Source organism: Equus przewalskii, chromosome 18, assembly GCF_037783145.1.
Source record: "Equus przewalskii isolate Varuska chromosome 18, EquPr2, whole genome shotgun sequence".
Classification (NCBI taxonomy): Eukaryota; Metazoa; Chordata; class Mammalia; order Perissodactyla; family Equidae; genus Equus; species Equus przewalskii.
In genome coordinates this window covers 33401450-33462397 of record NC_091848.1, presented here as the reverse complement: position 1 = coordinate 33462397, position 60948 = coordinate 33401450, and the positions used below count along the sequence as shown (strand labels likewise).

General features: G+C 48.0%; 2 long non-coding RNA genes across 3 annotated transcripts; one reads left to right on the top strand and one right to left on the bottom strand.

The window, feature by feature from the left end:
* The first annotated feature begins 24728 nt into the window (after positions 1-24728).
* On the top strand, positions 24729-29050 carry LOC139076946 (uncharacterized). Its single transcript, XR_011529038.1, has 3 exons — positions 24729-24934; positions 26021-26170; positions 28777-29050. It is a non-coding gene; the product is annotated as an uncharacterized lncRNA (long non-coding RNA).
* A 14249-nt stretch (positions 29051-43299) lies between these two features.
* On the bottom strand, positions 43300-51758 carry LOC103552432 (uncharacterized). 2 transcript variants are annotated; one of them, XR_011529170.1, is made up of 4 exons: positions 51584-51758; positions 50075-50265; positions 48193-48336; positions 43300-44397 (listed from the first exon to the last, which is right to left on the bottom strand). It is a non-coding gene; the product is annotated as an uncharacterized lncRNA (long non-coding RNA). The 2 variants fall into 2 exon arrangements; XR_545253.2 differs by lacking the exon at positions 43300-44397 and having other exon boundaries at positions 44533-48336.
* Between the last annotated feature and the right edge of the window lie 9190 nt (positions 51759-60948).

Below are 60948 nucleotides of genomic sequence, written 5' to 3'. Positions count from 1 at the left end.
GGGTCTCCTTTATCCACCATGGACTGAGGAGCTCAGGACCTGTCTGTGTTGGATTTGTGTTTGCTGTGAGGCCTTCATAGCACTTGATATATTCTCAAGACTTATTGATCTCCCCAACGTCACTCCAAGAGCCTCAGGAGAATGTGAGCCAGGTTCGGCCTGGCTTTCAGCAGAGGGTTCTGAGTTTGCTGGGCGTGTGCAGAGTGGGCGTCTACCATGTGCTCCGTCCTGTACAAGGTCTATGGCGAGAAAGATGCGGGAGCTGGAGGTGGGGCAGGGGAGGCTCTCGAACACAAAGGAAGAAAAGGCCAGCTCCTAAGGTCCCCTTGCTGAGAAAAAGTAGCTGAATAATTCCAGGAGAGTCAGTGGTATTTTGGGGTGAAAGTTATAGAAAGAAAAGGAAATGTTTAGATGGAACTCTGGAAAAGTCGTCAGATGGAAGAAGATTTAGAATTGTCGTGTGGCTGCCAGAGGTAGAACTGAGAGTCGTGAGTGGAAATGGTGGGGACATGTCTTGGCCTGACACTGTGAAGCTACTCCCAACAGTAAGACTTGCTTGAGGACTGACAGACTGCCCTCATGAAGCTGTGAGCGCCCCTCTGCGCTTGTGCAGAGAGTGGACAATTCGTCTTGGGAATGTGGGGGAGAGAATGGGTGACGGAGGGGGGCGGTGGGCAGGGGAAATTGTAGAGCCCCCTGGTCCCTTCTAGCTTCGGGCTAGGAGCTACATTTTTAGGTACAGATTCAGGTGCTTTAAAGGTTCGGAGAAAGAAGGCAGCAGGGTCTGGACTGGTCAAAGGGGGCTTCCTTAGGCCCTTGCAGTCAACTTTGAATACCAAGTGTGGCGGCTGTGCTCTGGGCAACCTCTCCTGGAGCACTGGGCAGCATGTTGGGGAAATTAGAGTACATAAAACTCCACTGTGATTGCAGGGACTCTGGGCATGAGATACCATCAGGAGACGAGGCTGGGCACTGAGGCCTGGTGTAACCAATAATTGGAGCCATCACACAGGCCTGTTAGCTTGGCTCTGTACCTTCCAAGGAGCGCTCGGAGTGAAAAGCACCTTTATGAAATGCCCCATTCATTTCCTGCCGGAGATCCTATCTTCAGCCTGGGTTCTCGCCTCCTGGAGAATTAGCTGTTTCTTACAAAGCGTCCCCTCCCAGTAACGATGCTGAGGGAACCGTGGAGGAGGAACAATTTCCATTTGGCAAAGCAAATTATGTGTTCTCCATATATTTTCTTAAGTATACTTCTTTGCTTGTTGAAACATTTGGTATAAGATATTGGACCAATTTAACACTGCATCATTTCCTATCACGTATTATGGTTGATCTGAGAGAACACGCTTAAAAGCTGTGAAAATGATTTGAGTCACTGTAAATGCTGTAGCTCCAGGAGTAGAAAGCAGCTGGATTCTGATAATGCGGATGTAAAGCTGGCTGAGATGTTTTATCCTGCTACAGACAAGAGCTCTAGCTGAGAAGATGGAGACAGGGTATTAAGTAATGTCCTGGCTTCTGTATGGCAGCCTTGCAGGTAACCACCCATGTTTACCAGCCCACAAAAGAGCTCATGGTATTTAGCGCTGCTTTCAACTATCTAGCCTATAAAGAGAGGGACATCAATAAAATCGAGTCATTAATATAGGGTCATAGGCGTTGTTCCTGGCCTGGACCTATAGAAATTCTTCACTGCGTGAATCTGGCTGAATTTCTGAGTCTTCTGAGAAGAGAACCAAGGCTTAGAAGTAGGAGTTTTGATCCATAGTCCTACATGACCCCTGAGTTTTGGTGAGATGGGTGGTGCTGGCGTGACCATGTGCTCCCTGGCCTTGGATTTCGTTGAGCCCCAGCTGGGGAGACAGATACAGCTCTGGCTCCTACTGCTCCTCTGAGGCTGTACAGGCTGCGGAGGGACCTAGATTGCAGAGCCAAGGCAACCACCCCCTGGGACTGCCTGGGATGCTGGGTATTGAAACGTCATGGGCGTGGGGGGAAGGGGAGCATCCCTGAAGCTACAACACAATTAATGGGAAGACAGAACTGAATTTATGCAGCCTTTCCCCAAAGCAGTCCCTCCGAGAGGAGTGAGGTCAGCTTTACTGCTCTGGCTGCCTGATTCAGCTCTGCTCTCCCTTCAGCCTGAGCTCTTCCTTTGCTCCCATCTCTCCCTGCTCAGAACCCCCTCGGACTCCTCTGCCCCTCAGCTACCTCATGTTTAGGGGAGGCATCTGGATCTCCCCAGGCTGCAGGCTGCTCGAGGGCAGAGACTCCCCCGTGTTGCCCGTGGGGAGCACAGGGCCTGGGGGTGAGCAGTGAGCACCTGAGCTCAGGAGTGGGGCCTGTGTTGCCTCCATCCCTGGCACATGGCAGGGGCTCATAAATATTTGCTAAATAAAGGGCTGCAGTTCCAGAAGGCAAGAGCAGCCTGCTTCTTCTCCACCTCTCGATGCCATTGCAGGACCTGACCTGTAGTCAGTACTCAGTGTGCTGATTCTTTGCTGTCTTAGTTTCTCATCATCCTCCATTTCTGGGGGGCAGGCAGGCTCTGGAACCCTCTGGAATGGCCATGTGAGATTGCCACTAGGCTCCCTTGCATGTAGAGAGGAGGCTGTCTCACTGGGCCAGTGAAGTGGCTGCCTCACCTGCCTACAGCTGTAGCCAGTCTCTGCAGCTCCTGGAGGGCTCTCGTGGCACGCCCTGCGCCAGTGCTCTGGCTTCTCTCCTGGGTTGACAGAGGGGAGGCTCGCAGCCCAGGGTCCAGATGGCTGGACCTCCATCAGCCGCCTGATGTTTCCCTCCCTCCACAGAACAGCCAGCCAGTGTCAGAGGGAGGAGAGCTGGGGCTGTGCTGTCAATAGGAAGTGCCAGGGAGGTGGGGACGGGAGCAGCTGCCCGGCTGTGCCAGAGGGACTGGTATTGGGAACTGGGGGGTTGGCAAAGGCAAGCTATAGGCAGCCCAGCCCTGACCTGGAAAGGAGAGGGGACAGGAGGGGAATCTGGGGAGGAAGAGTCTCAGATCCCCAATGGCGCATCCTTGAGCCAAAGTCATCCATTGGAGCAGTCCCTTGTCAGGCAGGAAGAGGCCTGTGTTAGAACCTCTGCTGTGCTCGGTCTCTGGCTGGGGGCCATCCGCTTCCATCTGTCACTGCATGTTTCCCAAGGGCCAAGGGCCTTGTCCTTCCCAGGTCAGACCTACATTGTGGTCTAAAGGGTGTCCGCCCCATCCCCGGCTCTCTCCCCTTTATCCTTCACAGGGCTTTTCCCAGTAAATCTCTTGTGCATCTCAACTCTGGTTGGTATCTACTTCTTACAGGACCTGAACTATCACACGTATGATATGTGTTCCCCTGTGCCTGGTTCCTTTCTGCATCGTCTGTAAGTGAGCCACCGCTGTTGTGGAGCAGGAGGGCACTGCTTTGGATACAGGTGGTATCCTCTTGCACATGAAAAGAGACCTTGACAGCTGCCAGAAGCTTTGGGTGTCTTCCAGTGCCACATCTCAGCCAGGGCAGGAGCCCCTGACGGGTGTCATCTGGACTCTGATTGAACATCTGCAGGGAGAGGTCACCACCTCCTCTGAGTGCATTGGAGGGCAATGCAAATTGCTAGAAAGTTCTTCTCCGTGCAGGTGTGGCTTGGCAGAGGTGAACCCAGATTTGGGGGTGGTAGGAGGTAATGAGAGTGGAAGAAGGGTCCCTCCAATGAGGTTTCTGCAGCAGCAGGCTGAGCGCCCCAACTTTCTCCTTGGAAATAAGACATCCTCCTTTTGCTAAAGAGAGAAAACTATCTGTGGTCTCCTGCCACACAGTCTTAGGTTTAAGTCCTAGCTCTGACTCCTAGAAGTGTGATCTTGAGCCATCTCTCAAACTCTCTGGGTCTCAGTCTCCTCTTATTTAAAATAGGATCATAATACTTACCTCCCAGATCTCTTTGAGGATTAAATAATTTGATGTTTGTGAAATGTTCTTTGTGGAAAACAACTGTGAGTTACATGTTGCCTCCGCAGAGCCCAGCTCACAGTTCTGAGGTGCTGGTCCTGGATGTGAGTTTGGGGGTGCCTGTCTGCAGTGGGTTGGATGGTGACCCTTAAAAAGATATGCCCATGTTCGAATCCCAGAACTGCGAATGTGACCTTATTTGGAAAAAGGGTCTTTACAGATGTAATACAAAGAAGAATCTTGAAATTAGCTCACCCGGGATTATCTGCATGGACTGTAGATTAGTAACAAGTGTCCTTACAAAAGACAGAGGAAACCCCCACCCAGACCACAGCCAGGTGGCAGAAGAAGCTGCAGAAGGTTTTTGGGCTGCTTAAAGCATGGAGCCGCAGTGAAGATGAGCAATCTTAACAAAGCCATCCCTCCCGCCAGAGCAGATGGCACAAAAGGCTGCTTGCTTTTGATCCTCATGTCTTTGTAACTGGAAAAACCACATTTTAGAAGTAAAGAGAGTTGTACAGCAAATAAAACATTATGTAACATCTTGTATGTGTGAGGAAAAAAGAATAGCTACATGGATGTTGACAGAAGTCTGAGTGTGGGCAAGGATCCCATTCATGCCCCAAGGATCAAGAAAGCCACCCGCCCGCCAGCCTCCCCTCTTCCTTTCGTCAAAACATATTTGTTAAGCTTCAAGTTTGTGCCAGGCATTGTACTGAGGGCTGGGGACAAGGCTGTGAACAAGAAAGATGGTCTTTCTCCTCCCTGGCACACAGCCCAGGAGGGGAGACAAGTGGTTAACAAAAAGGTGGACCCATCTTTTTAAATGATGATAGTGACAAGTGTTGTGAATTGCTTTGGTGCCCTTGTCAAAATTCAACACCCATATACGCGTGGGTCTATTTCTGACTCTCGATTCCGCCCCGTTGATCTGAGTCTCTCCTTTATCAGTTCCACACCGTCCATCTGCCACAGGAGGTCTGAAGGCTGGGGGTGTACATACTCCAGCTTTGCTCTTTTCCAAAATTCCTTTGGCTCTTCCGGTTCCTCTGCTTTCCTATCTAAATTTTAGAATCTGCTTTTTAGACTCAGCCGTATACCTCAAGTGTTATGAAGGCAAAGTCCACGGAGCTGAAGATTTTTCATAAACGAAGTTTTAGCAATCAGGCCCGAATGTTAGGCCGTAGGCTAATGACAGATGAGGTAAGAGTTCGCTTCTTTCCTTTTTTAGGTGTTGATGACGGACTCGGAGACTCTATGATCCTTTCACAAACGGTTTGAGGTGGCTGATGGTTGGATGTGGGTCGGAACTATCCAGAGCTGCCCAAACCATCCTTCGTGTACTTTGCTTCTTTTACTCGTCTTTAAAAACAAAGGTGGAAGTGAACCCAAAACATGATACTGGCCTCTAAAACAGAATTGGGGGGAGAGTGGGGCAGAAAGAGGCCATTTCGGTGGCTGTACCTCAGACCAGACCACAGGATGTGAACCTGCAGGCTGACCGTCTGTGGGCCCCAAGCCCCTCCCACGTGGGCCGAGGGCCTGAGAGCAGGGCTGACGTTCCATCCAGGGATTCAGGGAATGGCAGGCCGGTCACGTCTGGCTGACTCAAACATGAGAGAAGGTGAAGTGGCCCCAAATCTAGCCAGGCAGGGAAGCTGCCTCTCCCCTGGCGAGCCCTGCTGGTCTTTGCTGTGCTTGGAGCAGGCAGAAACCTCCTCGCTCTGTGTTGTCATTTGCGGCCCCGCCGCTTTGGGTCTGCGCCGCTCTGTTCAGACAGTGCACGGTCCACTGCGAGTCCTTGGGTAGGTGGGCAGAGCCCGCAGGCTGCACCTCACCCTCCCCCGGGCCTCGGCCCTCACAAGACACGCAGCAAGAGGGAGGGAAGTGAGAGCCCAGGCTGTCTGGGGCCTCCCAGGGAGAGACAAATGAGAAAGCCAGGGCTAGCACGAAGACACCAAGCTGGCCAGCAGGCTGACCTGAGCAACCCAGTCCTCCATCCCTGGAGGGAGGCGGGGAGGGCCTGCGAACTGGGCGACAAGATTCCTGCCCCCTGGAAGCTCACCTTGCTGAGGGAAGGAGATGGGCCTTCCAGGCAAGGGGTCTAAGAATGCCCCCAAACACACACACAAGGTGGCAGCAAGGCACAAGGGCAAAGGCACTGGACTCGGCGTCAAGACCGGTCTCTGATCCTGCCTCAGTCACTGCCTGGTTCTGTGATCTGAGGTGGTCACACAATTTCTCTAAGCCTATTTTCCTTTGCTGCAAAATGGGGTAGTCCTTCTGCCAGTCGAAAATCAAAATAAATAGCAGGCAGAGGAACGGGTAAATGGACAATCCTAATAGTCTGTGCCCATATGGTGTTCACTGTGTGCCAGGCGTTGGTCTCGGCCCCTTGTATACATGAAATCACTGAGGCCCTGTAACACCCCCATAATCAGGGTGCTGTTACTATGAGCCCAGGATACGGAGGGGGAACAGGGTCCAGAAAGGTAATGGAACTGGATGAAGTTTGAGTGGTGGGGCTAGGATTTAACCCGGGTCTATTCTGGAACCCTTGCTCTAAACCACAGCGTTCTCATGTCCCTGATGAAAATACTCTGGGAACTGCAAAGTGTTGTACAAATCTAAAAGTTAAGATACACAGTTAGTTTGTCCCCACTGTCCTCATCTGCCCTCATCTGGAAACTGAAGCCGTGTGGGCGAGGGCTGGCTTGGGTCAGCTGCTCCGCTCCTCGAAGAGCCAGCAGCAGGGGAAGCTGCAGAAAGGATGTCCCCATCTGCATGCACGTGTCAGTGCACCCAGAGGGCGGGACAAAGCCTCCTTAGGGGCAGAGAGAGAAGGACTCAGATCGTGGACCTCAGGGAAGACAAGATCTGTCCTGAGTCCAGAATGGTTCTAGAACCAGCCTCCCAGAGGTCAGCAGCCTCGGTGTAGTCTCGAGGGCCAGATGTGGCTCCTTTGGTGGCCTGGGAAGTCAACGGACAGTGTGGAGCCTCACTCCACACAGGACCAGGGCTACCAGATGATAGCAGCTCGGAGGAGCCTGGATGCGGGACGGCACGGGCAGGGGAGCACAGGGGACTGGAAGAGGATGCTGCAGCAGAGTAACTGGGGACAAGATGCGCAGAGGCTTAGGGCCGGAATGGACCCTAGAGGCCTCTTAGTCTCACACTCCCACCTGAGCCTGAGCCTGGGGTGATTTGCGAGGGCCTGAAATGACCCATTGTCTTAAATTGTCTCCTTCAACGACCTATTCCACAGCCCTAAGAGGTCAAGCTCAGAGCTTTCTGCCTTTGAGATCAACATTGCCCTTCTTTGAAAATGCAAGCTCACTGGGGCCACGGAGGCCCCCAGACCTTAGTGTGAGGGAGTTTGGACCCATTGAAGAGCAGGGAGAGGGCACCAGGCTGGGAGACAATGACGAGAGACAGGTTGTAGGTGGGCCATAAGGAAGAGGGGGTTTGGGAAGCTGCTGGTTTCACCTACAGCTGGACCTCAGAGAGGCGGCCTCCCTGGAGGCCTGAGCTCACCAGGGGCCTCAGACCTTTGCATTTATCAGTCAGGAGAGCCTTGCTGCCACAGCAAAGGACCCCAAAATTTCAGTGGCTTCAACACAAGAGAAATCTATTTCTTACTTATGGCACAGTCTAATGCAGGGTACCCTCGGCTCCGCACTGTCACTCAGGGTCCTAGTGCCCTTCCTTCATGTGGCTCCCCTCCTCACTGCTCAGAGGCCTCTGTGTTAGCCAGTGGGAGGGGAAAGAGAGTGAATACTGCACGTGGGACATTGGTATGCCCCGGGCTTGGAACTCACTGTTTCCACCCACATTCCTTCCATTGGTCAGCACTCCATCACTGGGCCACACCTGATGACAAGGGGAGGCCAGGAAAGGTGCTCCAGCTGAGTGCCCAGGAGGAAGAGGCAAACAGCACTTTCTCCCACACTGGGATCCCTGTCCTTCCTTTGAAAATGGATCAGGGCACAGTTTGGGCCATCAGGAAGGCTCCTCGGAGGAGGCAGCATTGGCTCTGAGACTGGAAGGATGGTGGGCTTCTCCCTGAGATGGGGTGGGTGTTGTGTGCAGAGGTACAGAGAGCGTCCACACACACAGACTCTTCCCCGCCCCCACGGCCCCTCCCCAGGTGCAACCTCCAGGGCATGTGGGGACAGAGCTGATCTCTCAGCTGGCTCAGGATGGAGCAGTGCAAGTATGGAGGACCAAGAAGGGTAGTTTACCCCAAATATCTCAGGCTGCTTGACCTGTGCGAATGAGTACACATCTCATCTCTTCTCACAAGGACAAAAAGTGGTCATTTTGTGAGTCAGGAAGGTGCTTTTATAGCCAATAATTACATATTCATGGGAGAAATGTAATAAAAATCATTCCTCTCTTCATTTACTGAAATGCGATTTTTCTGTAGTCATTATGTAATTACTGGTATTTTCTGGTAACATTATTAAGAATAACTGGACCACCATTTCCCAATGTCTGGACACCTTCAAACATGAGAAGTGCCTCGTTCGACAGGAAGAATTGGGCAGAAGGGGCCATTTTCTTGGAGAAGACCCTGGCAATGCTCCAGGCAACTTTGTCAGGTTCTTGGGAAGGAATGGTTCCAAAGCCATCGCCTGGTGCTGACAGAACGGTTTGCAGCTGCCTTCAGTGCCCGGCACACTTCTCAGCACCCGCCCTCACAGCCCTGGACACAAAGTGTCTCAGGGAATGTGTCCCCTGTGCTGGGCTGATGGCAGACTCGCCTGCAATCTGAAGCCCAGGGGACAGGGACCCCCAAAAGGAACAAGCTGAGTGCCTATTCCAGAACTTCTCCTGCTGTCTCCTTTTCCTCAGCTCTTCCCTCTCCTAGATGGCTGGGGTGGAGATTGGTATTCCCTTTCCCAGAATATCATTTAAAATTGGCAGGAACTGTTTCAAAAGAGCAGATCTCTGACCACTTCGAATTGCCCGTGCGTTACACAGTTGTTCCTAAGGCTCTTAAATTATTCACAAGGAACATGACAGCAATTGCTGTGGGGCTCGGGGAGAGGAACACTGTGTACATCTGCTCAGGTTGTACACTGCCCAATTCCAGGGGATGCCACTTATACACATTACAGTGTGTACCAACAGCATGACTGTAGGTGGGTGGCCCTGCTACAGAATCCTGGACACAGCTAAAGGTGCAAGGAAGCAGCTAGACACCCCTGGCTGGTGCTGACAGGCTTTCTCTAGTCTCCTGTTACAAACATGCACCATACTTCTTGTTAGTTACCAACATAAAGGCATTGTCATTCGGTTGGCAGGACCGGAAGCCATCGACTGGGCTTTATGGCCTGGGAAAGCCATGCCATGTACTGCTCCTGAGATAAGTGGCCCTACAATCAAAAGAAGCGAGCAGATGGTGTAGTCTTCTCCTCTGGGAAGTGAGGACTTCTGGAGACTAGAGGGCAAGCCCTCCTGAGAAAGACAAATCCGAGGGTCTCAGGGAGAGAAGAGTTCATGAGTGGGCCTGGAGGGCCCGTGGGAGGGAAAACTGTAGCCTTAAATGCAAGAGCCCAGGTTCAGAGCCTGCAGACGAGCTTGGCGCCCAACCCTCAGGTGGGACCGGCTCCAGCAAGCTGGTGACGAGAGTCTATTCCTTCACTTTCGATACTTTCACGTCCACGAGCCCTTTCCTCGCACCAGGCTCTGTGCCGGCTGGGCATTGTGTTATCTCATTCAGTCCTCATGGGGAACCTCAGAGGAAGGGACTTCCATGCTCCCCATTTCAGAGATGAGGAAACTGACACAGGGAGAGGTTCAGTGACTTGCCCAAGATCACACAGCATGTACGTGGTGGAACTGGGATTTGAACCCAGTCTCTGGCCCAGAGCCTCGTTTCTAACCATTGTGTTCATCTGTGTTCAGGGTTCACTGAGCAATAGGAAAGGAGGTTACAGGAGTGGATGGGAGATGCGTGGATGGATCGGTCCCAGACACCCTGATCTAGCCGTCTTTCAATCCTGGACGTCCTTCCCTCCCTTTCTCTTTTCCTTCCTATCCTCCTCTCATGCTTTTTCCTGCTATACCCCTCCCTTCCCACCAGGCTCGTCCTTAACCCCCTGCCTCTAGGCTGGAGGGGGCTATTTCCCAGATCCCCACTTTTTCTGTCCATCAACACCAGGTCTTCCCTTTCAGATTTGGTGCCAATTCACTGCCTTCAAGAAGCCTGCACAGGCTCCCTTCAGTCATTTATTTATTCAGTACCCACTGAGCACCTATTTTGCATCAGGGACCATTCCAAGCCCTGGGATGCAAAAATGAATGATCCTTGGGCCCTACCCTTAAAGAGCTCACTGTTTAGTTGGGGAGACGGGCCAGTGAATAGAATAGACATAGACTAGACCAGATGCCCCTACAACAGCAGCTCTCGGGCTTACTGTGCCGCTGAATCACCTGAGGCTCTGGTTAAGAGGTCTGGGTGGGGCCTGACATTCTGCCTTTCCAGCAAGCTCCCAGGTGATGCTGATGCTGCTGAGGACCACCCTTTGCGTAACAAGACTCTCAAAGATTTCAGATGCTGTGATAGGAATGTATGTGTGGTGCTGGCGGAGGGGGCTCAATGAGAGAATAGGAGTCGGAAGGAGCAGAGGCCTGAGCCAAGTCCTGACCAAGGCTGAGGGGATGTGGGCTCTGTCACCTCTCGGAAATGAAATGCATTCAAGACAGCACCAAGGGGCCGGGACGGTTGTAATCTCTCCCAGAATAGATGTTCCGTCCATTCTGCCTTGACTTGCTCTGCACAAGTCACTGGCTTCTGGGAAGTGTGGGGGTCGGGCCAAGATCTCCTCCAGCTCTGACATTTTTAGAAGTCTACGATTCCCACCCAAAACAGCAAAATGGTTCCATTTTGTGGAACAGTGTTAGAGTTTGGTAGACAGAAATGGTTAGAAAAGACACAATTCAACCTCTTCGTTTTGCAAATGAGAAAACAGGTCCCAAGACAGGGGTAATTTTCCAAGATCACACTGTGGGTCAGGGCCCAGCCCCCAGCCCCCAGAGCACACAGCCACCAGGCCAAGGCTCCTTCCCTCAGGGACTCCGCCTCCTCACACAGTTCCAGGGGCTCCATTTCAAGCTGTTGCATAGAAAGCTGCCCCATGGAGTTGTCCTGCCTTCCATGGTCCTGAGCTGCCGTTCAGACTGAGACAAATAACTGAACAGCTCATCTGGGAGGAGTCAGTGAGCCCTTCCGTGAGATGCTGGCGACAAGCCAAGCATTCCCAGCCTAAGGATTGGGTTCTCCGGAAGGAAATTACAGAGTCCCAGTCCCGGTTATCACAAGGACTTCAGCGTAAACCCAAAGTCTTTCTCTCTCTCTTTTAATCTCAAGTGATCCATGTGAGCAGTACATCTTCCCTGGTACTGTAAGTACAGCAAAGAGCAAACGGAACCTGGTGTGCCCGCCAAGTGCATCCGCTGAGGGTGCGCCACGGGGGCTGGGACCTGTCAATGCACAGACGCAGACGTGCATGTGCACCTGTAAAAACAAGCCCAAGGGCTCATACAAGTCGTCACACACGTGTATGTCACTGGTACACAATCGCACAAACCTGCACACGTACCTCAGTGTTCAGGAACACTCAGGAACCTAGCAGAAGGCGCCGGGCATGGTGGTGCCCCACAAATGCCCATTTGGAATGCTGAAAAGCAAACTAGTGTGCTCTGTACGCTGAAACCCTATCCCTTTGAAAAAGAAGCCCCACCTCTCCCCCAGAGGATTAACCCGCTCACCTCATCCGCTGTTTTAATTAGTACATGGCACAGCTGGTGGATGGAAGGCTGACGCTTGAGTTGCATGGCTGCAGAATTTCAAACATGTCAACGAGCTTTGATGGCTGTTGTGATCAGAAGACTTTGGTTAAATAAACAGATGCAGCAAGCACTTTGTGCCAATAAGCACAAAGCATGTCAGAGGCTCCTCTACTCCTGGAGGCAACCCTTTCCCACTCCTGCCTTTGGCCAGTGTCCAGACCAGCCTGGCTGTGACAAAGGGATTAGAAGTCCCTGCCCCTCCCCAGCTCATCCAGCTGGTAGGCCTGCCACCTGCTGGCTCTCTCCCCAGTGATCAGAGCAAGGTGCCCCCTGAGCATCCCCTCCCCGGATGCAGCCCCACTGCGCCCCTCTCTCCTGCAGGTGAATTCTGCAGATACTTGCTGAACTTCTACCGGGGAGGTGGGGGAAGGGCTGAGAGCCTGGAGGGCTGAGACTTGTCAGCTAAGTCCTTTGCCCTCAAGAAGCCCCCAGTGAAGCTGGGGAGACAGACCTAAACCTCAGAAACTCAAGTTCTTGTGGGCTGAAGGCTAGCAGGACTCAGCAGCAAGAGCTGTGTGAATGAACTTGGCCTTGACCAGGTGCTATGGGAGGGAGGGAGGTTACGTCTCCTGGAAAAGTAGTTGGGGTTTGGCTTTGGTGGTCTTTGAGCAAGTCTTGGAGGATGGGAGAAATGTCCAAAGAGAAACTTACGTGGGTGGGGAGAGAGGCAAAGGGAACACCCGCAGAGGTGGGTAAGTGTCTGCACAATCAAATCACTGCATTGACTGGAGTGTAGGGGGCTTGCTTCAGGGATGGGTGGGAGGGAGAGCTTCCTCCGCTGAGGCCAGAGGAGAGGGTGGGGTGGATCACACAGAGCCTTGAAGGGCATCTGGAGGAGTTTGAGCCTTACTCTGTGTGGTAAACGAAAGGCTGTTTCATCCAGACCAATGCTGGCTAGTCTTGGGCCTACCATTGTCCCTGAGTAGATGGGACAGTGACAGCACCGAGGTACAGAGGGAGGAGGGGACAGGTGGAGCAGTAGCACGTGCAAGTAGCATTATGTTAATACTAGAGTGGCACTGCAGGTGATGACCTTTGGCCCAGGTGGCCCCTGGGGTGTAGGTGTCTCTTTTCCTTTGCCTCAAGAAATTTGCATGAAAATGATTGAGAAGCACTTCCTCAAATCAGTGTGGTCAAACTCAAGAACTTGTCTGGGAACCCTCAGGAATCACTGGGCCCTCGGTTGAGAAGTACTGTTCTAGCTACTCTGCTATTGTCTTCTTGGCCTACAAAGGCCACCAGAGAACTTCAGATGTGGACTGCAGTTTTTTTATACTTTTTTTTTCCATTTGATTTATTTACTTTTATTTTTAAAATTTATTTTATTGAGATCACATTAGTTTATAACATTGTGTAAATTTCAGGTGAACATTATTATATTTCAACTTCTGTACAGACTGTGTCGTGTTCACCACCAATAGTCTAGTTTTTTTTTTTAAAAGATTTTATTTTTTTCCTTTTTTCTCCCCAAAGCCCCCCAGTACATAGTTGTGTATTCTTCGTTGTGGCTCCTTCTAGTTGTGGCATGTGGGACGGCGCCTCAGCGTGGTCTGATGAGCAGTGCCATGTCCGCGCCCAGGATTCGAACCAATGAAACACTGGGCCGCCTGCAGCGGAGCGCGCGAACTTAACCACTCGGCCACGGGGCCAGTCCCCCAATAGCCTAGTTTTTATCCATCACCATCCATATGTGCCCCTTTACCCCTTTCGCCTTTCCCCCACCCCTTCCCCTCTGGTAACCACCAATCTGTTCTCCTTATCTACGTATTTGTTTATCTTCCGGATGTGAGTGAAATCATACGATATTTGTCTTTCTCTGATTTATTTCACTTAGCATGATACCCTCAAGATCCATCCATGTTGTCGCAAATGGCACAATTTTGTCTTTTTTTATGGATGTGTAGTATTCCATAATATATATATATACACCACCTCTTCCTTATCTACTCATTCCTTGATGGGCACTTGGGTTGCTTCCAAGTCTTGGCTATTGTGAGTAATGCTGCAGTGAACATAGAGGTGCATATAGCTTTTTGAATTAGTGTTTTCACGTTCTTTGGATACATACACAGAAGTGGGATAGCTGGATCATATGGCATTTCTCTTTTTAATTTTTTGAGAAATCTCCATACTGTTTTCCATAGTGGCTTCACCAGTTTACCTTCCTATCAGCAGTGTATGAGGGTTCCCTTTTCTCCACATTCTCTCCAACACTTATTTCTTGTCTTTTTAATAAAAGCCATTCTGATGGGTTTGAGGTGATATCTCATTGTAGTTTTGATTTGCATTTCCCTAATAATTAGGGATATTGAACATCTTTTCATGTGCCTGTTGGCCATCTGTGTATCTTCTTTGGAAAAATGTCTGTTCATATCCTCTGCCCATTTTTTGATCAGGTTGTTCATTTTTTGTTGTTAAGCTGTTTGAGTTCCTTATGCATTTTGGAAATTAACCCCTTGTTGAATATATGATTTGCAAATATTTTCTCCTAGTTGGTGGGTGGTCTTTTGTTTTGTTGATGGTTTCCTTTGCCTTGCAGAAGCTTTTTAGTTTCATGTAGTCCCATTTGTTTATTTATTTATTTTTGTTTCCCCTGCCTGAGTAGACATGGTATTCAAAGAGATACTGCTAAGACTGATTCAAAGAGCGTACAGCCTATATTTTCTTCTAGAAGTTTTATAATTTCAGGTGTTATTTTCAACTCTCTAATCCATTTTGAGTAATTTTTGTGTATGGTGCAAGATAACGGTCTACTTTCATTCTTTTGCAAGTGGCTGTCCAGTTTTCCCAACACCATTTATTGAAGAGACTTTCTTTTCTCCACTGTATATTCTTGGCTCCTTTATCGAAGATTAGCTGTCCATAGATGTGTGGTTTTATTTCTGGGCTTTCACTTCTGTTCCACTGATCTTTGTGTCTGTTTCTGTGCCACTACCATGCTATTTGGATTACTATAGCTTTGTAGTATATTTTGAACTCAGGGATTGCGATGCCTCCAGCATTGCTCTTTTTTCTCAGGATTGCTTTGGCTATTCAGGGTCTTTTGTTGTTCCATATAAATTTTAAGATTCTTTGTTCTATTTGCATGAAGAATGCCATTGGGATTCTGATAGGGATTGCATTGACTCTCTAGATTGCTTTAGGTGATATAGGTGTTTTAGCTATGTTTGTTCTTCCAGTCCGTGACCATGGACTGTAGTTTTTTGATCTGGGTCAAATTGTGTGATGCACAACTTACTGGCTGATACTGGGAGACTTTATAAAAATGTTAATGTGTTTTCTGAAATGACAGTGTCGAGAATTTACTCAAAACAATGCAGAGTTCCCACCTTTTGAAGATCTAAATAAGAAATTTCTCTCAGAGCTTAGAACCAGTAAGAGTTGACCTTTTCCTAAATAACTGGTTTATCCTCACTAAATCTATGCTCTTAGTCTTGTAATTGATTGTATTTCCCTCCTTGCATGGGATGCTAGGAAGCTCAGAGGCAAATTTTGGCCCACTTTTAACAAAGTTTATAGGACCCAACTTTTCTTTCTCTTCCAGTTCCTCACTGAAGTTTTTAAAATTTGTGTCAAATTTATTTTTCTAAGCCACCAAGAATCACATGAATATGACATGGGGATAAAAATGAAAATTGATTAATAATCATGGACATTAAAATGGAAAAAAATTTTAGAGAGAATCTGGTCCTGCCCCTTAAATTATAGAGAGTATAATTAAGACTTTGAGAGGAGTTAAGTATCAGCGTGCCTCAGGAAACTGGGCTGGGGGCAGGTAGCGGGAGCCTGTCCCAACCACTCCTTTCTCTGCTTTGTCACTGAACCATCAAAATCCAGAAGGGGATTTTTTCCACCCCTTTCCATGCAGTCTCACAAAACCATCTCTGAAATAACTCGTCCTGCTGCTCTGGCTTCCGCTAAGGGAATCTCTTGGCATCACCAGTCAGGTTAACATGCCCCAAACACCCTCTGTCCAAAGTGAAGAGAAGGTGTAATCTTCTGCATCACAAGGGGCAGAATGTGGGCATTTAATCAATAATTCGTCTTAAATAAGATCGTTCTGATGTGAACGCTATACCCTGCAATGTGCTGGCTCTCTGTGCCCATTAGGAACCAAAGCAGCGGATGCTACATTTCTATCCAGGGGAAGGGAGAGGCAAGTGTGTTTTATAACAATCCTTGAAAGAGAGATGGGACGAGAGCTTCTCTCCTCTGTGGACCCCCAGGTAGCAGGGAACCAGCCCCTCCACCTCATTTGTGAACCATTAACAGTGACATTACCATAAATTCTCGGAGAAGAGATCCCAGCCTGAGAAGTGGGAGGGTCAGAGTTGGTGGAAAGAAATGATTCCTCCCTCCTTTCTTTGCAACACTTTTAAAAACAAATTAGGCTGTCTCTGTCTAAAAAGCTAGCCAACAGCCAGCGTTCCATGGAGCTTCTCTGGGGCTCTCTGCCTCCGAGGTCTTCATCCCTGAGCAGTAGAATCTTTCTGGACCTTTCCGATTCTGATGGCGGCTGGTGAAATGCAATCTTTGTCCTGTTGCTGAGGCAGATATAAGACTGTGTGGACCTCTCGGGCTAGGACGCTGGGGAGTGGGTGTCCAGCCGAGAGACCTGAGTGGGCCTGGGCTCGTGTCTGAGGTCCCAGTTCCAGGCAGCCGTGTTCTCTCGGCTCTCACAGTGTACTCGAAGCTGTGCATGAAGGGTGGGGTGGGCTTCCAGGATTTGGGGATTCTGGGTGGTCCTGGACAGCACTCTTCTGCTCCCTCCAGCTCTGGGCTGAGTCATCTCATCCCTGGAAAGCCTTCCCTGACCACCTGACCAGTTCTCATCACACTGACCCCTCCTTCTCAGCACTTGTGGTAGTTGCAATTGTGCATTGCTTTGTGTAATTGTTCACTTAATGTCTCTCTTCCAGGGGACTGTGTGCTCCATGAGGGCAGGTAAAGTGATGGTTCTTGTTTACCATCGTGCTGAGCCCGATTCCTGGCACATTGCTGATGCCATACATATTTTTCAGTTGAATGAATAAATGATTGAATGAGTGAATCTCTGGACTTGTTAAGCATCTATTGTCCTTGATTCCTTGAATTAGGCCTGGAGCCGCATGGGGCTGAGCTGTGCTGGGGAGAGATGCTTTTCCTGTCCTTAACTCTTGGGGAGGGATTGTTCCCAGGCAGATGGCCTCAGGATGTGAGGGCTGTAGTTTTGCAAGCAGAATGTGAGCTTCAGCCCAGAAGGTGGTCCTGGGAGAGGCCCAGGCACTGAGATCAGAGCCGAGGGCGCAGGAAACTCCCCAGGGAGGTGTTGGAGCAGCCGGACACACAGTGGAGCACTTGTCTGGGTTTCCATTTCATAAACATGATGATGAGGCAAGTGGATACAGCTTGAAGTTCGTATGTATGTTTTTAAATCTGTGTTTCTATGATTGTAAAGTTAATGAGAAAAGAAGAAGAAACTTGAGTGGCCAATAAGTATATGAAATTCTCTTTAATAATCATGGCAATGCAAGTTTAAACAAAAATGAGATACCATTTCCACCCATCAGCTTGGCAAAAAGGGAATGGCGTGGCAGTGCCAGCACTGGTGAAGAGGTGGGGAGGCCCTCATAGGCCACTGGGGGAGGTAAATTGGTAAACTGCTTTGGGGGTATATGGTCAACCCTAAGATGTGTGTACCCAAGGACCCGGTGATCCATTTCTGGATACATGTTCTAGTCTAGAGCAGTGGTTCTCAAACTGTAGTTTGTGTCCGAACCACCTGGAGAGCTTGTTAAAACAGATTGCCTGGCCCCAACACCAGGGTTTCTGATTCAGTCTGGGGAGGGGCCTGAGAATCTGCATTTCTACCAAGTTCTCATGTGATGTTGACGCTGCTAGTCCTGGGGCCACACTTTGACAACTACTGTTTTAGTTAAACTCCTGCTCATGTGCAAAGGAAAACATGGCCGGTGATATTCCTTGTATCACTTCTCATAGCAAAAATGAGAAACAGACCCGAAGTCCTTCAGGGCACAGAGAGGGTAACTAAAGAATTCCCAGAGAATCTAGTGGAGCTGGGAGAGGGGAATTCCTGCCCTAATGTCCTTCCCTAAGGCAGGTCCTGAAGATGGGCACTGACTCCTGCTCTCCAGCAACACTTCCCACCAAAACACTTGCGTTTCCCTGGAGCTCTGTTCAGCCTGTGTGACCTCGGACACCTGTCGGCTTCCTCTGTGAGAGGCCTGGGAGGCGGCCCAGCCTGGAGCAAAGGACCGAGGCAGAAAGGTGCAGCCTCAAGCCACCCCTCCACCCTCCGTTCATTCACTTCAGACACGCTTACCGCTCACCACGTCCCTCCCATGTGTGGGACCTGTGTGGCCCTGGGGCAGGGACGTGAGGCAGTCAGAGAGGACAAAGCCTGGTCCTCATGGAAATGCAGGCACAGCCACAAATATGACAGTTTAAGGCCTAAAGGGGGAGCGAAGCCCAGAGGGGCTGCAGGAGTTCTGGGGAGGGAGGGAGGCCTTCACTTCCCTGCAGAGAAGGCAGCTGGGGAGTTTTCAGGGAGGGGGGCACATCATTAGGAGGTGTTCGTTTTTTAAAATTTTTTTTCAGCTTTATTAAAGTATATTGTACATATTATAAAACCCAGCCATTACAAGTGTGTAATTCAATGATTTTTAGTAAGTTACCGAGCGGCGCAGCCGTCACCATACGTCAGCTTTAGCACGTCTTCATTCTCCCTGTGGGCTGCCTCGCACCATCTACCGTTGACCCCTCTTCCACCCCCATCCCTAGGCAAGCGCTCATCTATTTTCTGTCTCTAAATTTGCAGGATTACGTTTTAAAGGATGGAAACTGGATCTTAAATCAAGGTAATCGTAGGGAAAGTGCAAAACCTGGGGACACACGTGGTGCTCTTATAGCAGAAAAGCAGCTCCAGGGCCTCTGACTTTGCCATTTGGGGTGAAATTCTGAACTCGGAAGCTCCAGTCAAGAGCTCTGCACCCCTAGAAGCACGGTTCCTGCCTTTGGGTCACGTGAAGCCTTTCTTTCCTCTACCTTCCGGGTGGTTGGATTCCTGCCCTTCCTCAGGCCCCAAGCTTGCTCACGTGGATGCAGCACTGCCCTTGGCTTTGAAAACATGTTTGGCAGTGGATTCTCTGGCCCAGCGGTCATGGACAACCAGGCTGGGAAGTCCTTGGAGCATAGAGGATGGACAGAGCCATCCTAACAGCACAACAGGGGTCTCTACTCTCTTGACGTCGTCTGCCCTGGGCCTGCCCTGATGGGGTCCTCCTGGTCTCTGCCCGCCTTAGGCCCAAACCTTTCCACACTGAAAACGAAAGAGGCGAGAGCGGATCATCTGTGTTCAGTCTGTCTGCCTTTTTACAATCAGGCGTGCTCTGAGATGCTCTGGGCGAGATTCTTTAAAATCACGTTTTTCCCCCTCATTTCAAAAGTAATGCAAACTCAATGCAGAAAAATAGTGCAACGAAACAAAACCCAAGTCAACTCTATGGGCTCACCTTGAAGATAACCACTGCTGCATTTAGGGGTGTGTACTTCCTGTCTGTTTCCCCCACTTCCCGGGCATTTTGTTGGCTTCCAGTGGATCCCCATGGCGGTGGGGAGGTGTTTTGGTGATCGGGCACCAGCCTGGCTCTTACTGGTTGGCAGGCCCCGGCACTGGCTTCCACTCGGGCTTAGACATCACTTGCTTCTGGGGCTTTGAACCGTGTTTAACCTTGATCTTAATTTTTCCCTCTGACAGTGAGTCAAATGCTCAGCTCTGGGGAGAGAGTTGCTCTCCCTGGGGCATTATCTGTGTGTAAAGGAAGAGAGTCAACCTGAAGCTATCAACAGCTCTAAACCTCTAAGGAGTATCTGGGCAGCAGGTTGCAACACATCTGAGATAATTTAATTTTTACAGAAGCTATTTCCATTAATCATTTATTAATGGCTCTCCCAACTGAGGCAATTAAATAGACCTAGGATTAAAAAAGAGCCCCACATTCATTTCACATCTGTCTAATTACCCTGAAGCTCATGGATCCTGGAAGAATGTGGAAAACAAATTCCATTCTGCTTTGTACTTTGCATTTCTCTCTGGGTTCGGCTTCAGTCCCAAAGGGAGGCAGCCTCTGGGGGCGGTGTGTGTGTGTGTGCATGTGTGTGTATGAGATCCCAGGGGTCCAGGCTCGGAGGGCAAGGGCACTGAATGTGAAGTCTGAGGAAGCCTTTGGGGCTGGGGCGGGCGGCTGCCTGAGGAAGCGGGGCCCAGAGCTGAGCCTGCCTACTGGGATTTGACGGCTGGACACAGGGAAATATGGTAGCAGCTCCCCGCACTTGTCCCAGACAGGGCAGGAAGGATTATTTCATTTTTATAACTTATAAAATAGATTAAATAATTATATTGGATCAAAATCATGTAAATCTTGACCTGACTATTTTTAGGACACTATCTTATGAGATTTATTCCAAAATTTATTTTCCAGTAGGTTTTATGGTATTCCTTGAAATAACCAATACTTTTCTGATAGAAAGTAAATCTGATTTGGTTGATAGATTTAACAGTAAGGACTGGCACAACAGGTTGTCTGAGAGATAATTTTCGTAGATTGATGAAGTAAATTTGCAGTTTCTAGGTATTGTGAAAACATATTTAAAGCAAGTGATAATGCAAAAGGATTTTATTAAAAATATTGTATTTGCAAGGGTTTAATTAAATTAATAGAGTTAGATTTCCCAACCTCATCTGAAAATAATGGGTTGAATCTGATGCCTCTAAAGGAAAGAATAACAGATCTGAGTGATAGTCATTTCATAAGTCTTAGTAGGACATTTTTGGTGTGCTTTCCAAAAAGTGGCAGAGAATAACTCGAAAGACTGGGCAAAAATCCTTTTGCAAGTCAAGTAGTTTCCAGTGTCTCACATTTACTCCAACGCATGTGTTCTGGAATCAGTGGCATATTTAAATAATCTCTCTCTCTCTCTCTTTCTCTCTCCTCCCCCGGGGGATTTGTGGATTCTATCAGTTACATGTGTGTACGATGCAGCCACACCATCTCGAATCCTGACGACTAGACAGCCATGGCAGAGGACACTTAGTGCTTTGTTGGTCGGCCTAGAGTATACCCTCTCTTCTTGAATCTGCTCTTTCTCCTCCGACCGTGTGTACAGAATGAAAATGACCACAGATTCTTTGTAGCTCCTCCAATCAAGAAGTGAAGTCTGCTTCCCTACTCCTTAAACTTGGACTTGACTTGTGACTTGCTTTGACCAAGAGAATGTGGCAGGAGTGACGTTATGTGGGTTCCAAATCTAGGCTTCAAGAAACCTTGCAGCATCTCTTCTTGCTACCCTGGAATTCTGCTGTCATGTGAATCATAGCCTGGCGAGGCTGTGTGGGGGAGACTGAGACACCCTGGCTGACAGCATGCTTACACGTATGTGAGGCCATCCTAGACCATCCAGGCCCAGCCAAGCTGTCAGCTAACTGGTGCTGCGTGAGTCCGGACAAGCCCAAACTGTTGACGCACAGAATTGTGAACAAATAAACTTTGTTTCAAGCTGCTAAGTTTTGGAATGATTTGTTAGCTGTTGCAGAGGTGGCTGTTTTAAAAAATGTGTGCTCCTCTTCCATATTGTGGGCTTGTTGGTTGGAGGTGGCTATTCAGCAAGGGATGACCTTTCCCAACTCCCTCTGCACTTGGATATGGCTGTGTAACTGGCTCTCGCCAATGGAGCACAGATGGAAATGATGTATGACACCCCTGGGCTGAGGCTGTAGAAGTTGACGGGCTTCTTCTCTCTCTTTCCCCTTCTGACGGCTAGAAACAGAGGACTCCCAGGTCCCAGGGGATGGTGAAACCATAAGATCCAATGAGCGGGGGTTCCTGGTCACCACTTGGTAAAATTGCCCACCCAAAACAAATGGCAGCGTTGGCATGTTACAAAAGTGATAAACTTCTATTGTGTTAAGACTCTGAAAGTTTGGAATATGTTTGTTAGAGCAGGTCAACAATACAAGAGTCCACAATCAGAAATCACTCTGTTGGGCACCATTCCCAGTTACATACATGAACCTACTTCATCCTCCCCACAAGCCCACAAGGTAGTGAGGTGACTCTCCCAAGGGCACACATCTAAAATACAGCGGGGCTGGGATTTGATCTGGAACATGGTCCCTGCCCTGTCACCGGCTCACTGTGTGATCTCAGACAAGCTGGTCCTCCCCTCTGGCTGCCCATTTTCTCATCTGTAAGATGGGCTGGGAGGGAGGAGGGTGTAATCTGCGAGCTTTCCTCCACAGCTCTGACACGCTGGGCTTCTGTGATTCTCAGGCCTGAAACCAAGACACAGGCAAAGGTGAGTCAAGCCACGAAGGGACTCCCCAGAGGAGCAGGAATGAAAGCCTCTGCTTCTCAGGGCCCTGGAGATGCACCCCGGTCTCACGGCTCTTAGGTGGAGTCAGCAGGTGATTGCGGACGCAGGGCTGGCTTGGCAAACCTGAGAGCCACAGTTTCTGTGATTCAGAAGACAGGAGTGAGGGTGTGTGATTCCACTCATGGGTCTCTCTGGAGTGAATCCCAGGCCCAGCATGCCCCTCCTCTGCACTCCTGGAAACCCTGTACGCGATGATGGGTGCCATCCCATAGTTGCCTGGGGAGTCATGGACTGAGGGGCTGGCAGGGTCAGGCAGTGCCCTAGGATGAGAGAGCTGGAGATGACAGCTCCAGGAAGTAGGAAGGGCAGGAATTATAATGCCGTTTCCTCCCTGTGTCAAATGGGGAAGCAAAAGCCCAGTGATGCTAAATGACTCACCCAAATTGTCCAGCGAGTTGTGGGCCAGACCTAGTGCCCAGCTATGGCGGCTGGCCCAGGGCTTTTTTTCATCCTCATGAATGCCTGCTAGGTTTGGGCTGAGGTTGGCAAATCGGTGCCATTGAACTCTGTTTTTATTCAAGTTTCTGGTGCAGGGAAGAATTTTGCAAACATAGCTGGGAGAAGCTCTGATTCTTGGGAAATCCCATACAACTGATTGCAGCTGGAGAGGATGGCCCTGCAGGACGATGACCTCAGGGCCTTCAGCCGTCCTGTTCCTCCCATAAAGGCCTTGCAGGAAACCCTGTCAGACTAACACTGGAGGGGGTGGTGGCTGCAAGGCCTCTGCCTTCTGTGAAGTTTCAGTTCAGACCCCTGACAATCTGAGAGGAGGCCTGGGCTCTGCTGCTGACCTAGAGACTCACCGGCTGTGAGATTCAGTGAGAGGCCTTCGTGTCCTTATTGGGGGTGGGAGTCGGGGGCTGGACTAAATGATCTCCAAGGTCCCCGTGACCCGATTCCTGCAGAAAGGGGACAGGTATTTCGGATGAGAATTATTTTGATTTCAGCAAGCTTTGAAGCCCAACATTTCTGAAAAGAGCCTGACTAGGGAAAGAAGATGATCCTATAATTACCTACACATTTTCTCACACCAATGGGAGGGCAAGAAACTGTACCTGGCGGGATTATGCTCAGGACCCCGGGATGGGAGTTGGACTATACTCTTGACTACTTTATTTCTTGGTTTTCTCTTAGAATTTGCTTCTTCGACCTGATCCTGTCTCAGCCATGGCTGACTGGGCCTCTGGGCCCTTTGCTAAGCAGGTTCGTAGACAGGATCTCGGGCGGCTCCTGTGCTGTGGTTGGTTTTGTTCTCCAGAGCATCTTTGCTTCTGTCCAGAAGGACATGTGCGTTGTCTTCCAGTGTCTGCAGGGCTGCCATGTGGTGGAGACATTTGCTGTACCCGGTGAGGAATTTGACTAGACGAGCTCCTGACTCACCTGGATTCCAGACAGCTCCAATCTGAGGAGCTTTGCCTCAGCCGTATTAGTCAGGACTCTTTTGGTTGAATGTGACAGAAACCCAATTCACACTTGCTTGAAAACAAAGGGGAATTTTTGGCTCAGGAAATTGGGAAAGACCGGTGGAGTGGACATTGGACGTGGCTGGATTCAGGGCTCAACAATCTTGTCAGTTCTCTCTCTCTTTCCAACACAATCTTTTTTTCTCTCTTTGTGAGTGGTCGTCATTCTTTTCTGCGACAGGTAGGATTACGTGGGGGTGGGGTGGGGGGAGGGAGAGGCACAGCTGCAGACAACCCACTTTAATCTACCCTGGTAGCGACCCTGGAAAAAAGAGACCTCAGTGGCTAAAGTCCCAGGGGAAGGCTCAATTGGCCGGCTCAAGCCACACGTCCACCTCTGGGACCAGCCCCACATCCAGGCCAGGTTAGGGCAGCAGGGCACTGCCATTGCAGTCAAACATTATCCTATGGAATGGGTGCTGTGGAGGGGCAATTTTGTAAATGAGGAGGCTATTGTTCTCAGAGACGGGGCAGAGGGATCCTGTGACAGAGATCAATAGGGATCACTGAAGATGTTGCATCAGTGTCCAGTAACAAGAACAGAGGGAATTTAATAGAAAGAACTGTTAGGTCTAAAGTTGCTAACTGGGTAACTGAAGGGTCACAGGAGACCTCTCAGGCCTCAGGAACAGACATAGCAACTGCAGGACGCAGCCACCATTCCTCAGGCTGAGGGAGCAAAGGGAAAGGTAGAAACACAAGGGAAGCCCTGAGCAGCTGAACCTCAGACTTGTGAAGAGGGAAAGCCCGGGCGCCGGGACCCAGACTTCTGAGCAGGGGTACCAGCCGGCTGTTGACAGTGTCTCCTGGGGGGTGGGCTGGGGAGAGAGATCCTGCGAGAGCTGGAAAAGCTGCAAACTGGATTCAGCTGCTGCTTCAGCAGGGCGCTGCCCACGGCCAGGGTGAGGAACAGTTGTTGGGATGGTGCTCACAGAAACAGGAAGCCCACAGGAAGCCGCCGGGGAACAAACAGGAAAGAGCGAGCCGGCTCCCTCCTCCACCGGCGGTCTCCTTCCAGCGCCCTGTCGGCAGAGCCTCCCACAGAGGCCACTGCAGAGCGGAAATGAGCCTGCGGGATCCCAGCTCCAGCCCCCCAGGGCCAGCGACTTCCTGACGGACCCAGGCGTCCTGCTTCAGGTGTTCTGCTTGGTGCTGTGGACTCCTGGAGGTCAGGGACAGCCCTGATCTCTCTGTGACCTTCTCAGGGATTGGCACCCTTCCCGGGCAGAGCAGGCCCTAGTAAGTCTGTGTTATGCTGAGATGAGCTGCATGGCAGGAGCACAGGACAGGCGTGTCCTGGGCCAATCCGCAGCGCTCCCTGCCCAGCCTTCAGAGTCCCTGTCTGTCTTCCCAGAGGGTGTGATTCCAGGCTCTCCCTGGGGCACTGCGTGGGGCCAGGGAGCGGGTGTTGAACACCGACTGTGAACAAGGCTCTGCCCAGCCTGGTTGAGGTGCCCCAATGCCCTTGTCATCCTGACCCACTTTCTGAGAAAGTCCACAGGAGGGTCAGCGCCACCACTGATAAGCTGTGTGGCTTTGGGAGGGGTAGTGGACTATTCTGAGCCTCCGTTTCCCCAGAATGCCCGCTTCGGTCCCTTAATGTCTTCCCCAAGAGACAAGAAGAGACTCTGGGTCCTCTCCGTCCCATGTCCATCTCTCTCCCCGATCTCCTCCTCCTTAGAGGGGTGAAAATTTAGCTTCATAGTTCGGCTTTGAAAGGCGGTCAGTATTAGTAAGATGGAGACCAGTTTAGTGCAGAGGAACGTAAAGATCCAGGCCAACTGGGACTTGCTGGGCAGAGCTCAAGGGCTGGGCAGCCGCAGGATGCAGCATGGCGCACTCTGTGGAGAGGGGGAGCAGAGGCGGAGCGAAGGCAAGGAAGCAGGTGAACACTGTCCTCGGCTCCCAGGGAATTCCAGATCAGCCGGCTCCCAGTGAATTCCAGATCAGCCAAGCATTTGAGCCGACTTCTCAAGTGAGCCCTGAGCTTCCCAGCCTCGACTGCTTCAGGGCGGAACGGCAGGGGCACAGACCCCGTGCTGGGAAAATCGTTCATCTGGAGTTCTTTACGGATAGGGGCTATGCCTGATCTTTCTCTGGTGGTGTCGCGCCCAGAGAATATGTGGGGTGTGTCTGGAGACCATGGCCAGGGCAGGGTGAGTGTTAGGAGGGCCTGCGGTGGCAGCATGGCCTGGGCCACGGCTGAGCCATGGGTCTGTGAGCCGAGGCAGCAGTGCGAGTGGTGGCAGACGTGACATTTCTCTGTGAGGGGCCCTGGCAGGTGGACGGAGGGGAGCAAAACATAGGGCCCTCTTTCCCAACCAGAGAAGAGATCCACAAAGAGCCCAGTGCCTCAAAGGGAGGCTAATTGAGTCCAAGGACTGACGGCGGACCTGGACCCATTGGCATCCTGCCAGCCAAGAAGCACCTGCTTCCTTCAGAATTTAGCTTTCCTTTGTTGAATGCAGCTCTCAGGTGAGGAATGGTTTGAGCTATTTCTTTTCTTTTCTTTTTTGTAATGAGCCACTCTTGTGGGAAGACTCCAGTGCCTGGTGACTTTTAGACACAGAAGCTGGGAGGGGGAGTGACATTTTCCTGAACAGGCCCTCAGCACCTGTCTCCCTCCATCTGCTCAGCCGCCCGTCATCGGCCCTGCTCAGTGCTGGCAGAAGTTTGCCTCCCAGCCAGACCCCTGGGCTGCCTTCCCTTGGAATTAGGGGCTGGGAGGCTGGTGGGTGGAGAGGTGTCTGAATCCAGGTTTCTGACATTTTTCGTGGGGCCCAGACACACAGCAGGGGGTGGAGAAACCCCCCTCTCTTCCCTGCTTAGTAGCCGTCTCTGCTGGGCCAGCTCAACTTGAAAGACGGGTCACAGTACTTGTAGAGAAGGGTGGCTCAGGAGTCAGCCTGCCCGTGTCTAAATCCTGACTCTGTGACCCTGGGCGAGTCATTTCACCTCTTCAAGCCTATATTTCTCATCTGTAAACTACCCAGAGAGTTATTGTGAGGGTTAAATTAGACAATGAGGGTAAAAAGTTTAGCGCAGGCCTGGAACATGGTAAGCCTGATGGAAGCATGGCTTTTATTAATAGGAGAATGTATTCATTACTTGTGGCTGCTTTAACAAATTACCATAAACTGGGGGCCTTAAAACAACAGAAACTTATCCTGTCACAGTTCTGGAGGGCAGACGTCCAGAATTAAGGTGTCAGCAGGGCTGTGCCCCCGACTGGAGGCTCTAGGGGGAAATCTGTTCCCTGCCTCTTCCAGCTTCCGGTGGCTGGCAGCATTCCTTGGCTTGTGGCTCTGTCACTCCAGTCTTCAAGGCTGGCGTCTTCAAATCTCTCCCCGTGATCTGTCTTCACCTGACCTTCTCCTGTGCATGTATGTGATCAAATCTCCTTCTGCCTCCCTCTTAGAAGGATAGCTGTGATGCATTTGGGCCCAGCCAGATAATCCCGGATGGTTTCTCCGTCTCATGGTCCTTAATTTAGTCACGTCTGCAAAGACTCTTTTTTTGTCATATAAGGTAACGCTCACAGTTTCCAGGGATCGGGACGTTGATATCTTTGGGGACCATTTTTGAGTCTACCCAAGAGGGACAAGCTGGAGGATTGGGGGGAGGGGAGACGGTGCCTTCGGTCACTGTCCTAGGACAAGCTCTCCAGGGCCAGACCTGCGGTGAGGATTCACCTGAACGTGGTTTATTAGGAAGTTCTTCCTGGAGAAATTGGTAAGAGCGGGAGAAGCAGGTGGGAGAAGGAGAAGAAGCCAAGCAGTGTGAAATCTGAAGCCCCAGCCTCAGGCTTCTCCCCCAGGGAGCTTGAAAGAGAAAAGTCCCTGATGGGATCAAATCTCACAGGTATCATTACCCAGTCCTGTTTCCCTCCTTCCTCGTCTGGAGGGAATTATTGTCACAAATTTGATTTATTCCTTCTCGTCCACCTAAAAAATGTGTACAACATATATATGTGCCCATAAGCAATGTAAAGTATTGTCTTCTGTATTTAAAAACGTAAATACTGATATAAATAAATGATATCTCACTTTGCACATCTTTCTGCCATTTTGTGTTTGTCCCTCCGCGTAGGGTTGGGGGATCTGTTCACGTTGAGACACACAGATTTAGTTCTTTCATTTACACTGCTGCTAATTAATACGTACCATTTTTACTTTATTTCCTATTTTTTTGATGGAAGTTTAAGGTGTTTAATTTTTTTAATTATTACCACAATTCTAAGGGGTCTCCTTGCCCACATGGAAGAGTTTCTCTACGGTCAATACTTCGGGAATTTGCTGGGTCATTTAATAAGCGCATTTTTCAATTTAAATAGAAACTGCACAGCTGTCGCCCGAATGGCTGGGCTAATTTGTCCCCTACCAGCAGCTCATATGTTCCCATTCCCTCGTATTCTCACAAAGATTAGTATTAGACTCTTGAATTTTTTCCAAAACACAGTATGTGAAATGGCATCATGTTTTAACTTGTTTTCCGTGAGGGCCTGGGAGGTTGACATCCCTGCACGTGTTCATCCACTGCTCCCTCGTCTGTGAGAGCCCCTCATCTCTTACTCTGCTTTCTGTTGGGCTGACTGTCCTTTTCTTACTGAGTTGTAGAAGGTCTTTTCATACTCTGGAAACTACTTTTTTTTGCTGTTATATGTTGCAAACAACTTCTAATCTGTCACTTTTTGTCAAAATATTTTGATTCTATATAGTCAAATCTATTAATTTTGAAATGATTTGTTCTTTTATGTCTTGTAAATGTTCTAGCTGCTCTCATAAACACGTTCTCATTTTTTTTCTAATAGCTTAAAAGTTATATTTTTAATGTTTAAATCTTTATCTGGAATTTATTTTTGTGCATATTATGAGATAGAACCCTAATTTCATTCTTTTACAAGGAAAGCCATTGTCTCAACACCGTATCGATGTACTTTCTAGGCTCTCTGGTCAGTTAATTTGGTCTATTTTTCATTGCTGTACAAATGCCACCCTATTTTCATTATTACAGCATTATGGTAAGTCTTTACGGCCTGTTGGTTAAGTCATGTCCCCTACCCTCTTGTTGTTCTTCTTTAGAATTGCCTTGGCTTTTCTTGGTGGGATATGTGAGATGGAGCCTAGAAATCCTGCAGCCATTTTGCTCCCAGAGGGAAACCAGCCTTAGCCTGAAGCTGATATTATGAAAGAGAGAGCAGAGATGGGACAATACGGGATCCTTGATGATGTTGTCACTGAATCAACCCACTCTGATCCTGCCTCTGAAGTTTCTGTTTATCTGAGCTAATAAATCGACTTTATTGTTAACCAATTTGAGTTGATTTTTCAATAAATTTAACCAAAGTTTTCTAACTGATAACCTGGTGTATCTTTTTCTAATTATTTTCCAACTGTATCATTATGTTTGGTGTGCTTCTTATAAATTGTATCTATCTGGATATTTAAAGTGTAGTGTGAGTGTCTATCTTTTAATAGGCAAGATTAATCCATTTATAATTTATATGATTACAGTGATTATTTGGATTTATATCTATAATCTCATTTCTCATTTTCCATGTATCATTTCTTTGCCTTACCCACTTCCTTTTTCCCGATTTATGTGGGATTGATTGGGTTTCCTTCCCTCTTTTGCCTTGATTGATTTGGCAGTTATGCATTCTATTTCTGGTCTTTTAGTGTTTTCCTAAAGTTTTGTTTGTTTGTTTGTTTCCTTTGGTGAGAAAGATTGGCCATGAGCTAACATCTGTGCCACCCTTCCTCTATTTTGTACGTGGGACGCTGCCACAGCATGGCTGATGAGTGGAGTAGGTCCACCCAGGATCCAAAGCCATGAACCTGGGCCACCAAAGTGGAGCATGCAAAACTTCAACCACTCAGCCATAGGGCCAGCCCCTTCCTAAAGTTTTTTTTTTTTGGGGGGGGGGGGAAGATTAGCCCTGAGCTAACTACTGCCAATCCTCCTCTTTTTGCTGAGAAAGCCTGGCCCTGAGCTAACATCTGTGTCCAACTTCCTCTACTTTATATGTGGGGTCCTACCACAGCATGGCTTTTGCCAAGTGATGCCATGTCTGCACCCAGGATCCAAACCAGCGAACCCAGGGCCCTAAAGTTTTTAATATACTTACTTCACTGTATATTTTTCCAGTGAGGGTAATCAATATCTTTGTCCTCCTCCTGAATAAAAATAGATATTTTATTCACTGTAACTTTATTATCTTCCCCCACTCATCTCCTTATTACTATTTCTAGTATTTTAAATCCCCCATGTTTTTAAACCTCCTCAAACTGATGATGATTCAATACTTGTTTAGATCTTACTGATTCCTTTGTTTATCTTTATCTTTTAACTAAATTTTTTTTAGTCACTCTTTTCTTCAGGGCTCATTTTCTTTCCTTTTTTTTCTGAGTGAAATTGTTTACTAGTTTTATTTCTTTCAGGGGGGAATCTCTGGATTTAAACTGTTTCAGTATATCTTTTGAAAAGTGTTGATTTTGCCTCACTCTTAAACGACAGTTTAACTGGGTACAGAATTCTAGGAGTGAGTCCCAGCCCCAAAGCCACCCTGACTTAGTAAGGCCACGTCACCAAATTCCATGCCTCACAGTAATGCTTCTCTTTCGTCATCTCCTAAAAGGGAAGTCAGTGAGAACTTATTTACAGGTACTTTGACTCCCTTAAGTCTAAACATATTGAGAGAGGAGAAGGAAATGTTCCACACTAGAATCCCCTTGGAAGACATTTTTCCTTAGCACTTTGAAACTCTACAGTCCTGTGCCACATAACGACATTTTGGTTAATAGTGGACCCCACACAGGCATAGCTCATTTTGTTGTACTTCGCCTTATTGTACTTCACACATATTGCGTTTTTCACAAGACCCTCCACTAGCAAAAAGATTACGACTTGCTGAAGGCTCGGATGATGCTTAGCATTTTTTAGCAATAAAGTATTTTCAATTAAGGTGTGTACATTACTTTTCAGACATAATTCTATTGCACACTTAATAGACTATAGTATAGTGTAAACAAAGATTTATGTGCACTAGGAAAGCAAAAATATTTGTGTGTCTTGCTTTATTGTGATGTTCGCTTTATTGTGGTAGTCTGGAATCAAACCCACAAAATCTCTGAGATATGCCTGCATATGACAGTGGTCCTACAAGATTAGTACCATACAGCCAAGGTGTGTAGTAGGCTATACCATCGAGGTTTGTGTGAGTAAACTCTATGATGTTCGCATAATGACAAAATGGCCTAATGACACATTTCTCAGGACATATCCCTGTAGTAAAGCTACGCACTGCAATTCCGTTGTTTTGTGGTATCTATGTTGATGACGGAAACTCTGCTGTTCATCTGATAGCCATTCTTTTCTAGGTATCTGTTTTTGCTAAACTAGCTTTTATGATTCTTTTTCTTTGTGGATGTGGATTTATGTTTACTTATCCTGCTTGGGGCCTAATGTGCTTATTCAACATAAGGACACACATCTCTCCTAAACTTTGGAGAAATCTCAGCCACTATTTCTTTAAATATCAGCTCTTTCCTAGTCTGTGTATTTTTTACTTCTGGAACTCCTATTAGACGTATATTACGGCTTCTCAGTCTCTACTCCCCATCTCTTAATTCCTCTCTCATGTTTTACATCTCTGTGATTTCCTTAGCTCTATCATCCTATTCACTAATTCCTCCTTCAGTTGTGTCTAGTAATTGTTATTATGTTATTATCAATGACAATATTGTTCATGTCTATAATTTTCTATTTGGTATCATTTTCAATCCTTTTTATCTTTTATAGTAATCTGTTTTTGTCTTATAAATCTGTTTCTTCTTTAATTTCTTTGAATACTATAAGCATAGCTATTTTGAAGTCCTTTTCAGACTTCTGTATAATTTTTAGTTTCTCACTTGTGTTCATTTATTGTACCTCGCCCAGTGTAGATGCTGGGTCTTTATCTTTTCTCCTATTCCCCCAGGGTTCTGCTTCTGATGTCCTTGAAGTGCACTCTGCCCCAGTGGGCTGGGTCCTTCCTGCGGCTGGTGACGGTTGGATCACCCTGGAGTGCTGTGTTGCTGTAGTTGGGGCTGCATCCATCCTGTGCTCAGTGCCTAAAGGAACCCCTAGGGCTTGACTCAGCATCCACAAAGCCACCAACACTGCCATCTACTTCAAGTGCATGCTAGTTGCCCAATAATTTGGGCAAATAATGGCATTTCACTTGGAAAAATTAGAAGCTGTGTCACCAAAAATAACTCCAGGAGGTAGTGCTACCTCGGCCTTAATTATCTGCGTTAGCCTGTGAAGTGAGCTAAAGCTACTAAAATCCAGATTGGATTAAATTAAGAGGGAAGTAGTTAGTCAGTTACAAATCCTTCTCTGTTCCCCTAAGATGAGATTTCCAGGAGTGTAAGGAGAAATGAAATCATTTAAACAATCTTTAGAAAGTATGTAACTAATATATTATTTTCTCAGAATTTTAACATTTTCTCATGTTTGAAAATTCAGAGCAATACAATTGTTAAAGAGAAACCCAAAATGGCACCACTTGCGCTAAAGTCCATGATACCAAACCTGGATTTAATACCTGACCTAATTGCAGCTTCGACCTTCTCTGGAAATGCAATCTTAATCAACTAGTCTGGAATTTTCTGGTCAGTACCAATGAGGTAATCTCTCATGTGGACCCTCTCCATCCCACACAGGAAGAAGCAATTTGCATGATAAAAACTTTGCATTCCCTTGCCCCCAAAAGAGAAGATGTCCTGGCCCAAGATAACCCTTTCTCTTCTTTTGCTATAACTTCCTTGCTCCACCTACCTTCCTATAAAAACCTTCTATTTTATATAACTCCTCCCGGTACCTCTCTGCTTGCTAGAAGCGATGTTGCCCTGACTCATGAATCGCTTAATAAAGCCAATTAGATCTGTAAGTGTATTTGGTTCAATTTTGTTTTTTAACATAATGATGAGGTTTTTGTAAAACATACGCAGACAGATGTATGAGAAAGAGAGGGAAAGAAGGAGGGGAGGAGGATGTCAGAACAGGAAGAACTCCCAAAAGATCATTCACTATGGCCAGGGAAACTGAGGCTCAGAAAGGCAGAGTGACTTATCCAAGGTCACACAGCTGACCGGTAGAGCAGTACAGTAGGTCAGTAGAGCCCAGATCTCCTGAGTCCTAGTTTAGGTCTTGTCCCCCTGGGGCTCCCTGCCTCAGGGTGTCAGATCCACTGTGCAGATAGAGGTTGCTGACCAAGCCCAGGGGACAAGGGGTTCTGGGAGGTTTCCTGTGCCTGAGCCTGAAGGAAGGGGGAGCACCTGGATAAGGAGCAGGGATGGGTGAAGGCACGGGGGCCAGCGAGCATCTGCCCAGCAGAGGCAGAGGCTCCTCTCTCAGCCGCCCCTTGAGCACAGCCAGGACAAGGCCCTGAGTGTCTGGGGTAGTGATGCTCTCAGGAAATGACAGGGGCACCCAGGTCTCTGCACTCACTAGTGAGCTGTTTTAATAAAGGACATGGGGCTGACTGGAGGGGAGATCATCACTCTCCCCAGAGAGGCCTTGAGTGATTTGCACAGCCTGATCTGTCCTTCCCTCTTAGCATCTAGAGCAAGCTCTGGCCATTGGTATGTTTGTGGATTCATCTCCACTGGTCCGGGAGCTCTTTCAGGTTGAGGAGCATGTGGGTGTGGCAAGGGGAGCGATCCGCCCCAGCTGGGAGAGTCTGGCATCACTGACGTTGTTTGGAATCGCCCGTGCATGGTGAGAGGACAGAGCAGGCTGCGTTTTAAGCAGTTCTATCACCGTTTTACATTCTCTACAGCAACACTCCCCTTCTTTTTGTTCCCATGAGGACTATTCTCACTGCCACCATCCCCCTGCGTACAGAGCCCTCTTAACAGAGCTCTAGGTGGTTGTCTGCTGACTGCAGGGCTGGGTCCCACGGCCACCCCTGGAAGAAAGGGTACCTGGGAAAGCAAATACTTACCATCTCCAGCCCCTCCAGTGGAAGGTGGCAAGGGAAGGGACTGACAGGCTGCCATGCCCTTCAACACTTATCCCCCCAGGGGTGGGGCATTAGCCCTAGCAGCTGGCAGGCGGGGCCTGCTGTGGTCCTGCATCTTAGAAGTTCCCTTACCAATCTTTGGAGACCACTGGGCCCTGCCAGAGCCAGCTGTATTGGACAGCTGATGCCAAGATCCCCGTTGACAGAGCCGGAGGCATAGGCGCTGAGGCAGCACTGCCCACAGAGGTGAAGACTGAGCGCATGTTTTCTGGGCGGGTTGTGACTGCAGGCTCTGAATGGTTCTGGAGATGGATCCAACCAATGGATGGTAATCCAAATTTAAAGTCAGGCGTGTTTGAAGGAGGTCAAACTTGGCCTAAACAATCTCATCTGAAATATCAATAACAACCAAAAATCCAATAGAAAAGCTGATATTTGGTTGCTGCTGTTGAAGTGTACTTTTCTATGTATCTCACCAACAGTTACCAAAATCTAACATTCCTATTAGTGATGCTGAATATTCCCGTAAGTAAATTAGATAAATTTGGCAAAGTGTCTGCTTGGCTGGTTGAGTTCTCCAAGTTGGCTCTCAGTGCATTGGTCTCTCAGCTTTCTGTGAACTGGCATCTGCTGGGTTGGCCTAGACTCACCTTCTGGATGGAGATGAAAAGGGCTGGAGTTACTGAGTCAGAGTCCTTGGGGATGAGAGGGGACATTGTGTCCAGGAAGTGGGGGTGTGACCAAGGCCCTGTTGCAGCTGCCCGTGTGAGTGTGCACGGCGTCGGCTTGGCTGAGGTGAACTTACTGTTTGGAGAAATCCAAAACAGGAGACACTTGTCCTTGAAGCATCCGCAGCTTTGGAGGGTTCAGAAACCTGAGGATCTTTTCTTTCTCAGGAAGGACAGGGCTGATGCTTGAGAACCCCAGGGAAGACTATTTGCAAAGGTGCCGAGAACCAGAGTCTGGGCAAGACAACCAGGTGCCGGAAAAGGCCAGGGGGAGAAGGAGGGGAGTGAGGCAGCCACACACATTTGCTGTGGCTAGTCTTGGGGGGAAGGTAGGAAGCTGTGCCACCTGCCGGTCTGCTAAGTGGGACCCTGGGAGCACCTATGGGTGGGTGGGAGGAGTGAGCGTCTTGGAGCAGAAAAATCTGACTTTATGGAGCATATCCAAAGGACACAGTCACAGCCAGTCCTTATTAGAATCTCAATACTGTATGCTAAAAATTTGCATCGTGTTTGTTTATTTTGCAAATAATCACAAAGTGCTAGGTGCATGGGAGCAGGGTAGCTGGGGTGTGGTTGTTGGGTAAAAGAGATGCTTTCCCAGTTTCAGAGCATTGCTAAATTGGTCCATTTCTAAAAACAAAATACGTATTTGTTGATTGACTTGATCGTTAATTACAGTTTTGCCCATCAATCTGCACGACTACTCAAGTACAGTATAAGACGTGCTTCATCACTGTTGACATTTTCCTAAGTGCAGTGTTGGCAGAGTTTAGAAGTTTTGTAAATATTTTTTTTCTGGGTAAAGAGGCTTCTTCAGGCTGGGTGCGGAGTGGTTTACAGTGTGGAGAATCTGAGAGCTTTGGACAGCACAGGCTTAGAGATGTGCTGTAATGGCTAAAAAAAAGAATTTTACTAAATAGCTGTGTCTTACGAATTGAAGCAGATTCAGGGCCCTTGAGAGAGAGACTCATGGTGCTGTCTGGACGTCTGGGGCCACTTGCGTCCTGGCCAGGCCTGACTCTTTAAGCCGTGGATTCCACACTGGGCGTTTGCCCTGGTGCCCCGTAGTCATGTCTTATTACAGCATCCTTCAGCTCCAGCACTAACCAGGAAGCACTCCACGTGCCCCAGCCCCTCCAAAAGAGAGAAGACCCCCAAGAACATCTCCAGCAGCACATATGTGGGAATAGGTCAGATTTTATTTTAAATTTCTCACATTGGGCAGGAAAATGCCAGTTCTGCAAGGGAATACACCACACTGGAAAAACAGTGTTCTTAAATCCACAAATTGTTCAAAGAGCCGTTATTGGAGTGCTCCTGTTGCCCACACAGTGGAATTTATTGGGTTCTAAAAATAGAAAAGGATATGGACTATTAGTGGGTATATTATTTACCTATTGCTACATAACAAATCGCCCAAACCTTAGAGGCTTAAGACAGCAATAATCATTTAATATCCGTCATGGTATCTCTGGATCAGGAAGTCAGAAGCCGCTGGGCTGGGCAGTTTGAGCCCAAGGTCTCTCCTGAGGCTGCAGTCAGATGTCAGCTGGGGCTGACATGCAGATCGTGGCGGCCAGCTTCTCCAGGGAGAGGCATCCAAAAGGCCAAGGAGGAAACTGCCATGCCTTTTACATCCTGGCCTTGGACGTCCCACACTGTCATTTCTGCCGTGTTCTACTCCTCACACAGACCAGCTGATTCCATTGAGAAGAGCCCACACAAGGGCTTGAATGCCAGGAGGTTAGGATCGCCAGGGGCCATCTTGGAGGCTGGCTACCAGAGTCAGTACAAAACGCAGACTCCCACTGAAAATCCTGGAAATGAGTTCTCCCTCTAACGCGCCCAGTCCATACCAGTATTTGGTTAATGGGACCACAGAGCTGGTCATTTCCTGGTACATGTTTTAAATTCACAAATCAGGACTTTGTGCCACCTTAGCCAGACTTTCTTTTGCTTCTCTGTGTTCATTCTGTGAAACGGTGAATCTCTCTCGCTCAGGTTTTGTCTGTATTGGGTGCTCTGGGGCCTGCAGGGCTCAGTCAAGGCACAGCAACTGTTTAAGCTTCTCATACATCATCCAATCCCAGGTTGCTGTCATTTCGCTATAGTCTAAATGTCCTCTCACACGTGAGTCAATTATAAAGGAGCCATTTCTCAGGAAGAGAAACATCACCTTTGGCTAGTGAAGCTTCTTAATTGCAACAGTGGAAAGCAATTCTGCTAATTTAAACCAAAAGAAACTTATGAGCTTAGAAAATAGGCCAGAAAAGAGAAGGCCAGGAGAGCTCAGTTTTACAGCCAAACCACAGCCCAGAACCAGGCAGGGGAAGATGCTACTGACACATCTGCTTGGAAACTCAAAGCCTGAGCTGGCAGCCCTGCCACCCCACTGCCATCACCACCCCGAGACACAAAGCGCTCATTACTGCTGGCTCTGCTGTGCCTGCTCCCCCACCCGCCCCCACTGGACTTCACGACCACAGATTCTGCCATCACTGGAATGCTTTCTCTGTTGACCCTAAGGTTTTTCATCATCAGATCCTGGCTCAAATCTGAGGCAGGTGAATCTGATTAGCTGAATCCAAACCATGTACTCCTGTCCTAGCTGCAAGGGAGGCTGGAAACACATAGATCTGGCCTCCTTGGCTCCACAGTGGGAGGAGGGCTCTGCTTCCTATCATGACTCATAAGGTGGTATATTCACAAGCATGGGGAAGGGTTCCAGATGCTGGGCCGTCAAAACTACTACCAAACGTCCTCTACAATTAGTTCCTGCCTGGAGAATGACATTTTTTAAAGAAAAATACCTGGAAAGCAAATGAAAAGTTGACCTGGGCTGACTGATTTGTCAAAAGATCAAAGGAGTGTCTACAAACAAAGTCCAGTGGAAAATAACAACATCAAAGCAAGAAGAAATACCTACAACTCAATAATAAAAAGACACATAATCCTATTCGAAAGCGGGCAAAGGACTTGAATAGACATTTCTCCAAAGAAGATATACAAATTACCAATAAGCACGTGAAAAGATGGTCAATGTCATTAGCCATCAGGGAAATGAAAATCCAAACCACCATGAGATACCACTTCACACCCACTAGGATGGCTATAATCAAAAAGACAGAAAATAAGTGTTGGCGAGGATGTGGAGAAATCAGAACCCTCGTATGTTACTGGTGGGAATATAAAATGGTGCAAGTCATTTTGGAAAACAGTTTGGCATCTCCTCAAATGGTTAAACATAGAATTATCATATGACCCAGCAATTCTATTCCTAGGTATATACCCAAGAGAAATGAAAACATATGTCAACATGAAAACTTGTATATGAATGTTTATAGTATCATTATTCATGATAGCCAAAAGGTAGAAACAATCCAAATGACTATTAACTGATCAATGGATCAGCAAAATGTGATATATCCATAGAATGGAATATTATTCATAGTAGATCTGTGGTACTTAGGGCTGAGAGGGCAGCTGGGAGGTTGGCTAGTGATAGCTTCATTGTATGGGGTTTCCTTTTGCTATGATGACAATGTTCTAAAATTGACTGTGGCAATGGTTGCACATACCTGTGACTATGCTAAAAACCATTGACTTGTAGACTTTAAATGAGTGAATTATATGGTAAGTGGATTATATCTCAATAAAGCTGTTATTAAAGAAAAATACTTGCTCATTATAGAAAAATAGAAAGGGAAAAATGAAACTTTATATTAATATTTTGATGTATTCCCTTTCATTCCTTTTCTAGGCAAAGTATTTAAAAATTTTATGCCACATTTTTTTAAGGATAATACATATTTTAATTTTATCCTGATTTTTTTGGCTTACTGTAAATATTTTCCAGATTTTATTATTCATTTTTATTTTTTAATCTTTTATTGCTAAACATTGTTTTTAAAGATTGTATCATATATTTCACCAAGTGGATGTTTTGGAAGCTCCTTAAACATTCTCCCACTGTGCAACATTCAAATTATCTCCAATTTATCATGATCATAAATATGCTTTGATGAACATCTGTGTCAAGTTTATTCAAGATTTTTTAATTGTTCCTTAGAATAGCTTTAAATTGGGGTTATTAGATTAAAGCACTTGAATACTTTCAAGACTGTTGATACTTAGCATGCAAAGGAGATACACCAATTTACCTCTCAAAAGAGGTTAAGAGAAAAACATCCCATGCCCCTCCCCCATGCACTAAACCGGGTGCTCTTCTCCTGTTTCATGCTTTCTTCCCCACCCTCCTCATTGCTCTCGGAAATGGTTTTGCGCTGTAACATATGTAGTCAACACCACTGTTTTTTTCCATCTGGGCCCCTGAGTTGATTGCTATCTGGTCACGTTCAAGATGAAATATTGGATTTTTTGAAAGCGTAAATGCACAAATAGCACAGGAGAGGAAGCAATAGCGACAAAATTGGGAAGCTGAGAAGCAGCTGGACAAAGGGTAAGTGACTTAGCAGACATATGAAAGCTGAATACTAAGTCAGCAGTGGGGAAAGCTGAGAAATAACGCTGTTTAGGGATTCTGTGTGGTACTCAGGAACCGGGACACCTAGTTCTTCCGTAAGTGAGAGCAAAGTAGCATTCAAAAGAGGAGGACTGGTTGCAAACTGATTTAAAAAGCAGATAAGTCTCAAGACTGCCTCCCCCACTCCATGCAACCAGACATGTTCTGCACCCCTGCTGGAGACTGCTGTTTTATCTCAGGAAAGGGTAACACAGGGGCGCTGGAGTGGGGACCCCGACCCAGGCGACGGCAAGGGTGCTGTACTGAAGACAGCAGGCGAGTGTGAAGGTCTTCATGGTGGATGTTGAGACACTCCAGCCTTCTCAGCTCCCAGAACGCAGGCAGCCAGCTGTATGTACACTCCAGGCAGGAGGCTGACGCGTCTCCTCCAGGGCCCTGCCAAGAGAAAATTCCTAAAGATAATAATGTCAGGAGTTTTCCACGAAATGACCCAGTCAGATGACCTTACAGTGGTGAAGGCTGTAGCCAATAAGCCACACACATACTGGCACCTTCAGTCACCATTTTCCCGCTTCCCCCTTAAATGTGATCGAAGTCAAGGACCGTTTAATCTTCCCACTGAGAAGCGGGGTGTGCCTCACCATGTCCCCAGTCAAGCAAGGCTCTTTGTAAGGGTTTATATTCTATTGATGTCTCGCACAATATTAAGTGCATTTTTACATTTTATTTTATTTTTGTTGTCATATGTGAGAGGAAACTTTCCTCCACATATTTCTTAACTGACTGTTGGATACGTATGTATGAATGTTATTGCTTTTCATGTTCCTTTCGTATTCCACTACTTTATTGAGCTTTCTTATTAATGCCAAAAATTTTCAGATGACTCTTGGATTTTGTAGAACACTTACACCATCTGCAAATTGTGATAACTGTGTCTCCTGTTCCTTTTCTGTGGCTACACTCATTTCTGGTTCCTATGCCTTGGCCCCCAATTTGAAGAGTGTCAATTCCTAGTGGGGATAGTGGATACTCTTGTTTGTCCTTGACTTTAATCAGATGGCTTTTAAGGGTCTTGCCATTAGGTATTATGCTTGAAGTTGGTTTAAGAAAGATGTGCTTTACCATATAAAGGGAATATTCTTCTTTTTGCTTTTTCAGGAATTGATGCCAATTTTATCAAATGACCTAACAGTACTTACTGGGATGCACGTGTCTTTTTCCCTTTGATTTACTGATACACTCGGCTGAATAAATTAAAATAATAGCATTCTTTCAGTAACCATTTTCTGAATGGATCAGTTGGACACAGTGGCAAAATCATGTGAGGACGCAGGCCTCCCGGGTGTCCACCTTCAGCAGGTGGCACCCCTGCAGGCCCACCCTGCCTGGCGACTTCTGCCTCCTCCAGTAGTCCTTGAAGATGCACCCCCATGCCCCGCCACCCTCCAGGATGGGGAGGTGGTTCTAATCTCTTGCCACTCAAAGTGTGGTCCATGAACCAGCAGCTTCAGTATCACCAGGGAGCTTATTTGAAATGCAGACTCTTACACCCCACCCTGACCTACTGAATCAGAACCTGACATTTAACGAGACCCCCCCAGGAGATTCGTGTGACCATGAAAGTCTTAGAAACACAGCTCCAACATGATGTGTAATGGCTTTCCTAGTTTCTCTTCTGCTGACAGGGCAACCCTCTAGTCCCACCCAAGAGCTGTTGACAGAATTTCTAGGGTGTTCGTGTGTGTGTATGTGTAAGAGAGAGAGAAATAGAAACAGAGGGACATAACAGGGCTGGGATGAGTACACGGGTGCATGAACCTTTTCAGCATCCCTGGGCAATTATTGCCAGTGATCTGGCACGCATGTGTGAGCCAAGCTCTCGGTGTTCATGGGCTGGGAAAGGGAGAGCCCCTGAGGTAGTGCGGGGAGGAGAGCAGAGAGCAAAAGAGAGGGCAACAGGTTTTCCTAGGAAGGGTCACTTGGTGGTTTGCTTTAAGCAGCTGCAGATGGTGACTCTTAAAGTGCCTGAATCATCAGGGAGGGGATGGTGGCTTGTTAATTATCTCCAGACTTGATGGCTGGCAGCTGCTGGAGACAGGATTTCTAGTTTTCTTGGAACGCTGAATCTGGTTAAGAAGACTTAGGCATCCTCTGTGTGTGTGTGTGTGTGTGTGTGTGTGTGTGTATCTTCTTTGCAAAGTATCCCAGCCTCTCTTTTCTCATTTGTAAAACAGAGACAGACATCCTTACTTCTAACCTCGGCTTGAGGGGAGGATTGAGGACAAATTAGAAAGTACAAGAGGAAGTTCACTGTGAGCTCCATAAGAGGGAGTTGGTGGTGAACCAAAGGTGTCCTCAACATGAATCCAGCCACAGGATAGTGTCGTCATCTCCTGAGGCAGAATCGATTTCCCATGCTTCTCCAGGGAGCTCAAAACGGAAGCAGGGAAAATGGAACCAGCAGAGCAGAGAGCACAGCTGTCTGTTCAACTGACACTCCAGGTTCATATGAGAAAGAGCCATGAAGCAGAACATCTTTTTAACTCTGGAATACAGATTGGGTTGACTTCAAAGAAGCTTGAATATCAAAAGCATTTTGCTATTAAGTTTTACAAGTGAGACTAGAGGCCATGATTTCAGACAGGGCTAGAGAGAGGGGCTGGATAGCACAGCTCTGATGGTACTGGAGGGGAGAAAGATCAAAGAGTGTGATGAATCAGCTGCTCTACTGACAAGAGAGGAATGGGCGCAGAGGAGAAACATGCCGGGGGGAAAAGCTCAGACCTGGGAAAGAATTTTTGAAGAAGTAGATGAGGAAGGGAATAACATTTATTGAGCCTTTGCTGCTGGCCAGGCACTGTGCTAAGTGCTCTACAGCCATATTTCTCCAACTTTAATGTGCTCATGAATTAATTAAGTGACAGAACTGGGCTCCAAGTTCAGATTTGTAAGACTCTGGAGGTCACACCCTAATAGACCATGGTGCTGTATGATCTTCCATAAAGCAGGGCTTCTCAAACTTTAATGTGCTTCTCAATCGCTGAGGATCTTGTTTAAATGCAGATTCTGATTCAGAACATCTGGGGTGGATCCTGAGATTCTGCATTTCTAATAAGTGTCCAGGTGATGCTGGTACTGCTGCTTCATGGACCACAATTACAAAAGCAAGACCTTAGAGATAGTCTATTCCAGTGAGTCACAACCTTGGATGCACACCAGCTTTACCTGGGGATGCTCAGGCCCAGGTAATTTTTAGAAGTTCTCTAGTTGATTCTAATGTTCTACCAGGATGGAGAATGGTGGATCTGGTCCACTGGTTCTCAACAAAACTGTGGATATGGAGATGTTATGTAGGTGGGGGGTAGGATATGACTTGCAACAGAATAATCTTTGGCGTTTTTTTCAAATTGTGAGATATGTTTATCTCTTTGTGGATATGTATAGTTTTCAAACTACACATTCCTCTGTTTTGAGATTTAAGTGTGTTTTCCAAACTCATACCCTTCTGTCAGCTTCCTCTTGACATTTGAGGGGTGCTTAAGTCATAACTAAGGGCAAGGTAGCCCTGGAAGAATCAGACATAATTCAAGAAACCAGCAATAACATTAAAAAATTGTAATTAGTGTTCTCAGAGAGATCAAGAGGATATTGCATGCATAAAACAAAAGCAGACTTGTTTCTCAAATGTGAAAAGTCATGAGAACAAGAACAGAGATCTTCTAGATTTTCAACGTGTGACTGATGAAATTTAAAATTCAATGGGATGAGCCTAATAATTTAATGGACAAGACTGAGAACCAAACTGGTAATTTGGAAAGGAAATCTCCAGAACAGAGAGTAGAAGTACAAAGAAATAAAATACCAGAGAAAAGTCAGGAGACATGGAAGATAAATCAGAAGGTTCAAAATCTGCCCAATCGGAGTTTTAACAGAAAATGGATATTTAAAAAATGGAGACAATATTTCTTAAACTGAAGAAATTTGGAGTCTTCATATTGAAGCAGTCCGCAGAGTATCAAGAAGGATTTATGAACTAAAGACCAATATTCAGACCTATTCTGATGGAATGACAGAAATCTAAGGGTAAAGACAAAAAACAAAAACTTACAGAACAGGGAAAAATAGGTGCCTGGAAAAGTAACAAGATTCAACTGACACGAGATTTCTTCTCATCAGCTCTACTAGATGCTAGAAGCCCATGGCGTAACGTCATCAAAGTTCTGAGGAAAAATGGTTTTTAGTATAGAATATAAAATTTTATACCTAGCCAAACTGTCAACAAGAGGGTAGCACCCAAAACAGTCATTTTCAGATGTGGAAGAATTTATGATACTATTGCGTTAATTTCCTTTGGCTACTGTAATAAATCACCACAAACTTCACAAACTTGGTGGCTTAAAACAACACAAATTTATTCTCTCACCATCCTGGAGGACAGAAGTCTGAAATCAGTGTCCCGGGGGTGAAGTCAAGGTGTTGGCAGGGCCACGTTCTCTCTGGAGGCTCCAGGGGAAGACCATTCCTTGCCTGTTCCAGTTTCTGATGGCAGCTGGCATTCTTCAGTTTTTGGCTGCATCGCTATAGTCTTTAAGGCCGGCATCTTCAAATCTCTCTCCATTCCATTTCATCTCCATCTGCTCTGTCTCTGTGACTTATCTCCATCTGCCTCTGTCTTATGAGGCCACGTATGATTGCATTTAGGACCCATTTAGATAATCCAGGATAATCTAAATCCTTAACTTAATTATATCTGCAAAGACCCTATTTTGCCATATAAGGTAACATTCACAGGTTCCAGAGTTTAGGATATGGATATCTTTGGGGGTGCCATTTTTCAGCCTACCACCAGTTACCGATCACACACCCTAAATGAAAGCAGATTTTGATGAAATACTCTAGCAAAACTAAAAAGGAATTTAAAAAGAGAATGACATGAGAGACAAGAAAAAATGCAGCTGGAAGTGACCCAGAAGAAGTGAAGAAAGCTGAAGGAAATTATGAGACTCCACTAGAATCTTCACTGCGTAGAAAAGTCTCCTTAGGGGCCAGCCCAGTGGCGCAGCAGTTAAGTTCGCACGTTCCGCTTCAGCAGCCCGGGGTTCACAGGTTCGGATCCTGGGTGCGGACATGTCATCACTTGGCACGCCATGCTGTGGTAGGCGTCCCACATATAAAGTAGAGGAAGATGGGCATGGATGTTAGCTCAGGGCCAGTCTTCCTCAGCGAAAAAGGAGGAGGATTGGCAGCAGTTAGCTCAGGGCTAATCCTCCTCAAAAAAAGAAAAAGTCTCCTTAGAATTTCAAAGCTGTCATAACAGGTAATCACGTTTCCTTCTTCTCTGTGGAGCCAGTCTTATTATTTGTTTCTCCAGTGAATAGTGTTCATCCAGTCACACAGCTGTTATTGGTTTTCAACTTTTAGACATCATGGGCAAAATGTGGAACATTTACTTGTAGCCACAGAACAGAGTGCAAATGTTATAAACCTTGAAATTGTAAAAAACAGTATAATAAAATTGAGAGTGAGAGAGAGGTAGAAAAAAAGAGAGTTTCACTGATTTTTTCAGCTTTCATAGTGAGGAGTTAATGAATGCTGTATGAAGTGTATGAATCAAGGCAGATTTTTAGGTAGATTATCGAGAGTAACCAGTAGAAGAGCTAAAATGAGTAACATAACTGAACAAACCGGAGGTAAAAGCGAGAGGTGAGAGGCGGTGTGAGCACTGAATTCCTAATCCTGCATGGAGAGCCGCCAGCGGACGCTCTCTAAAGATAAGCCACAAATCAAGATATAATTGTGTTTTTCAAAAGTGTAATAGACGTTACCATAAGAAATAAAAAGAGGAACTTTCAACACAGGTTTCCTCTGGGGAGTGGCACTGGGTTTAGAAGAGGATGGGGGGAGATTTTTACTTTTCACTTTGGATTCTGCTGTGCTATTTGAATATTTTCAACTATGCCCATGGACTACATTTATAGTTTTAAAAAAAACCTTCATAATACAAATAAACATAGCACTTTGAAACACGAAGCAAGTTGCCTGAGAGGTCAGCAAGTCTCCTGCCATGTGCCATGTACCAGGATCCTTTCTGAAGAGCACAGGACAGTGACGTCCAGAGGCAACGAGGAGGGTGGTGGGGGTGTGGATTTCTGTCCTCTGGGGAGTGAGAGAAGCAGCGGAGGCAGCTCAGCCTCGAGAAGAGAAGGCCTGTGGGGACTGAGAGCCTCCGTCAAAGCTTTGGAGGCTGCCATGAGGGCAGAGGGCACAGATTTGTTTTTTGAGGCCCCAAAGGTTAGAACTAGGATCAGATGGTGGAATGTTTAGAAAGACTTCAGCTCACTGTGAGGAGCACAGAGACAGGACGGGGGTCCTCAGTGTAGTGAGTTCCCCATCAATGAAGGTGCTCCAGATCAGTATTTGGGAGGAGTACAGAGGGACACAGCACAAAAGGACAGAAAGAACATGAAATTTGGAATCAGACGGCTAGTGAGTCTAATCCTTGTCCACGTTCTTGAGTGGCAGTGTGACCTTGAGCAAGGCAAATGCCTGAACCTCTCTGAGGCCCAGTTTCCCTTGACTGAAAACAGGATTAATAACTGCTCGCTGATCCTGTTGTTACAAAGGCTTACGTGAAATACTCCACTGGAAAATCAGCCAGCACAGTGCCTGGCATTTACTAAGTGTGCAATAAATGGTAGATGTCATTACGGAGGGCACTGGATGGCATGAGAGAGAATAAGCCATGTCACCTAGGCAGTCCCTCCATCCTGAGATTCCTGGGCCTTCGGAAGCAGACGTTGGGCACTGAGCTTAGGGACTCTGTCTGAAAGCCGGGAGACTCCCTTCCGTTCCTACTGTGGGGACCACTGGGCCAGGTCTGGGGTGGATTCTTTCCTACTTTGCCAGCTGGAGACTGAGGAAGTTCTGGATCCTACCATGAGCCAGGGGTCAAATAGGAGAAGGGGCCATCTGCCCCCAAGGTGACAACATCATCTGGAGCATCCCTTCAAAGGAGAGTTGGGAGGCTTGGAAAATTACTGTGACTTAAGACCTATGAAACCCTTGAGCCCCACAAGTGGCAAGCCGGTGTATAACAGCTTTCCAACCCTGTGTCCGGGGGTAGACTGATTTCCATCTCGGCCTCCGGTGGGCAGCGTGGAGGGCCCCTGGGCCGTGACGGCGCATTCTCAGCCACAGGCGTCATGGCAGCCCTGATGGATTCTCCAGCCCAGACATTTGGGCAGGCGCTGTGCTCTCCCAGGCCACGACCGTGAGCCATTTATAAAGGCAGCTTCCACATAATCACGCCACTGTCCCTTCAAGGACATAGCCTGCCACAGAGCTGGAAGCCTGCACCCCACACCCTCAGCACCACAGCAAACATCACGTGGGAAGGGGGGATGATGTATGGTTTTGTTTTCCTTGTAAAGCATTTAACTGTGAGTAGCCGCGTTCCAGCAGAGCTCTTTGTTTCAAACAGGGAAACCATGGCGTATGGGTCAAGGCAAGGCCAGGGGCTGGGACCCGAGGGGCTCAGCCAGGGCCCAGCTCATTCTCAGAAACCTTGGCTGACCCACATGGCTCCCTCTCATCAAGGGCAGTGTGGACAGGGAGCTGACTTCCCAGATCCCACCGCTTGCCCCTCCCAGGGTCAGGCCCGATGGCCTTCCTCGGTGGCAGTGGTGTGTGTGCACAGCTTATGGTCCACACCAGACGAGGGGTGGTGCTCCTGGAGGGCAGAGATCTTATCTTAGCACTGGGTGCCCTCTGTCCACCCTCACCGAGATCTAACCAAGCAGCTGACACACTGTTCACTGCATAAGGACTAAGAATCAGCAAATGCATGGATGCCCCTTTCCTTTGCTTGCGGAGCACAGGGAGAGGGAATCCCAGAGGCTACTGGGGGGCAGGCACGGAGGGTCTTCCCTTTTCCTACCGATCCTGACACTTCTGTGTTCTCTCCCTTTTCTTTCCTCTCTTTGTCTTCCTAAAAGTTCATAAAAACTAATATACTGTATAGAAACTACATTCCTAAGGATTTTACTCTTTTCATCACATTTCAACCTCACACAACCCTATGGGGTACATTCAGTTGTTGTCCCCATTTTATAGATGAGGAAACCAAGGCTTGGTGTCAAATAATCTCACTGAGGTTGTTACCAGTAGTCAGTGGAGGTGCTGGGATTCAAACCCACATCTGCCTGACCCAGGGACCCCTCCTTTCTTGCCTCTTCCTTTCCTGGTCGTTCTCTTGAGCCCTGTACCACTTGGCCTTGCTCGCTCCTGCTGATGAAGCTCAGCACTGACTTGGAGGCTAGTCCTGCATCACTCACGGTCACTTCTCTCCAAGGGCACGAGGATCCTTTTCTAAAGCTGCCCCTCTGGGTTTGTACTCTCCCAGGGGGCATCACGGCCTCAGTCCAGTTATGGAGGGACTGTGAGCCCTGGAAGGGAGTTGTGTCTAGAAGAAAGTTCTTAGGCTCCTGAGCACAGAGCTGGACTCAAATCCCAGCTCCTCCATGTTTTACCTTAGGCAGATCAGTTAATCTCTCTGGCCCCGTTTCTCCTCAGAAATGGGTTCTTGTGAGGGTTCAGTGAGGTAACATGTTAACCCACCCAGAACAAAGCCTGGAGGGTGGAGGGACTCAGGTGTGAGAGTTACAAAACAGCCTGAGAGACCCTGGCCGGGGTTTGGAACAAACTCCTGGGAACCTGCCTCCCCCAGCCCCTCTGTTGCGGTATCGCCTCAATCACTTTCTAGGCTTTTCTTTAGCTTCCTGAGGCTCCCCTGTATTCTGTGCTTCTTTAGGGTGAAATGTTAAAAGAGTTTATGGGTAGACTGAAGTATATGATCCTAAGTTAGGATTTTTCGTTTCTTTGAAAAACAACATGTTTCTCAATTAGGATACTTCTACTAGAGATTAAATGAATAAAATTAGTTTTCACACTTTTTAAAAAAAAACATAAAGCTTCCAACTATTGCAGTCATGCTGCAAACGGCAGGTGCTCTGAGCCCAAGTATAGAGTGGAGGTGAACAGCACAGGCTCCGGAGTCAGACAAGCCTGAGTTGAAATCCTGGTCTGCACTCAATGACCGCGTGACCTTGGCCGCAAGACTGAGCAGCCTGAGCCTTGGTTTCCTCCTCTGTAAGGTGGGTCTAGAGACAGCCGAGAGGTGAAGCCCCAAGCAGGGTGCCCAGCGCCCAGGGAGGGGACCCAGCGCTACTGGGCTGTGTGGTGGGGTTTGGACACACACACTCTTACATTCACACACACTCACATGCCCACAAAGACGTGGTTTAATCAGTGAACTTCTCTAGTGTCATTCAGGCCACGGGCCCCTCACGAGGCCGGTGAGGTGCTGAGGGGCAGGTGCCAGCAGCAGCGAATCTTCAAGTGCTCGAAGCTTTCCCAGCTCTGTCACCTGCAGAGACAGACAGGTGAGGTTAAAGTGCTACTCAGTGTAGACAGGAGAGTGGTTTAACCTCAGTGTGGTTCCTTTGGCATCTAGCTTTTCTGGATACCTGTATTTTATAAAGGCTTCCCTCTGTAGCCCCCTGTCATAGAAAAGACAAGGTCAAACACAGGGAAACACCCCCAGAACGAACCACTGGACCTTCCACACCCTCCCCGCCTGATTCCCCCCACACCACCTGTCTGCCTACACAAGAGCTGACACGACACGTTCAGGCTGACGGTGAAGAGAAGTGAGGGGCGATTCCACCGAGCTGGTCCTTCCATGTGAGTTGCCCAGGGCCATCGCAGGGCGAACGGTCCCCCCAGAGACTCCTCTGAACTGGAGGTGACTTGAGGCCATGTGGGGAGGAAGACTGCTCCGCTATCTGGGGCCCCTGGAGCCCTGGTGAGTCACAGCACTCCTTCTACTTGCTCTTTCATGGAACGGCAGAGACTGAGCATGGCTGCGGCCCAGGCGTGGTGACAGGCCCTGGGGCCAGAGAAATTGAAAAAGCCCTACAACTGTCTGCAGAGGGCTGCGGGTCTGGTCCGACATCCCCCTTCCAGTGGGCCAGCTATGGTGGCGGCAGTGCATCACACACAGGAGCCGCTAGAGGCGGGGACTAATGCCTCCCTGGGAGGGGGTGATCAGGGATGACTTCTCAGAGGAGGTGATGGGGGCTTGCCAAGGTGAGTCCCTCCCAGTTAAGCAAGGTTTCACGACACCTCATAGCTCTTTCTCTCTCTGGTTCCCCAGCTCAGGACTGGTGGGCCTCCACCAATTCTTGTTCCCCATTCAATATTGAACGCTGCCTTGGACAGATTGAGCTGAAGATCACCCCCTCCTCACCACCCTTTGGCTGGAAGATGACTGACACCCCTCCGGGGGCCTGCAAAGTCCTGCCAGAGAGCCAGGAGTGAAAGTCAGCATGTCCAAGGAAGTCTCATGGTCTTGGAGACCAGATGCAGGCTAAGCCAGCTGTGGAGGAGCCACCTGAGCGCCCAGGCTGCCCAGGAGAGCAGTGGTGCCCCCAGTAGAGAACGTAGCCTACCACATCGAGTGGGGAGGTGGTCAGCTGAGGCGCTCAGCATCACCCTGTAGGGGGAACAACGAAACACTAGGTTGCTTCCAAAGGGTGAGGAGCAGAGAACTGGGTCATCTGAGGAAGGTTGAGGATGGATGGGGATGGAGGTGAAAGTGGTCCTCTAGGACCAGAAGGGCATCCTGGGGAAGAGCGAGCTTCGACATGCTCTGAAACTCTGTAGGAATGAGCTAGGATGGGTGGAGGAGTTACAAGGAAGGAGAATACAATCCGTTATTAAATAATTTATTGTTCCCAAGGTCACCAAGGATGTCGTGTGCTGCTTTGGGAGGCAGTGCGTGACCTGTACCTAGAGACACTCAACAGACTGCAGAGCCTCTTGTCAAGGACGTGGTGGAGAGACTCAAACATCATTGGATAGTGATTGGACCAAGTACCCTGCACTGTTCATTCTTAATCCTGAGAGTCTCTGATTTTATTGTTAGAACAGACCTTAGGAAATGGGCACACCTCATGAAAGGGGGGTGCTCCCCTTCCCTCCTCCTGCCTGGGGGAGCAGTGTTTCAGGACTCCTCCACTGAAGGGCTCTTTCTTCCTCCCCTCCTTTGTCACCCACTCTGAGGCCAGATGGTCCTTGGGGGTGCAAAGCCATCCAGGACTCACCTTGTGCATTCGACTCCTTGTCAGCCTGAGTGAAGCCAAGGGGCAGCCTCTGGGCACGTGCCCCACATTTGGGAGCCACAAACTGCATCTTCAAATCATTTCTCTGTGAGAAGCAATGTCCCCTCTGGCATCACACTTCTTTGAAGCCCTCCTTGTTTTGAAATGTTTTCGCCTTCAATTCCCTTTCCCATCTCAAAAAATGAAAAAACAGAAGTTTATTCATTGTCTATCCCCCAATATTTTTTCCTTATCAATTTCAGTTGGAACATTCAGTACCAGCCCCTGTTGCGCCATACAACGTCCCGTGAATTAATGCACTTCTCTTTTATTGATTTAGTAGTTGGCATTTCCCGGTGATGTGGAGGCTGGTATGGAAAGATAGGGAGTTAACACTCTCAAACTCCGAGAAAGCAATGAAAATTGAGAGGGTTGAGAGAGGCAAGTAAGGACAACCAATGTTATTCATTCAAGAATTCTGTAAAATGGGTCACTTGCGTCTGGACATCTGAGGCAGGTTTAACAAACAATCTGACAGGAAGATGGGCACAGTAGGGGGGTGCACCTACAATTTAGACCTTTTTTATTAACAACAAACTGCCACAAGGGGCCCTAAGAATGTTGCTGCTAAAATAATGGGGACCACAGAAATAGGCCTGGGAGAGGCTGGTGGGAGTAGGAGTTGACAACTAAAGGGTGTGAGGCCTCAGACAAAGGGGGTATGTCCAGCCATGAGCAGAGCCCCAGAACCAGTATGGGGGGTGAAGGGGTGAGGAGAGTTGGAGGAAGTATCTGATTCTAGCGCTGGGGCTGAAACCACGGGATTTGATTACTTTGACCCGTGGCGCAACCCTAACCACGCTGACCACTTTGCTATCACTTTGTTTTAGGCCGTCACTTTTTCTCCCCTGGATTGACAACACCCTCCTAACAAGTCTCCTTGCCTCCAGACCAGGCCCACAGCCCTCTCTGCAACCTTTAACTCCCAAACCACTCTCTACACTGATCTGACCTGATCACGCCCAGCCTCCAGTCCTCCATGTGCCCCATCTCCTTCAGGGAGACTAGGAAATGTCCTTTGACTGACGGATGAATTAACTATGAGTAAGGTGGGTGGGTGCCATGGCCATCAAAGGCCAAAGTGAGGGATTGGGTCCCAGGCATCAGGGACCCAGGAGATCCTGTAGACAGGGAAGGACCCAGTCAGAGCTGTTTGAAGGCAGGAGTCAGAGGGAGAGGCGGCTGGACTGGAGTCAGGAGACCTGGGTGCCCATCCCTTGCCCTGTGATGAGAGCCAAAGGACAGCCCTGGCCCTCTTCCATGCCTGGCATGATACATTCCCCAGCTGCTTCCCTGTGCAGCTCTCTGGGCCGCACTAGAATCAGCGGGGATGGCGGTTGTGATGATGTCATGAGAATACAAGCCAAACCATCTTTAAGAGAGAGAAAGACAGAGGCTGAAGAAACCCGAACCAACAGTGCATACATGCGTTCAGAGAGAGGCACCACAAACCTGCCAGCTCCGGTGTAGCTTCTCCTTTCCTGGCACAGAGCAGAAAGGCCGTTCTCACACACCTAAGCTCAGATTAACTGCAGTTGCTAATAATAAGGTTAAGAGAGGAAGGTGCTGCTTCCTCTTCTTCAGCAAATACTGCAGGAACGCTTGCTTAGAGCCTCCTCTTTTCAGGGGTGGGGCTGGGGCTCGGCAACTAGACTCGTCCAAGCCCAGCTCAGGTCATTTTGTTCGGAGAGGATGAGCAAGAGCAGGAGAGGGGCAAGTCTGGGCATCTCATCCATCCAGGGGCCTTTCTAGTCTCCTCAAAATCTTCCTGTCTGGAGGCATGCTGGAGCAATCAGGATTATTCTGGTGCCTACGAAGGACAGGACCCAGGCTGAGAGCCCCCTGGACTAAGGCAGAGCGGTGGGGTCTTTTCATCCAGCTTCTCCTTATATTTGCAGGGTGCCCATTTCCATATCATTATCATGTTATGTAAGCATGGTAGTTTATTCTTCAAGATTTCCAAGGGCTAACAAATGTCGAGCATATTAAAAACTAGTAATCCAAAGTACATTGATTATTTACATATACAGTTTATACCAAACCAGCGAAGTGATAGTCTAGAATAATAATTAGGCTATAAATGCAAAACTGCATTGCACATGTACTAAAGGTTTGTTAAATAAATAAGATAACTCACAAACGTTTTCAACGGGCTGAAAGGAAAGCCCAGGAAGAAGAGGAAATTTGCAGAATGGAGACTGCTTGGTGTCCAGGCAGACGCCACAAGGTGACATTAGACTCTGAGTTAGCAGGACAGTCCATAGTGGTCTGTACAGCAAGGAGAGGAACACAGGCAGGAGGAGCCGACAGCCAGGGGACAGCAGGCTGTGAGCAAGCTCACCAACAAGTGGAGCTTCAGAGGGGAAGTCAGATCTTCCGGTGGAGGAAGCAACGTTGAGTTCCACACGAGAAGATGATAATGGGGAACCTTTGAGTGTTTACTGTGTCCTAGGCACTCCGCTAAATGTCGTGCAGTATCTAGTTTCATTGTTGTACAACCCTGTGAGGGAGGTGATGTTACTGTCACCACCACTTCTATTTATTGACGAACAAACTCATGCTCAGAGAGCTGAAATAACTTCCCCAAGTCACAGATGGCAGTTTCTGAATCCTCTAGCCTGACGCCAAAGCCCAGGTGACCGACCACTGTGCTACACTGCCTCTGCAAAGCACTGGTTCAGAGTCAAGGCACTTCTACTTCCTTCAGTCTTGCTCAATATGACGTCCTCCATTATATGTTTATTTTGAGAGGGGGGCAAACATTTGTAATATGTATGTATTTATTTGTGCTAAAATAATAAAGATTTCCACGTACAGAAAGCACAGTCGACTAGAGTTGCTTGAAGCAATTGCCCTTGAACTCTGCAGCCGGAACCCTGGGGGCGTATCTCAATTCCAGGTGGGGTACTTCGGAGGGATGGTTCTCCTCCGTAGAACCAGCCTTTGGAGTCAAACCCACGAAACGATCGCAAACTTTCCTGGATGCTAGGCGCTCACATGACTTATGCATTTAAAAATTTTTAAATTGTATTTTAAGATTTTCACATATTTTTCTCTTGACGAACAATGGTGCCTCTGACTGAGACTGAGGGTGAAGTGCAGACTCAGATGTATATCTGGCAAGAAGCTGGCAAGAAAGTAGGAAGACCGCCTTTTTTGTTTTCTTAATTGCTACTTGGAGAATGTGGTTTGTGAGAATGAGCGTCAGATTTTCTCACTTAATGTTTGAAAATTTTTACCTAAACCCGCACAACTCCAGTCATAACTTTTATTAAGAAACACACCGGGTACTGACACACTCATTCCTCTGTCAGCCACACGGCCGGCCTGGGTCAGCCCCGGTTAAGATGCATTAAATGAATCCCTATTTGTCTTAGTGGAGATTTGCTGGCTGCTGTAACACACAATCCCCACGTCTCAGGGGTTTCATTCAATGAATGTTTCTTTCTCAGACATAGTTCAGGGTGGGTTGGGGGTGGAGGGCTCTGCTACCCACATGTGCTCAGCACCCAGGCTCCTTCCATCAGGTGGCTTCCCCATCTTCTCAAGCCTCTGGGTCTTCTCCTGGATTTTCTGCATCAGTCTGGCAGGATTCCTCTCACTCACCCCCTCCCCAGAGAGCAGAAGCAAGGTCCCACCAGGCACTGCATCTAGTTCAAAAGGTAGGCTCTTCGGGTGCTGTGGAATACTCCAAGGCCTTTTGAATCCAGGCTCCTGGCTTCTTTGGCAATACAATTCTCTCAAAAACTTGGGAGGCTTTTAATCTATTTGCTTCTAGTTAATTCTGTGTGCCAGGAACTGTGCCTATAGTTTTTTCCCAAGTAATAATTCTCAACCCTGTCTTATTTTTATTTGCTTTCTCATACCATTCTTTCTCAACTTAACAGTGGCTACCTTGAGGCTGTCAGGCTTAGAGAGGAAGATATAGTCTATGAATTGATTTTTACCTATTCACTGTTTAGCTGAGAAGAGTCATTGGGTCTTGACTGCTCAAAATTTTTAAAAATTCAGACATTGAGGATAAAACTTTCACTGTATTAAACCCCTGAGATTTGGGGATTGTTCGTCATAGCAATTAGCAGATCCCCACTAATGTGAATTAATACAGTGATTAATTTTATCTGGGGAGGTAGAAGGACAGAGCCCAAAGGAAAAGACAGTTTCTTAGAAGAAGCAGTTTTTTTTTTTTTTAGCTTTATTGAGGTATAATTGACAAAATTGTAATATATTGAAAGTGTACAACGTGATGGCTTGATAAATGTATACCTTGTAAAGAATTCCCCCATCGTTATCATCACATCCATCATGAAGAGGTAGTTTTTTCCTGTCTCTGCAAGGCCCTGAATTTCTGACTCTCTATTCCATTCCATTTCCTGTTGCAAACTTGCCAGTTCTTTCCTGAAATCATCTTTTTCTTGTAATATCTTGCTGAATGCAGCCAATTACAACCAACATACGGCATTAATTTTCTCATTTCCATCCTCTTACCCCAAAGCCTATGTTTTTGACTTCCAAGTTATCGCAGGCAACAGTTTTTACCAAGTGTTTTGTCCTAGTATAACAAGGATCTCCAGTTACCCAACCTGTTACATCTCTTTCCTCCTTCCTCAGCCAAGGCCTTATATTTTAGTTTTTCTTATGGGGATGCTCCACGTCAAGAAACTTGCGTTACTCGAGGGCTGCTAATTGCTGAAACAAACAGCAGCCAGACATCCCAAACATAACAATTGATACAAAGTAAAAGTTTGTTCTTTCTCATGTCCCAGGACAGTGTGGACTCAGGGGTGGTGTGGAAGAAGGGAGAGCTCTGCTCCATGCTGCTAGTCAGGGACCCAGGCTCCTTCCGTTGTGTGATGTATGTGTTTGGGCACTGGGCACCTTCACTGGATTCTGGTGTCTAGTTGGCAGGCAAGGGAAGAAAGATCATGAAGAAGCTCGTGGGGAATTTTTAGGGCAAACCCACAAGTGCTTGTTCACTGGCAAGAACTACCTACATCGCCCCACTAGATGCAAGAGCTCTTGGAAATTCGGTCTACTGGCAGTCCAGGAAAGAAAGGAGACATAGACGCTGGTGCACAGCAGCAATCTCTGCACCGTCCCTCCTCCCCCGCCATGGCTGCGATGGACGCGGAGGAACACAGTCAAGTCTCCCTTCAGTGGAGCGCTTGTTGTCCCAGCTTCATGGAGGGCTATCTGCCGACGGTTGAAGGCTTTAGGAATTTCCCTTTAGGAATTGCCTCAGCTGCAAAGAGCCACCTCATCCAAGGTCACATCCTTCCTGAGGTGGCTTGAATCCAATACTGATCAAAGAAAGGGTAGAATGGCCCCTTCATTTGACCCAAAACAGGACAGCTCCGATATGAGGTACTTTACATCTAGATCCTGTGGGCTTGGCCAATGCTGGTGTTGGGTCTGCTCTGCAGCTGGACTTATCTCTCTGTCCAGCTGGGCCCTCCCCTCTCTTCCACAGGTATCAATCCCGAGAGCATGCCCTAGTAAACATCCCCACGCTAAGCTCCATCTCAGAGCTGGCTTCCTTGGAGAACTTAACCTGCCACAATGGGTACCTATTGTAAGTACTTCTGTCAGGGTTCTTTTCTATTATTGTACTCTTTTGTTGTTGTCTGCCATGTCCCCAACACCTGTAACAGTCCCCAGCATACAGCATGTGCTCACTAAAATATATTTTTAAAGGAATGTCTATTTAAATGTATTTGTATACCTGTCATTCTCCTTTGTGAGGCCATCACCTCCTCAAGGACAAGGCCTAAGTGATCATCTACTCTGTGTCACTATCTGTTAGCAGAGTGCCTGACACTTAATCATTACTGAAAAAAAATTTTTTTTGGTGAATATGTAAATAGTATGAAAAACTGAAGAATGGAGGGAACGATCTTAGACCAGGGCCCAGTCCAGAACTTCTATGTCAGAAAGACTTGGGTGGAAAACTGGTGGTGAGGGGTGGGGATGTCTAGTGATTTGTCTGGAGCTGATAATATTTGCTAAATGAGTGTTCTTTCTACTTAGAGTATTTTTATTTGAAGTAAACAATGGAGACTGTTAGGGGGTAAAGCCTGTTCAACCCACCTTCGGTTGTGCCATCATCAAAGCTGAAGGAAGTCCGCCAGGCAGTGAAGGTTGGAAGGCTGTGGGGGGCTGGGGTGGGAGCACATCACTCTCTCCACATCCATTTACAGCACCTACAGACAGGCCTGGCGGTGGACGCCGGTGGTGAGAGTGGGCTCCAGCAGCTGTGGGCCCGTTCCTTAGGACACTTACAGGGAAACTGACAAGACAAATTCATCGTGAAAAATTAAACAGCACTAGGATGGCGAAACGAGACAATAAAAATAGATAGGATAAAGGCCCTGTTACAGGTCACCTCAGATGCGAAGAAGAAACTCAGCAGGCCTCTGTTCTGAATCGGAGCGATTTGTTATGTGTTCAGTTTTCAGCACCGGAGACACACAAATAGAGATGGATGTCAAGCGGGAAAGGGGATAAATAAAGGTTTTAGATAGAGTTGACATGAATAGAATAGGTGATTAATGAGAGAAAGACTAGAAAACCAGGAGACATGAGAAAATCAATGAAACAAGAAAGTATAGAAAGTGAGGGAGAGAGAGGAAGAGAAGAGGAGAGTCAAAGAGAGACCTCTGCCGGACCTCAGGCTGGGTCCTCTCCAGCCTCTCAGACAGCACTGTTCCTCACATATGTTCCCCAGCCTTGTTTGGGGTTCCGGAAGGTGAAAGCAGGGACCCTGTGCTAGGCCTCTGGCCCCACGAGCTCCTCTCTCCTCCTCGGAGCCCCAGGCCTCCCCACAGGGCTCAGGCCTCCTGAGAGCCCATCAGCTTCCTGCCTCTCGCTCTGAGAGGCTGGCGTTGAGGAGCAGCTCAAAGATGCCTCCCCTTCTCTGTCCCACTCGAGTCTTCCTTTCTGCCTTCCTTCCTCTTTCTCTCCTAGTCCACCTCACCCCGCCCTGCAATTCCCACTGGGGAATCAAGGAGCCAAATTGTTCTCTGCCTCCCCTCCAAATGGCGAAGATGTCATGTCCCAGATTGGAAACAGCATCCGACAGGCCCGAGTCTTCTTCCGGAGGAGAAAATTAAATGGTGGGATGACAGGGAAAAGTGTATAGGACAGTGAAAAAGGCTCTATAAAGACTTATTAATGGGGTTGAGATTTTGTTCCCCAATTGCTCTCAAAATAGCAACATACTTAAAGGAGAAGAATGACATTAAATAGGGATGTATTTATTTCTGCAGATGGAAACTAGTACAAAGGCCTAAAATGAATTGACCAAACACCTTGAATAATGCTAAAACTTAACTTGGTGAGGGTTTAACAAGTACCTTTTCTGGTAGAATGGAAAGAGGCCTGGAGTGGAGTCAGGAGACCCTGTTCCATCAACTTGGAGTAACCTTGAACTGCTTTCTCCTCCTTGGCGGCAATTTCTCCCTTTCAGATAAAGGGATTGGTCACAAGTAATTTCCAGAGTCGTCCTTGTTTTACTCTTCTAACTCAAACTAAGGAGGGGGGTAAGAAAGTGATTCCAGCTCAAATCTATGAGGATGACGGCCTCAAGTGGAAATCAACATCGGTGACTTATGTCAATATTGCCAATTCACTAGCACAGTGTTGATAACTCAATGGATGTGGTTCTGGCTGTCCCCAATCCCCAACTGGAGGACATAGAGAGCAGGGCAAACAGAAGTGAGGTGGAGAGATGGAAATACAGAGAGACAAGAGGAAAAGTCCAGTCAGGTAGAGAACGTGCAGCTTTCCACCAAACTCTCTCCACTGTCAGGACAACAGGCACATGGGCAGCACGACCCAGTGCTGGGGTTCCCTATGATCTCCAGTTTGAGGACCTCCCCCTTGTGATTGTACTTCTATTTTTAGTATCAATTTGAGATGATACACACTTACAAAAAGCTGCATGGATCTCTTGTATTATAAGAGCATTGACAATAATTTGAAAAATCTTAGTACATTTATGTCTAAGAATTATTTATTCAGACTTCAAATAGTGCACATAGATTCAGGAATTCTGAGTTCCCATAATGTTCCCAGTCCTCCAGGGTTCTTGGCCAAGGCTGGGAACTAAACATCTCGGAAAGTGGTTCTCAAAGCGTGGCCCCTGGATGAGCAGCATCACCTTCACTTGGGAGCGTGTTAGAAATGTACATTCTTGGGCCCCACCATAGACCTAATGGATCAGCAATTCTGGGGTGGGGCCAACAATCTGTTATTCTAGGCAGGACTAAAGGAAACTGACATGGGATAATGAAGCATCCCAGCGCTGGCAGGGGCAAAGCAAGGAAGGGTCCGCAGGCACCCAGTGAGGGCTGTGGCCGTGGGAGAGAGCCACTGTCCAGGAGCCGTGCCTTCCCCAGGGGATGCAGTCAACCTGTGGTGCCCCTGCAGGAGGATGCTGAGGGAACTCAACCCGTAACCCTGCTTTTCTGTTGGTTCCTTCCAGTAGCTTGTGTGTTTTTTTCCACACCAATTCAGTGTCCAACAATTCAATTCAATTCGGATGCTTACTCCCAGAATTAACGTAGACTCCACAGGTTAAGGGCTCAGTCCCACAAGCCCTCACTTCAGATGCCAGTCACAAGTTCCAGGTCCCCAGGCTACTCACACCTCTGTCCAGGGGGGCTACAAATTTGAGGGCTCCCATGACTCCTGCTCAGGTTTAATAATTCACTAAAATGACTCACAGAACTCAGAAAAACACTTTACCTACATTTACTAGTTGATTAGGAAGAATACAACCCGGGAACAGCCAAATGGAAGAGATGCATAGGGGAAGGTGTGGGGGCAGGGATGACACAGAGTTTCCACACCCTCTCCAGGTCTACCACCCTCCCAGCACATCCATGTGTTCACCAATCCAGAAACTCCCCAAATCTCATTGCTCAAGAGTTTTCATAACCCCTTCTCCAGCCCCCTCCCTTCCATGGAAGTCAGGAGTTAGAGCTCCAAGTTCCCACCCTCTGATCTCCAGTTTGGTCTTTTCAGGTGACCAGTCCCATCCTGAAGCTATGTAGGGGCCACACCCTGAGTGACATCATTAGCATGAACTCAGGTGTGGTCAAAAGGAGCTCGTTATTAATAAGAAAAGACATTCCTATCACTCAGGAAATTCCAGGTGTTTATGAGCTCTGTGCCAGGAACTGGGGACAAAGACCAAACATCTTTTTTTATTGTACCATGTAGCTAAACCCAATTGGAACCAGAGGGCAAGTCAACCAGGTTGACGCAGTCCAAGGATTTGCCTCCCAAGCCCAGAACAGGGCGGTGAAGAGTAGAGAGTGGGTCCGGAGGGGCAAATGAAGGATGCCCAGCACACTCCCGCATCAGATGCACCTGTTGTTTAGGGTCACCTTCATCTTTCTTCCCACCGGCCAGAGGAGGAGAAAGGAGTTCACTGCAGCCCAGCTGGGCAAGATTTCACAGTCCCAGAACATCAGAGCCAGGCAGTGGCCATCTAGTCCAGTCTAAGCCCCACCAGGGCCACACAGCTGGGTGGGGGCAGGCTCCTGGGTCTGCTCCCTGTCCTCTTCTCGCTGAGGGATGAACTGGAGCTGTTTCCTCCGCTAAATGCCCATGACCTCTCTCTCCTGGTTCTCACCACCAGCCCTGCAGGCCAAATCTCATGAGTTCCTACCTGGGCTGCTCCTACAGCCTCCTAATTGGTCCTCTTGAGAGAGAGAGTGACGGTGCCCTCCAGTGACGGTGCCCCACAGCCACCCTAAAAATCCCAGCTCTTAGCCTGGCATCCAAGGCCCTTCACCCCATGTCACCTGCCTTCTCACGTCATTTCTTACCATGCTTTTCCTCCTTGTGCTCCAGACAAACCCAACTCCTGCTAGTTACCAAACACAGCCCGTGCTTCCTTCCTGCTAAGGCTCTGCTCCTGTTTGTCTCCTCCTGGAGTGCCTCGCCCCCATCCCACCTGTCAAATGCCCATCAAGTTGCCAAGCTTCTCCTTACCTGCCAGCTCCTGCAGGACAGCTTTCCTATCCCTCAATCCCAGCTGAAGTCCCAGCCCTTTAAACTCTCTCAGTTTTCCATCCTCAACATTCTGCCAAGGATCTTGTCTTGTATTCATTTGTTTATCTGGGTGTTTACCCAACAGGTATTTACTGGGTTCTTACTATGCCAGGCACCGTGCTAGGCACTCAGCATAGAGTGGGGACAGAAATGGACCTTGTTCCTGCCCTCAGGGAGCTTTCCATCAGCCTCCCTGGGGGAGACCATGTTAATAAAATAATCACAGAGATAAGTAGTTTCAACAGTGATGAGTGCTGCCGAGAAGCAGAACGCGGGGCAATGTGCGAATGTGATGGGGGATTTGCCCGAGTGGTGGAAGGCGGAAGACTTCCCCAAGGAAACCACATGGTGCTGAAAGCTGAAGGAAGAGCAGGACGAGCAAATTAGGTGAAGAGGTGAGGGCAGGGCATTCCAGATAGAGGCAACAGTGTGCACAAAAGCCACGTGTCATCACTCTCTATGCTCCTGCCTTACCCTTGAACTATTAGCTGTGACCTTTTGGAGGCAGCATCTGCTTCTGATTTTCTCTAAGCTCAGCCCAGGGCCCAGTTCTTACAGGTGCTGAATAAATCCTTCAGATGAATTAAATTGAGGTAAACAGAATCCCCACCCCCTAGTTAGACGCACCCTCACATTCAGGCCACTGCTGATCCCAGAACAGGGCTTGGGCCCAGGGCACAGGGAACTTTCAATGACCGCCACCAACACAAGCCACGTTAGATTTCCAATTGGTATGTACAGCGTCAGCCCTCTGGCCA